At 45.8% G+C, this 72,089-nt stretch overlaps 2 protein-coding genes across 2 annotated transcripts; one reads left to right on the forward strand and one right to left on the reverse strand.

Moving 5' to 3' along the window:
- The first annotated feature begins 17,322 nt into the window (after positions 1-17,322).
- LOC127314249 (uncharacterized acetyltransferase At3g50280-like) lies at positions 17,323-18,970 on the forward strand. The gene has a single exon (XM_051344704.2). The coding sequence runs from the start codon at positions 17,391-17,393 to the stop codon at positions 18,774-18,776; it is 1,386 nt and encodes a 461-aa protein (XP_051200664.1). The 5' UTR covers positions 17,323-17,390; the 3' UTR covers positions 18,777-18,970.
- A 2,261-nt stretch (positions 18,971-21,231) lies between these two features.
- On the reverse strand, positions 21,232-23,589 carry LOC127315578 (protein ALP1-like). Its single transcript, XM_051346054.1, has 2 exons — positions 23,389-23,589; positions 21,232-21,813 (listed from the first exon to the last, which is right to left on the reverse strand). Exons 1-2 carry the CDS (start codon positions 23,587-23,589, stop codon positions 21,232-21,234), a joined length of 783 nt encoding a protein of 260 aa, XP_051202014.1.
- Between the last annotated feature and the right edge of the window lie 48,500 nt (positions 23,590-72,089).

Raw genomic sequence — 72,089 nt, forward strand, 5'->3', positions numbered from 1 at the left:
CCATTTTGTTGTGCGTCCTGTTGCGTCAGCACTGTTGAGAATTGTTGACAGCGGGGCCTTGCTCACGACTGTTACTGGATGCTCTTGGAAGTAGTGCCTCAGCTTCCTGCTACCTAGGAATACACCGTAGGCTAGCTTTTAAAAGTGAGGATATCTTTGTTTGGATTCCGTCAGTACCTCGCTAATGTAATAGACTGGCCTTTGGACTCCATACTCGTGACCATCTTCCTTTCGCTCCACCACAATGACGAGACTGATGACTCTGTTGGTAGCTGCCAGGTAGAGGAGCATAGGCTCTGACTCTTCTGGAGCTGCTAGGATAGGTGGGGAGGTGAGTATCTCCTTCAACCCTTGGAGTGCTGCATCTGCCGCGTCGTCCCAGACAAATTTTTCTGTTTTCTTCAGCAGCTTGTACAGAGGTAGCGCCTTCTCGCCAAGACGGCTAACAAACCTACTGATTGCTGTGACACAACCAGTTAGTCGTTGCACATCTTTGAGACAAGTTGGCCTTTTGATGCACATGATTGCCTTGATTTTCTCCGGGTTAACTTCAATGCCCCTGTTAGAGACGATGAAGCCAAGGAGTTTTCCGGCTGGAACGCTGATGGCGCGTGATGCACACGTCCGTTGGGAACCCCAAGAGGAAGGTGTGATGCGCACAACAACAAGTTTTTCCCTCAGTAAGAAACCAAGGTTATCGAACCAGTAGGAGACGAAGGCCACGTGAAGGTTGTTGATGAAGGGGTGTAGTGCGGCGCAACACCAGGGATTCCAGCGCCAACGTGAAACATGCACAACACAATCAAAATACTTTGCTCCAACTTAACAGTGAGGTTGTCAATCTCACCGGCTTGCTGTAAACAAATGATTAAACGTATGGTGTGGAGAATGATGTTTGCTTGCAAAGAACAACAGAGAAAAATGATTGCAGTAGGTTGTATTTCAGATGTAAAAGAATGGACCGGGGTCCATAGTTCACTAGTGGTGTCTCTCCAATAAGATAAACTAGCCGGATGGGCCGCGCAAATTGTGCGGCTAGTAATAAAATTGTTTGAATCTTCATGTCTAATATATTTATGTTCCTCTTTATACCAGTTTTACGTAACATTTGAAGTACCTAGGCCTTCCTGCAATTGTCGGAGTAGACATAAGTGATTGTTTCCTGCATTTTGTGGAGGGAATCATCCAGAGGATCAATGGATGGAAAGAGAAACAATTGTCTATAGGAGGAAAGGAGATTCTTCTTAAGGCTATGGCCCAGGCAATTCCGGTTTATGCAATGTTGGTTTTTCAAATTCCGCAGGGAGTCTGTAAGAAGATGATGGATGCTATATCACAATTTTGGTGGGGTGATGATGAAAACAGCAATAAAATGCATTGGTTTGCTTGGTGGAAGCTATGTTATCCAAACAATGAAGGAGGTATGGGCTTCAGTGATTTTCATTCATTCAATTTAGCTATGCTAGCCAAGCAAAGTTGGAGATTAATAACTGAACCAACATCTCTCTGTGCTCGAGTTATTCGAGCCAAATATTACCCGGATGGTGATCTTCTCAAAGCCGGGCCTAAACAAGGATGTTCTTTTACCTGGCAAAGTATTCTAGCGGGTATTCCTGTTCTGAAATGGGGTATCATATGGAGAGTTGGTAACGGCGACTCCATTAATATTTGGACTGATCAATGGATACGTTCTAGCCGTAATAGAATGGTAATCACTCCACGCCAGAATTCTTTGCTTACACGGGTTAGTCAACTCATCAGCCCTATTACTGGAAGTTGGGACGAGGATTTACTGGCTGATATGTTTAATCCTGTGGATGTGACACGAATCCTTCAAATTCCTATAAATTCTCAGGGTTTTGATGATTTTATTGCGTGGAGTTACACTAAGCATGGGAGATATACAGTACGGTCTGGGTACCACATCCAGTGGCGACATCAATTCGGTCCTAGGTCTAACCAGTTAACACTGCCAGGGAGCTCGGCTACTAATCCAGTTTGGAAAATTGTTTGGAAACTGAAGATACCAAGCAAAGTAAAAAAAATTTGTTTGGCGGTCGGTGCATGGTATACTCCCCCTTAAATGTATTTTGGCAAATAGACATATTGGACATGAGGCGGGTTGTCCGATCTGCAACTTAGAAGCTGAAGACATTCTCCACCTGTCTTTTCGCTGTCCAGTAGCTGTTGATATGTGGACAAAAATTGGAATTCTTAACATCATACAAGACTCCATACAAGAAGATAGATCTGGTTCGGTTGTGCTTGAAAATTTGTTACGCAAAGAGGAGACTATGGTCCCAGGATATACTAATATCAATCTCCAGGAACTTATAACTGTTACATGTTGGTATTTGTGGTGGATCCGAAGGCGACGAACTCATGGGGAAGAAGTACCACACCACCGCCTGATAAGTGTATGTTGTCTATTTTATCTATTACAACAAATTCGGATGCAGCCTATAGGAAGAAGAGACAAAGCCAGGAGGTCAAGTGGAGCAAACCAAACCGCGCCAAGTCAAGCTCAGCGTCGATGCATCTTTCCATGGCAGTGTTAGCTTAGCAGAAGCAACGGCAATTATACGAGACTTCCAGGGAGGTCTTTTGGGGGCTAGATATGCCTTTGTACGGCATGTGGCTTTAGCTAGCTTAGCAGAAGCAACGGCAATGAGAGAGGGACTATCTCTTGCTAATCATATGGGTTGCAATGATCTTATAGCTGAATCTGACTCAGCGGAAACGATTGAAGCATGCACAGGAGAGCAAAACTGGTGGAGTGACTCTTCTGCAATTTTTGCGGATATTGTCGACCTTTCAAGTACAATTGATAAAGTTAGTTTCATCTTCTGTCCGAGGGAAGCAAATAAGGTGGCTCATGAGTTAGCGAAGTTTATTTATATGAATAATCAATCCTGTAATCGGGTCGATGAACCCCCTAGCTTCCTTTTAGATTTTCTCATCAATGATGTAAGAGCATCCCCACTCGTTTGACCTCCCCACGCCGAAATCTGGGGTTAATTTCGTCCGGATTGGACGAAAAAATAGCGTGGGGAGGGCCAGCTTCCCAGCCGCGATCTCAGCATGATAAGGCGAATTTAGACAAAATTAGCGAGTTCGTTAAAACATAAGCGAAATTTAATGATATTTAACATATAGAGGCGAGTTCGTACATAATTAGGCCGAATTCATACATATATTTGAATTCGGCGATTGACAAACTAAAATTTAAACTAAGCGTCCTCCTACATGCCGAAATGGCGGTAGAAGGACGTGTAGTCGCCGCCGTCATCATCGTCGCTCGAGCCGGCGTCGTCCTGGGGCGGCGGCGCCTCGTACAAGCGACTCGTACCCTGGCTAGCGTCGCCGGCGCGTGGCGGCGACGGCCGGTAGATGTCGTCGTCACTGCTCTCCTCGAGCTTGATCACATCCCTGGGCGCGGCGTTCCGCGCGGAGGACGGTGCGGCGGCGCGGGCAGCGAGTTGACGCGCGGCGGCAAGATGAAAGTATAGAGATGGTAAACCTAGAGGGGGGGTGAATAGGTTTCTACAAATTTTAATTCTTTCTTTGCAATATTAGGCTTTGCGGAATATAAAGATGAGCCTAATGCAAACTAGGTGAAGCAACCTATATGAGGATACAACTAACTCGAGCACGAAGGCTCTCACGGACGATTAAATCACAAGTAAGGAGTTCGGTTAGAGATAACCGATAGCACGCGGAGACGAGGATGTATTCCCGTGTTCCCTTGCTTTGCAACAAGGTACGTCACGTTTGGAGGAGTGGAGGTCCCACGAAGGATTCCCCGCGCCACGAAGGCTCACCCTATTCTCCGGAGCCTATCCCACGAAGGAATAGCTCACTCACTTGTGGTAGACTTTGAGGTAGCCTCCAAACCTTCACAATCTTGCCCGGAGCAAATCCACAGCCCGGATGCTTCCGGACTCCTCTTGCCTACCTAGGGTTTCCAAGGAACCCTAGGAAGCAAGCTTCTCAATGAATACAAGGGGGAATGAGATTTGGCTTGGTAGAACGGTAGATCGGGTCCTCCTCTAATGATTCCCCGGAGGGATTTGAGTTTGGGTGGAGGAGGAGGGAGATCTGAGGCTTTTGGTGTTTCTAGCAATGGAGTATGAGAGAGAGAGCTCAAGAACAGCTTGTAGTGTAGTGCCTAACTGTTCAGAGGTAGGAGAAGACCTATTTATAGTGTTCTTCGAAATACGGCCATTGGTCACTTGCCACATCAGCAGATTCTTCGAGAAACCCGGTCAACCGGATTTGGCGCCGGACAGGCCGGTCCACAGCCCGGTCAGACCGGGCCACAGACCGGGCCGGCCGGTTTCCAACCGGAGCTGGGACCGGGTCTTGACCGGGCAGGCTTCTGAGCTTACTGGATGGCGCCCGGATGTCACAGGCGCAGAGTCCGGTTGCTGACCGGGCCGCTCGATGCAGTGCCCGGTCAGACCGGGCCATGGACCGGAGCAGCCGGTCTGAAACCGGGCTGGTGACCGGACGCAGACTGGAGGGCTCGCCTTCTTTACTGGAACTTGCCCGGATGGCACCGGTTCTGGGTCCGGTTGGTGACCGGGCTGTCCGGTGCCAGGGCCGGTCCGACCGGATCTGTGACCGGCCAGGCTCTGAAAAACTAGCTGATTTTTCGTCGAATTGGGGGGGGTCTCCCGTTGCCTTTTGTTCCATTGCTACACCATCATACCTCTTTGGCTAATACCTGAAAGTCATCTTGTAGGCATGTATTAGTCCAAATACTCTAGCACGGTGTCATAGATACCAAAATAATGGATAAGGGTAAAATACCCTTACAATCTCCCCCTTTTTGGTATACGATGACAAACCGAGCTAGAGTAACACATAGATATTATGATAAGCTCTAAACCTTGATTCCATATAAGATATTACGACAGCTCCCCCATAATGTGTGCACTTGGAGAATTTGCGTTTGAATGCAAAGTGCACCATTTGTGGAATATGAGAAGCTCCCCCAATATCTTTAGGAAACAAGCATGGTATGGACAAGTATATCAACATATATAAGCATAAAGCATGATTATCCATAAAGCATGATTATCCTAACATAGAGTAGCACACATAATAGTCGTCCATACATATCCATACATGAATTATTCAAAGTAGCAAATGGTTCTTGAGAAATCAAAGCAAATACGCACAAGCCATATAAAATCCAAATAAAGCAACTCCCATGGCTTGTGACAACGAAAGAACCCCGTAATTCTAGACTCTACTCTCTTCTCCCCCTTTGGCATCGGAACACCAAAAAGGCGAAGAAAAGAGGAGAGATGCTAGCGTCCCATCAATAGAAATGGGGCCCCGCGGATGGAGAGTTGCCATCACCATCCCCATCGTCATCCTCTTCATCGTCATCCTCTTCATCATCATCCTCATTACCTTCATCCTCTTCATCATCATCATCAGCAGGAGGTGCACGAGCAAATCTAGGAGTAGGACCACCAAAGTACAGAGAAGGATCAAAGTTCTGGAACATCTCATCAGAAAGAAGAGGCATCTCCCAGTTTGGTGCGTGGACAGGCTCCAACTCAGGGCCAGGAGGAGGGATAGGCACATTCCTAGCAGCCATGAACTCATTTTGGCGCCTCCTTGTCTCTTGGTTCAAAGAGAGACTTTGATGTGCAACATCATTTGTATTTTTGCACATCTGCCATAAGCAAGAGAAGAACCGTGCGACACCATGCTGTGGGCGACGAGAGGAGCTGGAGCTAGCATGGTCATGGCGTGCCTTGGACCGGCGCTCAGAAGGCATCATTTCAGGAACATCCGGGCTATCACCTTGGGCAGGTACTTTGAAAGCTTCCATCCTGACCCGCTCACCTTGAGTATTGAAAGGTGCGGGCACAACCTTGTTGATGAGCAGCTGAACGTACTGGGCAAGATTAGGAGTCAACCTCTCGCGAACACAGCGCCGTAACTCACAGTAGATGAGATCACAGCCATCAATAAGTTGCCGGTGCTCAGGGTGACAGTAGTACATCAAGTTCAGATGATATGCACGGCATTCACTTGTATCGCCGGACTTGCTGATGAGAGTCTCACGGAATAGCTTGGCAAGTAAGAGGTAGGAGTAGTACATCCCAGAGATGGTGGGAGGTCCAGGTGTGGGTTCCGGCGGATAGCAAACGGCAATGTCCCCACGGTTGAACTTCTGCTGAGAATATATCTTGAAACCAGAAGCACGCCCTCCACCAAACCCCAAAGCTTCACAGAAATCAAGATAGTTGCAAGTGTATTTCTGTTTGCCAGTCATCCAAGTCATAGTCCGAGCTGCATCATCATGGAAAAAGACTGTGCAGTGAAACTGTCTCACCAAGGTTGGACAATAGCACCCATCAGTAGGTGTCAAGCACATAAGATCATACAACCCCATCCGCCTCAAGGTCGCAACCACAAAGCGAAACTTGGTGGCTTCATACATTCCAATGACATCCTTGATGGCCTTGGGCATAACAATGGTGCCTTTCTTCATGTGCTCGCGGGAGTTATAGAAGTCATCCCACATGACTTGCTGTGTGTTGGTCCAGAAAAATTGATCTCCCCCTGTGTAAGTGGGTTCCTCAAAGCGATAGGGGTTGGACTCTCTGAGTCTTCTCCATGCCCCAATATGTACATCACCAACATGGAAATCTGGCAGTACCTCATCACCATCCTGTGCTGCATGTTTATCTTTCCTCTTATTGGCAGATGTCTTGGTTCGGCCTCCAGTTGAGCTGCCACCCGTAGTCTGAGGAGCACGACCAGTAGAGCGCCGTGGTGGAACCCCGGAGCGCCTCCCTCGCTTGGCAACAGGGCCATGGTCCGCATCAGTCCATTCATCACCTGTGAATCAGCAAAATAGGGCGAGGATAGCAAAGAGGTAAGTGTACATGTCATCAGCATATGTGAGGAAGCCAAAAGCATAGCCTATATTCAAGTGTTTCGACGAGATCATGCGAAAAAGCTGGGCGAGCCGGCGCAGGGGCCGGTCCGACCGGACGACAGACCGGACGAGCCGGTTGGCCATCCGGTTGACCGGGCGGTGCGCCGGACCAGCCGGTCGAGAGGCCGGTCGACCGGGCTGTAGACCGGGTCATGCTGAGTTGTGATGTTTGCCCAGAAATTCGACACAAAATCATGCAAAAACTCACAAACTTGAACATAGATTATACCAGGAGAGTGAACAATGTGCATAGGAGGGGTGTGACACTCTAGGTGGCATGAGGACTTACTAACCCTAACCCTAACCCTAACTTTTCTCAACTTTCCTCAAAAATGGGCAATGTGAGAGGGAAAGCAAGAGGGAGAGGGATAGGGAGAAAGATTTACCCGAAGACATCGTCCTCTTTGCCCAAGTGAGCAAGAAGAACTCGTGAAGAAGGCTTGAGGACCAAATCCCCACGATCTCCCAAACTAGCCTGAGAGGGACCAAATCCTTTGGTAAAGGTGCTTGAGAGATCCCGATCTATGGTTGTGTGAAGTTTGGGGAGAATCTAGTGGTGGGAAGTGCCTAGGGCGTGGTGGAGATGGTGGAGGCGGCGGCCATGGAGGTTTGAGAGGTGAGGGATAATGAGGAAGAAGATCCCCAAGGGGTATCCTCTCCAAAACATAACAGCCCGCACGGCCGGTCGGGCGCCCGGTCGACCGGGCCAGTGACCGGACGATCCGGCGCACAGGCCGGTCCGACCGGGCCAGTGACCGGCCAGAGTCAATTTTCCCAAAAATGTGTCATTTTGCCTCGTTTTGCCCCTATTCTTTGTGTAAATGTGTGTGAGTGCTCATATGATGACATGTACATATAGATAGATAGATGATGATGAGATGAGCATAGACATGGGGTTGGAAAACACAAAGTTCTCTAGGCATACCCATTGGAGTGAAAATGCAAACAAGATACAAATAGCTACAATGGGCATGATTCGAAGTATATCAAGAATCATAAGAGCATTTTGAAATAGTTTTTGCAATAAGATCATTTGGCCTTATATAGTCAAATCAAGTTGTAATGAAGGCTCAATGAGGGGCGGGGGATTACTCCCCCTATGTGAAAGCGCAAATGTCATGAGACCTCGAAGAGACATGCTTGGATCCATATAATGACATTGGGTCTATTTATGTTGCACACATAGGTATGCATCATACCAAGATATGGTAGAATGACTATCCCCATATGTGCTATGCCTCTAAGCTAGATAGCAAGATAAATGCAAGAATATAGTGCAAGAAGTTAATCAATCCAAGTTTTTAGGATCAAGAATACCAAGTTCTCCTCTCAAGTTAACAAAGCGGGCTTCATCCAAAGGCTTAGTGAAAATATCCACCAATTGGTAGGTTGTTCCCACATGAGTGAGATCAATATCCTTATTGGCAACATGATCACGTAGGAAGTGATGGCGAATGTCAATATGTTTGGTGCGACAATGTTGAACCGGGTTGTTGGCGATCTTTATTGCACTTTCATTGTCACAAAGAAGAGGCACCGTACCAAGAGACACACCATAGTCTTTCAAGGTTTGCTTCATCCATAACAATTGAGTGCAACAAGATGCCGCGGATATGTATTCGGCTTCGGCGGTGGATAGGGCGGTGGAGTTTTGTTTCTTGGATGACCAACTCACCAATGACCGGCCAATAAATTGGCAAGCACCGGAGGTAGACTTCCGATCAACCTTATCACCGGCCCAATCGGAATCCGAATAGCCAATGAGTTCAAAGGTTGACCCCTTTGGATACCATAGCCCGAGAGTAGGAGTGAGAACAAGGTATCTTAGTATCCGTTTGACCGCCACTAAATGGCTCTCCTTGGGAGCGGATTGAAAACGAGCACACATCCCTACACTTAGCATGATATCCGGCCTAGAGGCACAAAGGTAGAGCAAGGATCCTATCATGGAGCGGTATACCTTTATGTCCACATCCTTCTCACCGTCACATGAACCAAGTTGCCCCTTTACGGGCATGGGTGTCTTCATTGGACTTGCATTGGTCATGTTGAATTTCTTGAGCATGTCCTTCACATACTTTTCTTGAGAGATGAAGGTGCCTTTTGCAAGTTGCCTCACTTGGAAGCCTAGAAAGAACTTCAACTCTCCCATCATGGACATCTCAAATTTCCTAGTCATCAATAGCTCAAAAGCTTTGTTATGATTGGGGTTAGTTCCACCAAAAATAATATCATCAACATATATTTGACATATAAAGAGGCCACCCCCTTTAACCCGCTTGGTGAAAAGGGTGGAATCGACCGTACCCATGCAAAACCCATCATGTAGTAAGAAATCCCTAAGGAACTCATACCAAGCACGTGGAGCTTGCTTGAGACCGTAGAGTGCCTTATGGAGTAAATACACGTGGTTGGGTCGGCATGGGTCTTCGAAACCCGGGGTTGAGCCACATATGCGGTTTCTTTTAGGGGACCATTCAAAAATGCACTTTTCACATCCATTTGATATAATTTGAAATTGTGGAAAGATGCAAATGCAAGCAAAAGACGAATAGCTTCAAGACGGGCTACCGGCGCAAAGGTATCCTCAAAATCCATACCTTCTATTTGGGCAAACCCTTGCGCCACTAACCTTGCTTTGTTTCGTATAACAATGCCATTCTCATCTTGCTTGTTCTTGAATACCCATTTGGTCCCAATGACATTGATGCGATGATCCTTGGGTCTCTCAACTAGAGACCATACTTCATTACGAGTGAAACACTCCAATTCTTCTTGCATGGCAATTACCCAATCCGGATCGACCAAGGCTTCATGTACCTTAAGTGGTTCAAAACTAGACACAAAAGCATGATGTTGACAATAAGTGATAAGTAATGCATGGTGTCTACGAGTTACCACTCCTCTTGAGATGCTACCAAGGACTTGATCCACTTTCATGTCACTTGCCCTTGTAGCGGCCTTGATCTTCCGAACGGTTCCTTCATGATCAATGAATTCATCTCTTGCTAGTACTTGATCATGAGGGACCACTTGAGCTTGATCATGGGTTGAGGATGTTTCTTGATCGTCATCATGATCTTGCTCCATGGAATGAGGATCTTCTTCTTGTTCTTCGGATTGAGACTCATCTTGAGTAGAGGATGGTTCTTGAGTTGCACTTGATGGTTCGGCTTGAGTTGAGCTAGGCTCCACTTGTGGCGTGCTTGAGACATCTACTCCATCATCTTGATCATCATTATGAACTTCCATGGGCCGGATGTGTCCAATGCCCATATGCTTGATGGCACTAGATGGATCATCATCATTACCTGCAACACATGGAACAACTTGCTCCACTTGGGAGCCATTATCCTCCAAGAACACCACGTCACAAGATACTTCAATAGTCCCGGAGGACCGGTTGTAGTATCTATAGGCGTGAGAGTTCTCCGCATATCCAACAAATATACCCTCTATGGTTCTAGTTTCAAATTTACCGAGCTTTCCTTTGTTGTTCTTAACAAGGCATTTGCATCCAAAGACACGAATATACATGACATTAGGCTTGTTACCGGTAAGGAGCTCGTATGGGGTTTTGTTGTGGAGGGGACGGAGGAAGAGCCGGTTGGAGTAGTGGACGGCCGTAGAGATGGCTTCTCCCCAAAAGTTGTGGGGTGAGTTGAATTCACTCAACATGGTTCTTGCCATCTCAATGATAGTCCGGTTCTTCCTTTCAACAACACCGTTTTGTTGAGGGGTGTATGGTGCCGAAAACTCATGCTTGATGCCCTCATCATCCACAAACTCTTGCATAGTGTAGTTCTTGAACTCGGTGCCATTGTCGGTCCTAATTGCCTTGATCTCGGATTCATACATACGTTGAGCTTTCTTGGCCAAGGTGATGAACTCTCTATGGGTCTCGTCCTTAGACTTAAGGAGAAAGACCCAAGAGTATCTTGAGTAATCATCAACAATGACAAGTCCATACTTGCTTCCACCAAGAGTATCATAGTGTGATGGCCCAAAGAGGTCCAAATGAAGGAGCTCCAAAGGCCTAGATGTGGTAACAATACTCTTGATGGGATGCTTCTTCTTGAGTTGCTTTCCGGCTACACATGCACTACAAACACGATCTTTCTCAAAAGAAACACCGGTTAGTCCCACAATATGCTCACCCTTTAGGAGTTGTTTAAGATTCCTCATGTTAACATGACCAAGGCGGCAATGCCACAACCATCCTTCGTCATGCTTGGCCGCCATTAGACATGTGGAGAAGGAGGGGCTCTCTTTCGAGAGGTCAACCACATAAAGGTTGTTCTCCACATATCCAACAAGGACCAATTTGAGATTGTCACTCCTAAAGACTTGCACATAATATTTAGTGAAATATGAATTGTACCCGGCATCGGCAAGATGATATATAGAAAGTAAGTTATAGCCAAGGTGTTCAACAAGCATAACCGTCTCAAGGCACAAGTCCTTAGAGATTGCTACCTTGCCATACCCAAGTACCTTTCCCTTTGAGTTGTCACCAAAGGTAATGCTTGACTTCTTGTTGATATCTTCAATGAATTGATCAAGCACACCTTTTCCTCCGGTCATATGATTGGTGCATCCACTATCAAACACCCATTTTGGACCACCGGAGGAATACCCCAACAAAATCAAGTAGAGGATTTAGGAACCCATCGATTAATGGGTTCCTTTGCAATGGCAACAATATCTTTTGGTACCCAAATTGAGTACTCTCTATAAGCATAGCCATTAGGAGGGCCAACATAGTTAGCATAGACATCACCATAATAATCAACAAATAATGCATAGTGATCGTTTGGCCCCGTGCGGTCACCACTAGTGGCTTTGCCCTTTGAGGTTTTGCCATTGTTAGTGACCTTCTTGTTCTTATCTTGAGCGGGTTTCTCCTTCTTGTAGTTGTTCTTCTTGTGGGACTTGGGGACATATCCAAGTCCATACTTTTGATTGTTTGACCTTTGCTTACTCAAGAGGTCATCCAATCCCATCTTGTTCTTGGCGGTGGTGAACTTTGCAAGTTCCTTTGTTAGCCTAACATTTTCCTCAAGAATAGATGCTTGCTCACAAGAAGATTCATTAGGATGATAGTCAAGACCATATTTGGTCACCAAGGACTCAAGATATGCATTGGTCTCAACATGTAAAGAAAGTTCCTCTTGTAAACGAATATGTTCCTCAACAAGTTTAGCATGCTCACTAGTAAAGGAAATGGAGGAACAAGCAAGGTTTTCATCATCAATGGGATCCTTCATTGATCCAAGAGCCCTTTTGTAGGATTCTTGAAGTAGATCATGGTTCTCTCCAAGTTTCTTGAGCTCATCCTTGACAAGCTTGTTAGCTCTTTCAAGGTGGTCAAGATCCCTAGTGAGAGAAGCATGAGCAACTTCAAGTTCCTCCTTTGAGACATTGAGCTCTTGGGTCAATAATTGAGCCCTATCAATAGTTTCTAGGTCCTTAACTTTATCAAGTTCATAAGTTTCAATTTGTTGCTTAAGACCTTGAGATATGCACCTTTCGTTTTTTAGCTCTTGTCTTAGGAGATTGAATCTCCGTTCCTTCTCATTCAATTGATATTCTAATTCCTCAATGGACTCATCCTTTTCTTTGAGTGAGTCCATCAAGAAATCAAACTTGACAAGAGCTTCACCACGAAGGGTGCATCTAACATCATAGAGTTCCTTAAGCACAATTAATTCTTCTTGATCTTCGTTCTCATCATCAAGAACACTAGATAGGGAAGGTGCAGATTCCATTACCTTGGTTTCCCTTGCCATAAGACAAGAGCCAATGATTGGAGAGGAGGGAGAGTCATCGGAGTCATCATCTTGAGTTGTTCTTGCCATGAAGGAAAAACCAACATCATTCTCCGTGGAGTAATCTTTGGAGTAGTCATATGTGAAGAGTGACCCGGGCTTAGAGAAAGCTAAACCGGCCACTCCGGCCTCCTTCTCCTCATCTTCCTCTTCTTCATCGGACAAGTACTCGGCCCCAACAAAAGCTCTTCCCTTGTTCTTCTTGTACCGATCGTTGATTGGGTTCAGCTTCAATCTTGGCTTGACCCCTTTGATGAACTTTGGCTTGTCTACCCTTTTCTCATAAGGGCACTCATTTGCAAAGTGGTTATCTTCATCACAATTGTAGCAAGTTCTCTTCTTCTTCTTGTCATTGAGGAGCATTGGAAACTTTGCCTTGTACTTCTTGGCAAAGAAAGCAAAGTCGGTAGCAATGTCACTAGTTGAAGTCATCTCTTCATCTTCTTCAATTTCATAGTCTTCTTTGCTTTCATGGTCGGCTCTAGCTTTGAGAGCAAGGTTGTGTGACGCTTCATGGTTGTGTGAGGCTTCATCAACACGGTTCATTGCCTTGAGCCTCTTTCCGGCTTTGGCCATGCTTTCATTGGCGGCCACATAGGAGACTAGATCATCGGAGTTGAGATCGGCACTCTTGGTCATGATTTGCAAGTTGAGTCCAAGGTTGGTGTCTTCTTGTTTGACGGCAATCATAGCAATGACCTTGGATTTTATGAAGGCTTCGTTCATCTCGAATCCGTCATTGTACTTCTCAGCACCAAGTCCCTTGACCCTTACTTTCAGAGCACCAAGCCTAGCATAGGCATCGAATACGGATTCTCCATCTCGAATCATGAACTGGTAGGCCTCTTGCTTTGCGGTCTCATAGAGAGCTGATTGGATCAAATCGGTTCCCTCTTGGAGTACTACGATCCGATCCCACAACTCTTTAGCGGAGACAATGTCATCGACTTGATCAAGAAGCTTGCGGTTGATGCCACTTCTAATCTTGTCACGTGCGGATGCATTGAGTTGACGGTTGTAGAACTCGGTGGAGGTCAACCGAGTAGGATCTTGTGGCTCCCGATGTCCATGAACAATGAGCTCCCATAGCTCCACACTGCAGCTGCGAATATGAGATTCCATAGCAGATTTCCAATGTGGAAAGTGAGTTCCATCGTAATGGGGAACGGTCCCACTATGGTTTATATGAGGCATGGGTGAAGTGTTTCTGGGATAGTCATGGTTAACATCATGGTAGGATTCCTTAGAGGCCGAAGCCCCACTAGGAGTTCCACCCGCAGTTAGGTTCTTAAGCATGGCAGTCATTTCTGTCATTTGGTTTTGTAGCTCATCCTCCTTTTTCTTCTTCTCGGCATCATATGCCAAGAATCTAGATTTCATCTCTTTAACCGAAAGGTTAGAGTCGTCATCTAGACCCTCGAAGAGTTTATCCATCTCACTCTTAAGGCGGTGAAGCCCTTAATAAGAGTCCAGGCTCTGATACCAATTGAAAGTATAGAGATGGTAAACCTAGAGGGGGGGTGAATAGGTTTCTACAAATTTTAATTCTTTCTTTGCAATATTAGGCTTTGCGGAATATAAAGATGAGCCTAATGCAAACTAGGTGAAGCAACCTATATGAGGATACAACTAACTCGAGCACGAAGGCTCTCACAGGCAGTTAAATCACAAGTAAGGAGTTCGGTTAGAGATAACCGATAGCACGCGGAGACGAGGATGTATTCCCGTGTTCCCTTGCTTTGCAACAAGGTACGTCACGTTTGGAGGAGTGGAGGTCCCACGAAGGATTCCCCGCGCCACGAAGGCTCACCCTATTCTCCGGAGCCTATCCCACGAAGGAATAGCTCACTCACTTGTGGTAGACTTTGAGGTAGCCTCCAAACCTTCACAATCTTGCCCGGAGCAAATCCACAGCCCGGATGCTTCCGGACTCCTCTTGCCTACCTAGGGTTTCCAAGGAACCCTAGGAAGCAAGCTTCTCAATGAATACAAGGGGGAATGAGATTTGGCTTGGTAGAACGGTAGATCGGGTCCTCCTCTAATGATTCCCCGGAGGGATTTGAGTTTGGGTGGAGGAGGAGGGAGATCTGAGGCTTTTGGTGTTTCTAGCAATGGAGTATGAGAGAGAGAGCTCAAGAACAGCTTGTAGTGTAGTGCCTAACTGTTCAGAGGTAGGAGAAGACCTATTTATAGTGTTCTTCGAAATACGGCCGTTGGTCACTTGCCACATCAGCAGATTCTTCGAGAAACCCGGTCAACCGGATTTGGCGCCGGACAGGCGGTCCACAGCCAGTCGGACCGGGCCACGCATCGGGCCGGCCGGTTTCCAACCGGAGCTGGGACCGGGTCTTGACCGGGCAGGCTTCGAGCTTCTTGGATGGCGCCCGGATGTCACAGCGCAGAGTCCGGTTCTTGACCGAGCCGCTCGGTGCAGTGCCCGGTCAGACCGGGCCATGGACCGGAGCAGCCGGTCCGAAACCGGGCTGGTGACCGGACGCAGACTGGAGGGCTCGCCTTCTTTACTGGAACTTGCCCGGATGGCACCGGTTCTGGGTCCGGTTGGTGACCGGGCTGTCCGGTGCCAGGGCCGGTCCGACCGGATCTGTGACCGGCCAGGCTCAGAAAAACTAGCTGATTTTTCGTCGAATTGGGGGGGGGGTCTCCCGTTGCCTTTTGTTCCATTGCTACACCATCATACCTCTTTGGCTAATACCTGAAAGTCATCTTGTAGGCATGTATTAGTCCAAATACTCTAGCACGGTGTCATAGATACCAAAATAATGGATAAGGGTAAAATACCCTTACACAAGATCCAGCATCCGCCGCTGCTGCTCCGCCTCCTCGCGCTCCCAGTCGCGCCTGGACCACTCCAGTGCGGCATCGATGGGGAGGCTGTTGTCGGCGGGCACCAGGTCCTTCAGCGACCTGGCGATCGCCTCCGCTACCGCGGCGTCCTCCGCGCGCTTCGCCTCCTCCTCGGCGAGCTGGTTGGCGGCGGCCTCGGCGGCCTCCTTCTTCGCCGACTTCCTCTTCCTCCCGCGCTTCGGCGAGGAGGGTTGTTCGCGGATGACGAGGGCGCCGTTGCTGCGCCCTCTGGTCGGTGGTGGAGATGCCGGCTCCTTCTTGACGCGCGCCGGTGTCGACGGAGACGCCGACTCCTTTTTAACGAAGACCGACGTCGACCCGCCGGACCTGGACGCCGACCCAGACGAGGAGGAGGACGGCGCCATCCTCCTCGGCAGCCAGGAGGTACCGCGCCGGCACGACAGAGTCGCCGCCTCCGGTGGCGGCATTTGCAGGACGGGGAAATTCCCGCCCTCGATGTGCGCGAGCACATTCGAGAGGGTGCGGTCAGGCGCGCTCCACCACCGGCGGCGGCCGGCGGCGTTGTTCCTTGCCGGAGGAGGAGGAGGAGGGCCGTCATACGCGGCGAGTTCGCGCTCGTACCTGCGCCGGAAGAACTCGGTCGCCCACATTCGAGAGGGTGCGGTCAGGCGCGCTCCACCACCGGCGGCGGCCGGCGGCGTTGTTCCTTGCCGGAGGAGGAGGAGGGCCGTCATACGCGGCGAGTTCGCGCTCGTACCTGCGCCGGAAGAACTCGGTCCACGCTTCGTAGTTGTCGGGGTAGAAGCGTGGATCCGCGCGCTGCTCGTCACTGAGAGTGATGGGCACCGCGTCGATCTCCCCCTCGAGCGCGGCCCGACCCATCGGTGGCGGCGGGATCGGCACGCCGCCCACGCTAAGCCTCCATCCTCCCGGCGCGCGGAAGTCCGGCGGCGCCGGGTAGCCCGCCGCGTGGAGGAGCCGTCCCTCCCATTGGTGCAGAGAGCGGTGGCCGAAGCCGTTGTTGGCCGCACCGTCTTTCGCCATTGCTGGTTCGTTCGAGTTCGGGGAAGATTTGGGGGTAGGCGAATGAGGTGAATGCGGGGCAGACGCGGTAGTTTGGCGATAAATAGTGGTAGGCGCGTGTGAAACCGAGGCGACGATATTAACTCGCCGCGCGGAAGCTACACGGCCGGCGAATGCTGACCGGCGGCAGGCTTTTACAGCGCGCGGAAGACGATGCGATGAGGACGACGATCGGTGTCTCTCGCCGACAAGTTGGGGCCACCAGACGCGCGGGAAGTTTCCTCGGCGTTTCCCGCGCTTTCATTTCGTCCGGACTCCCCGAGCGCTCCCCGGGGGGCCGGGGATGGCGTGGGATCGCCGGATGAATTTATGTCCAAATCCGGACGAAATCGAGGAACCGGGGGCGCGACTGGGCCGAATTTCGCCGTCCGGATGACAAAACACGGTCCTGGGGGCCTCGTCGGGGAGACGAGTGGAGATGCTCTAACTATACTTTGATTTTGGGGGCAGCAAGTTTCAGACGCACTCTTTTTCTTACCAGGTATCGAAGGAGACTGGAAGGTTTTTAATGAGACGGCTTGCTAGCTTAATATATTATGGTTTAAAAAAACTTTTTAGTAAAAAAAAAAAAGGTTAACCGGTCAAAACGAGTACTCCACTTGAGGTCATTTCACTTGAGGTGATCCACTCAGGAACCTAGATAGTACCTCTACTAGTCTACTACTATCTCGGTATCTCCCGAATAATCCATGGCGCTGGAAGATTCTACCAATACTACTTCTGCTGGCGTCTGCGTCGTCTCCCGCCGCACGGTCCAGCCGTTGCGGAGCGGCGAAGCCACGAGCGCGGTGGAGCTCAAGGGCGAGACGGTGCACCTGACGCCGTGGGACCTCCAGATGCTCACCGTGGACTACATCCAGAAGGGCGTCCTCCTGCCCAATCCCCCCACCGGAGACCGCGGCGAGCTTCTCGTTGGGCGCCTCGCGTCGTCCTTCGCGCGCGCGCTGGGACGCTTCTACCCTTTCGCCGGCCGCCTCGCCGTCGAGAAGCGGCAGGGCACCGTGGCCGTCTCCCTGCGCTGCAGCAGCGAGGGCGCCGAGTTCGTCCACGCGGTGGCGCCCGGCATCACCGTGGCCGACGTCGCCGCGTCGACGTACGTCCCTCGCGTGGTCTGGTCCTTCTTCCCGCTCGACGGGCTCGTCGGCGCGGACGCCGCTGCGGGATCTCGCCCCGTCCTCGCCGCGCAGGTCACCGAGCTCGCCGACGGCGTCTTCGTCGCCATGTCGCTCAGCCACGGCGTCGCCGACGGGACCGCGTTCTGGCACCTATTCAACACCTGGTCCGAGATGAGTCGTCTAAGCGGCGCCGACGCAGAGATCTCCGCGCCGCCGCCGGTGCTCGAGCGGTGGTTCCCGGACGCCTGCCCTGTTCCGATCCCTCTGCCCTTCGCCAAGCTGGACGACATCGTCCGGCGGTTCGAGTGCCCGCCGGTTCAGGAGTGCTTCTTCCACTTCTCCGCGGAGCGCGTACAGAGCCTGAAGGCAAGAGCGAACGCCGAGGCTACCGGCGCCGGCTCCGCCACCATCTCCTCGCTCCAGTCCCTGCTCGCGCACGCCTGGCGCGCGGTGTCCCGCGCCCGGCGCCTCTCGCCGGCGGAGGAGACGACGTACACCGTGCTCGTAGGGTGCCGCGGCCGCGTCAAGCGCGTGCCACAGGGGTACGCGGGCAACGCCGTGGTGCGCGCCACGGCGAGGGCCACGGCCGGCGAGATCACGGACAACGGGCTGGGCTGGACGTCGCGGCTGCTGAACCGCGCCGTCGCGTCGCTGGACGAGGCGGCGATGGTGGGGTCGCTGTCGTCGTGGCACCTGGACCCGCGGTTCGCGTACCTGGCGGGGTTCTGGAACCCGGCGATGTTGGTGACCGGGAACTCGCCGCGGTTCGACGCGTACGGCAACGACTTCGGGTGGGGCACGCCGGTGGCCGTGCGGAGCGGCGGCGCGAACAAGGTCGACGGGAGGGTGACCGTGTACCAGGGACGCGATGGCCGCGGGAGCATGGGGCTGGAGGTGTGCCTCGCGCCGGAGGCGCTCGCGCGGCTTGTTGCTGACGATGAGTTCGTCTGTCAAGATTGACTTGATCCTAGTTCGTCTACCTACATCCATGTTCCAATCGATTTCTTTGGTGAATAATCAATTTTAAAAGGAGATTTGAGACGAACCACTGCAATCCCGACACTGTCAGTGAGAATGCCTTAAACTTGTCTCGCCCTCCGTCTCGTTAAATTTATCTAAGATTTATTAAAATTTAAATATAAATTAATAGAGTATTTAAATACATCTAGATAAATCTCAACCAACTTTCATAAAACGAAGGAAGTACGTTCTTTTTGAAAAAATTCATCCATTGCAAGCGGCAATATAGACCAGTCAAAAAAAGAGTGAAGTTAAAAGAGTGAAGTTAGGGCATCTCGTCCGTCGGGCCGAAAATGCGTCTGACACCATCTCCAGCGGGGCAATGCATAGTGACCGGACCGTCCACGGAGACGTAAACGTGGCCCAATTATGCGCCAGGTTTGCGTCTCTGCGGATGCTGCACGGACGCAGCGGTTGTCCGCTCGGTCCTCGCACGGGCCCACCTGGCAGGGGCACAACTGTTTCGTCTTCCACGGCATTACTTATGGGCGGTGCGCTGTAGCCTTTCCAGGGCCGCGTTAATGGCGCGCCTCGGCTTCCGCGAGCATGCGCAGCTGGGCGGCGTCGTAGTGGCAGGACATTGAAGGTGAGATGTCGTCCGAGTCTCTTAAAGGGACGCTGCCGGCACCCATTTCCCCGACCACACCATTGCCAGAGCCCACACTATCCACCCAACCGACGCCATGGAGAAGAAATGCTGGCCGTTCCGCAAGACCAAGAACGACCACGAGGCTAGCGGCTCGCGGTCCGGCAAGAGCCACGGGTCGGCCGGTACGTCCGCATTGAGCTCGCTTTCGGAGGAAAACCGGCTGGTACCATGGCCGGACGCGAACTTGCCTGGAGGGGGCTGGTACCTCAACTCGAGGCGCGTGCCGGTCCCCCCGTGTCGCGCGAGGGCCGAGAGCGGCGGGACGTGGTGCGCCGCCGCAGAGCGATCTTGCCGCCGGATCTCCGGGAAGATCAGGCGTACGTGCTCAACTCCTACAGCTGGATCTCTTTCGGGACGTGGAAGTTTGACGCGCGCCGCCCCACTGGCTACCTAGGCGACGTTGACTACTTCGACCGCGAGATCGCCGCGGAAGAAGAAGAGAACGACCAGGAGGACGCGGACGAGGACGTGGACATGGCAGAGTACGACCACGACGACGGCGGGCCGGCATGGGATCCGGAGATCCAGCCGCCGGACATTACCGAGGAGGAGGCCATTGCCATGGCATTGGCCAACATCGAGCTAGACGAGCTTTGTGGGACGGGCTCGCAATCAAGCTCCGCGAGTCCGCGCTCGCGCAGGGGAGGCCCGCGACTCCTTCGGCCATGCCGACGCATTCCAACGACCGCGTTCCGGCTGCTGCTCCGGCCTGGGATCCCTGGACACACCCTCCTACGCAGGCGACAACCCTACCTCCTCCACCGCCGGCGTACCAGCTTCCATGGCCGACGCCGGAGTTCATCGACCTCGTCAGCGACGACGAGCAGTAGGCAGCACCTACTTTTACCATGCCTTTATGGCCTTTTTATGTTTTTTATAATGTAAATTATGTAAATTATGACTTTATGAATGGACAAAAAATTATGCATCCTGCCGCTGGAGCCACCCCCAACACAAACGGACGCGCGAACCATTTCGACCATTTCAGCCGACGTAAACGGACACGCGTCCGTTTGGGTGTCCGAAATGCGTCACCCCGTTGGAGATGCCCTTACAGATGAGAGATGACTGAAGGTTTCGAAACAAGAGGGGGCGCTTTTGCCGACAACACTTTTGTCCAAGCCAGACTGGATACAAGGCAGTTGTTGCGATGAAAGATTTTTTCTCTTTCCAGATTATAGGGCGCGTTTGGTTGCCTGGGCCTGATTCATGGCTCACTGGCGCAGCCATGCAAGCACACTTGCATGTCTAGAACGAGCAACAGGCCGAAATTGGCATGTTGTTTGGTAGGTCGGGCTGCATCGGCTAGGCCAAAAAGTACTTTCTGTTTGTTTGCTTGCAACCAAGCCCAAATCTCGATGGAGATGATATTAGGCCTGTTTGGTACCATCCAGGCATGTCTACCGTTACCTCTTCTCTATGACGGGTAGCCTAACCATGCTCTCACCTCCTATCACACTAAAATCACAGTTCATGATAGTTGCAATCAGTTCACGAAATCATCCCTAGCTACTACGAATGGTAGTTCATAACACGATGCTCCCTAGCTACTACGAATTGCAGTTTATCATAACGGGATCGTTGAACATACGGGGATCGAAAAGTGTTGGAGAAACAGGGGATCATAGGGGTTCTTCTTCTCCTTCTTCACTTCTTCTTCACTTCTTCACTTCTTCTCAGATGGTGGTGTTGCCTCTGGCTTCCTACATTGCGTCTGCCCACTCTTGCCTCTTCACCTTCCAGGCATCATTGTCGCCTGAGGCCGGTCTCTACTTCATCAAAAGTGACACCCTCTTTGAAGAAATCATCCTCGCCCCAACCTAGGATCCAGTTATGAAGAATGCAGCAAGCAAGGACCAGGTTTACCTGAGTGTCAAACGTGTGGAACGGTTTCTGGTCAAGGACCTTGACCATGTTCTTCAATACAGCAAAGGCCCTCTCAATGGTGACTCTATGGCTTGAGTGTCTGAGATTGAACAACTCTCTCGCATTCAGAGGTCGGTGCTTCGCAGAGAACTCGTTGAGGTGGTACCTTATTTTCCTGAAGGGAGGTAAAATTTCAGGTCGGCATGCATATCCAGCATCTCCAAGGTAGAACTTACCCTCAGGGATTCGCAACCCATCAGGCCTTGACAAGCTGTCGGCCAGGATGCTGGCATCATAAGCTGAACCCTCCCACCCAGCAAGCACGTAGATGAACCTCATATCGAAATCCACAGCTGCTAGCACGTTCTGGCTGGTGTAGTGCTTCCTCCCGCGGAATGCTGCAGAAATTGATCTCGGTACCATTGCAGTGACATCAGTACCATCAATAGCCCCAATGCAATCCTGTAAAAAAGATTAGCACATGATACGTCTCCAACGTATCTATAATTTCTTATGTTCCATGCTAGTTTTATGACAATACCTACATGTTTTATTCATACTTTATATCATTTTGATGCATTTTCCGGTACTAACCTATTGACAAGATGCCGAAGCACCAGTTCCTGTTTTCTGCTGTTTTTTGTTTCATAAATCCTACAAAGGAAATATTCTCGGAATTGGACGAAACAAAAGCCCACGGCCCTATTTTCCACGGAGGATTCCAGAACGTCGAAGAAGAGTCGGAGGCGGCCAGCAGGGGCCCACCCCATAGGGCGGCGTGGCCTGGCCCCCTGTCGTGCCCAGATGTGGGGAGGGAGCCTCCTGGCTCCCCCGACGCTGCCTCTTCGCCTATATATTCTTCCAGTCGCGAAAACCCTAAAATATACAGTCATATTCCACGAAAAGTTACGTAGCCGCCGCCATCGCGAAGCCAAGTTCGGGGGACAGAAGTCTCTGTTCCGGCACGCCGCCGAGACGGGAAAGTGCCCCCGGAATCCAACTCCATCGACTCCATCGCCATCTTCATCGTCGTTGCTGTCTCCCATGATGAGGAGAGAGTAGTTCTCCCCCGAGGCTGAGGGCTCTACCGGTAGCTATGTGGTTCATCTCTCTCTCCCATGGTGTGATCTTTATGTGATCATGAGCTTTTTATCACTATTAATCTATGTGCTACTCTAGTGATGTTATTAAACTAGTCTATTCCTCCTCCATGATGTAAAGTGGACAGCGTGTGCATCATGTAGTACTTGGCATAGGCTATGATTGTAATCTCTTGTGGATTATGAAGTTAACTATTACTATGATAGTATTGATGTGATCTATTCCCCCTTTCATAGCTATTGTTGACAGTGTGTATGCTATCTTAGTACTCTGTCTAAATTGCAATGGTATTATCTTGGATTATGATTTGATGAGGATATCCCTATGAGTGGCGTTTGTCAAGTACTTGATGAACTTTGAGTGGAGCTTTTGTAGCCACTACGTGATGATTAGTGATTCCAATAGGAGAGTAATTCAGAGTAGCACAAGTGAAGAGAAGTTATTTATTTATTCATTTATGTGATCATTGTTGAGAGTGTCCACTAGTGAAAGTATGATCCCTAGGCCTTGTTTCTAAGCATTGAAACACCGTTTCCAACAAGTTCTGCTACATGTTCGTTTGCTGCCATTTTTATTTCAGATTGCAATTACTACTTATAATCATCCATACTACTTGTATTTCACTATCTCTTCGCCGAACTAGTGCACCTATACATCTGACAAGTGTATTAGGTGTGTTGGGGACACAAGAGACTTCTTGTATCTTAATTAATTGCAGGGTTGCTTGAGAGGGATATCTCTGACCTCTACCTCCCTGAGTTCGATAAACCTTGGGTGATTCACTTAAGGGAAACTTGCTGCTGTTCTACAAACCTCTGCTCTTGGAGGCCCAACATTGTCTACAAGAATAGAAGCACACGTAGACATCAGCACACAATCATGTTTCTGACAGTAGCACAGGTCTGATAGGTAGAAGGAACATGCTTTTGTACTCACCCTGAAATAGGGGAACCACCTGTAGTTGTACTTGATCTTGGTTGGTGTGTTTATTGATGCTGGCTTGATCATTTCACTTATGAGCTCCCCAATTGCGTACAACACCTGCTGGAAGTACCGAAAGATAGTCTCCGTGGATCGCCTGAATGTGTTATGGATGACTCTGAACCTCTGGTTATGACCGACGACATGAAGAAACATTGCGACTTGTTCTTCGAGAGAGGTGAGGATGCTATCAGTCAGTAGTCATCTTTCCCTGAACGTTTTCGCAAGTGCATAGAAAGGGGCTCTTCTCATCCGTAGCACATGGATGGCCTCTACGTCGTTGCAGTTGTAGATGTTATTTAGGTTGGCAATCCTCTCCTGATCTCATTGTAACATAGGTCCGTAAGTCACACGAGGAAAAGCAGCATGCCTAACCGGGACCATCAGGATCCAGGCTTGTACGCAAATGATGAGTGTTGCGGCGTGATGCACAACTTGGAGCTGGTCGGTCTACTCAAACAAGATCTATGCATTTCGAACGGTCTTATCGAACCCAACCAATTCTATGAACATGAATCAAACACTACAGTAGAGCAGAGGAGTTTCCCCTTACCACCGTCATGGCAGACGATGGACACGGCCGAAAGCCGCCGCAGGTGTGCGCAGGTGATGTCTACGGGTGCTTCTATTCTTGTAGACAGTGTTGGGCCTCCAAGAGCAGAGGTTTGTAGAACAGCAGCAAGTTTCCCTTAAGTGGATCACCCAAGGTTTATCGAACTCAGGGAGGAAGAGGTCAAAGATATCCCTCTCAAGCAACCCTGCAACCACAAAGCAAGAAGTCTCTTGTGTCCCCAACACACCTAATAGGTGCACTAGTTCGGCGAAGAGATAGTGAAATACAGGTGGTATGAATAAATATGAGCAGTAGTAACGACGCCAGAAAAGTGCTTTGCTGTCCAGGACTGGCGTGTGGTTGATGGTGGTAATATTGCGGACAGTACAGATGCAGTAGAACAGTAAACAAGCAGCGATAACAGTATTGGAAACAAGGCCTAGGGATCATACTTTCACTAGTGGACACTCTCAACATTGATCACATAACAGAATAAATAGATAGATGCTAGACTCTACACTCTCTTGTTGGATGATGAACACCACTAACTGTGTAGGATTACACGAACCCTCAATGCCGGAGTTAACAAGCTCCACAATATTCGATATTCATGTTTAAATAACCTTAGAGTGCACGACAGATCAACACAACTAAACCAAGTACTAACATAGCATGCACACTGTCACCTTCACGCTACGAAAGGAGGCATAGATCACATCAATACTATCATAGCAATAGTTAACTTCATAATCTACAAGAGATCACAATCATAGCCTACACCAAGTACTACACGATGCACACACTGTCACCATTACACCGTGCAGGAGGAATAAACTACTTTAATAACATCACTAGAGTAGCACACAGATAAATTGTGATACAAAACACATTGCAATCATAAAGGGATATAAATAAGCACTTCACTATGCTATCCATAACAGTGAATAAGTATTCTGTGAAATATAGCCTAAGAGACCCACACGGTGCACACACTGTCACCTTTACACACGTGGGACAAGGAGTCTCCGGAGATCACATAAGTAAAATCCACTTGACTAGCATAATGACATCTAGATTACAAGCATCATCATATGAATCTCAATCATGTAAGGCAGCTCATTAGATTATTGTATTGAAGTACATAGGAGAGAGATTAACCACATAGCTACCGGTACAGCCCCTTAGCCTCGATGGAGAACTACTCCCTCCTCATGGGAGACAGCAGCGGTGATGAAGATGGCGGTGGTGTCGATGGAGGAGCCTTCCGGGGGCACTTCCCCGTCCCGGCGGCGTGCCGGAACAGAGACTCCTGTCCCCCAGATCTTGGCTTCGCGATGGCGGCGGCTCTGGAAGGTTTCTCGTACCGTGGTTTTTCTGTATCGAAGATTTAGGTCAAGGGGCTTCTTATAGGCGAAGAGGCGGCGTCAGAAGGGGTCTGGGGCCACCAGACACTAGGGCGGCGCGCCCCCCTGGGCCGCGCCGCCACCATGTGTGGGCCCCCTGTGGCCCCTCTCTGGCGGCTCTCGGGTGTTCTGGAAGCTTCATGCAATCCTAAGATGCTGGGCGTTGATTTCGTCCGATTCCGAGAATATTTCCTTACTAGGATTTCTGAAACCAAAAACAGCAGAAAACAAAGAATCGGCCCTTCGGCATCTCGTCAATAGGTTAGTTCCGGAAAACGCATAAATATGACATAAAGTATGCATAAAACATGTAGATATCATCAATAATGTGGCATGGAACATAAGAAATTATCGATACGTCGGAGACGTATCAGCATCCCCAAGCTTAGTTTCCGCTTGTCCCGAGCAAGTAAACGATAACAAAGATAATTTCTGGAGTGACATGCCATCATAATCTTGATCATACTATTGTAAGCACATGTAATGAATGCATCGATCAATAAGTCTTGCATAAGAGTTAATTCATAAAGCAATAATTCAAAGTAAAGGCATTGTAAAGCAATGGTAAATGACATGAGTAAACAAATGAATCATAAAGCAAAAACTTTTCATGAATAGTACTTTCAAGACAAGCATCAATAAGTCTTGCATAAGAGTTAATTCATAAAGCAATAATTCAAAGTAAAGGCATTGAAGCAACACAATGGAAGATTAAGTTTCAGCGGTTGCTTTCAACTGGTAACATATATATCTCATAAATAGTTGTCAATGCAAAGTAATATAACAAGTGCAATATACAAGTATGTATGAATCAATGCACAGTTCACTCAAGTGTTTGCTTCTTGAGGTGGAGAGAAATAGGTGAACTGACTCAACATAAAAGTAAAAGAAAGGCCCTTCGCAGAGGGAAGCATTGATTGCTATATTTGTGCTAGAGCTTTGGTTTTGAAAACAAGAAACAATTTTGTCAATGGTAGTAATAAAGCATATGTATCATGTAAATTATATCTTACAAGTTGCAAGCCTCATGCATAGTATACTAATAGTGCCCGCACCTTGTCCTAATTAGCTCGGATTACCTGGATTATCACCGCAATGCATATGATTTTGATTATTCTCAACTTAGACATCCATACCGGGACAACATAGACAACAGATAATGGACTCCTCTTTAATGCATAAGCATTTAGCAACAATTAATTTTCTCATATGAGATTGAGGATATTTGTCCAAAACTGAAACCTCCACCATGGATCATGGCTTTAGTTAGCGGCCCAATGTTCTTCTCTAACAGTATGCATGCTCAAACCATTCAACTCATGGTAAATCGCCCTTACTTCAGACAAGACGAACATGCATAGCAACTCACATGATATTCAACAAAGGTAGTTGATGGCGTCCCCAGGAACATGGTTATCGCTCAACAAGCAACTTATAAGAGATAAGATGCATAAGTACATATTCAATACCACAATAGTTTTTAGGCTATTTGTCCCATGAGCTATATATTGCAAAGATGAAGAATGGAAATTTTAAAGGTAGCACTCAAGCAATTTACTTTGGAATGGCGGAGAAATACCATGTAGTAGGTAGGTATGGTGGACACAAATGGCATAGTGGTTGGCTCAAAGATTTTGGATGCATGAGAAGTATTCCCTCTCGATACAAGGCTTAGGCTAGCAAGGTTGTTTGAAGCAAACACAAGTATGAACTAGTACAGCAAAACTCACATAAAAGACATATTGCAAGCATTATAAGACTCTACATTGTCTTCCTTGTTGTTCAAACACCTTACTAGAAAATATCTAGACTCTAGAGAGACCACTCATGCAAACCAAATTTTAACAAGCTCTATGTATTTCTTCACTAATAGGTGCAAAGTATATGATGCAAGAGCTTAATCATGAGCACAACAATTGCCAAGTATCATATTATTCAAGACATCATACCAATTACTACATGTAGCATTTCCCGTTTCCAACCATATAACAATTAACGAAGCAGTTTCAACCTTCGCCATCAACATTAAAAGCTAAGAACACATGTGTTCATATGAACCAGCGGAGCGTGTCTCTCTCCCACACAAGCATTTATTCAAATAAAAACAAAAACAAAAGCACACAGACGCTCCAAGTAAAGCACATAAGATGTGACCGAATAAAAATATAGTTTCAAGAGAAGGAACCTGATAATTTGTTGATGGAGAAGGGGATGCCTTGGGCATCCCCAAGCTTAGATGCTTGAGTCTTCTTGAAATATTCAGGGATGAACCACCGGGGCATCCCCAAGCTTAGACTTTTCACTCTTCTTGATCGTAGTATATCATCCTCCTCTCTTAGACCCTTGAAAACTTCCTTCACACCAAACTCGAAACAAACTCATTAGAGGGTTAGTGCATAATCAAAAACTCACATGTTCAGAGGTGACACAATCATTCTTAACACTTCTGGACATTGCTCAAAGCTACTGGAAGTCAATGGAACAAAGAAATCCATCCCACATAGAAAAAGAGGCAATGCGAAATAAAAGGCAGAATCTGTCAAAACAGAACAGTCCGTAAAGATGAATTTTATTGAGGCACCAGACTTGCTCAAATGAAAATGCTCAAATTGAATGAAAGTTGCGTACATATCTGAGGATCACTCACGTAAATTGGCATAATTTTCTGAGTTACCTACAGAGAATTAGGCCCAAATTCGTGATAGCAAGAAATCTGTTTCTGCGCAGTAATCCAAATCTAGTATGAACCTTACTATCATAGACTTTACTTGGCACAACAATGCAACAAAACTAAGATAAGGAGAGGTTGCTACAGTAGTAACAACTTCCAAGACTCAAATATAAAACAAAGGTACTGTAGCAAAATAAACACATGGGTTATCTCCCAAGAAGTTCTTTCTTTTTAGCCATTAAGATGGGCTCAGCAGTTTTAATGATGCACTCGCAAAAAATAGTATTTGAAGCAAAAGAGAGCATCAAGAGGCAAATTCAAAACACATTTAAGTCTAACATGCTTCCTATGAAAAGGAATCTTGTAAATAAACAAGTTCATGAAGAGCAAAGTAACAAGCATAGGAAGATAGAACAAGTGTAGCTTCAAAAAATTCAGCACATAGAGAGGTGTTTTAGTAACATGAAAATTTTTACAACCATATTTTCCTCTCTCATAATAACTTTCAGTAGCATCATGAGCAAACTCAACAATATAACTATCACATAAAGCATTCTTATCATGAGTCTCATGCATAAAATTATTACTACTCCCAACATAAGCATAATCAATTTTATTAGTTTTAGTGGGAGCAAATTCAACAAAGTAGCTATCATTATTATTCTCATCATCAAATATAGGAGGCATATTGTAATCAAAATCAAATTTACTCTCCATAGTAGGTGGCACCAAAAGGCTACTATCATTATAATCATCATATATGGGAGGCATATCATAATCAACATAAACTTTCTCCTCAATACCCGGAGGGCTAAAGAGATCATTTTCATCAAAACCAGCTTCCCCAAGCTTAGAATTTTCCATAGCATTAGCAACAATAGTGTTCAAAGCATTCATATTAATAACATTCCCATTAGCATGCATATAAAGTTCCATGGGTTTTTTAATTCTCTCTTCAAACACATCATGTCCTAATTCAAGATAAAGTTCATAAAGATCTCTCATATTTTTGTTGTTTTCCATTATGCCTAACTAGTGTAAAACAAGAAACAAAAAGATGCAATTGCAGGATCTAAAGGAAATAGCTTCGAGTACTTACAACGGCGGAAAATAGCTTAGTAGCCGAGATCCGGAGTGTGAGTACCTTTTACCTTTCCTCCCCGGCAACAGCGCCAGAAAAGTGCTTGATGTCTACGGGTGCTTCTATTCTTGTAGACAGTGTTGGGCCTCCAAGAGCAGATGTTTGTAGAACAGCAGCAAGTTTCCCTTAAGTGGATCACCCAAGGTTTATCGAACTCAGGGAGGAAGAGGTCAAAGATATCCCTCTCAAGCAAACCTGCAACCACAAAGCAAGAAGTCTCTTGTGTTCCCAACACACCTAATAGGTGCAATAGTTCGGCGAAGAGATAGTGAAATACAGGTGGTATGAATAAATATGAGCAGTAGTAACGACGCCAGAAAAGTGCTTTGCTGTCCAGGACTGGCGTGTGGTTGATGGTGGTAATATTGCGGACAGTACAGATGCAGTAGAACAGTAAACAAGCAGCTGACGTGGGCATTACCCTTCGGGTAACCAGTATTGCCCTATCCGGTATTGACAAATTGGAGGCCCATGAAGATACCTGAAGGCGAGATGGGCCACTAGGTCGGCGCACCAGAAGATTCCTTGACGGGCAAGACAAGGAAGCGAACAAACAAGGAAAGATTGGATCTAAACTACTGTAAACTTAGTCGTACTCGGTTAGGACCCTTGAGACCTGGCCTCCTATATAAAGGCCAGGAGAGGGGCTGCCGAAGACCACGAACAATCTTAGCAATCTTAGCCCGGAAAAGCTTAGAGCTAGGTAACCCTAGCAATAGCAATCTCGACTAGATCTCAGCCGAAGTATTCGGCACCCCATTGTAACCCATTATCATCATAATCAAAGAACAGACAGGCAGGACGTAAGGGTTTTACCTCATCGAGGGCCCCGAACCTGGGTAAATCGCTCTCCCCGCTTGTCTGTGAACCGATGTCTCGTGTCAGCCTACAGGATTCCATCAACCCTAAGCCCCTATCGGAGGGCATTGGCGAGGAGTACCCTCGACAATTGGCGCCGTCTGTGGGAACCCTGTCGGCACAAGATCGGATATCGGCTGAACCCGTCATGTCATCAGCAGCTTCATCAGCACCATCATCGCCTCATCTGGGAAGCCCGGTCCGTTTTGGCTCCTACGAATTCACCCCGCACAGCGAATCATCTCGCTCCACCTTCTCTGGTCTGCAAGGCAACATGGAGATGGCGTTCGGGAGCGTCCACTACAACGTCAACTCAGAAGGAATCCTCCGGCTGCTGGAATCTCCTATCTCCAGATCGACAAGCCCAAGCGCGTCATCGACACCCGACCTTTCGGCTGGCCTGACAAACCCGTCGAGTCCGTCCGCGCCATCGACTCCTCGTTCGGCATCCTCCATGTCGGTTGGATCTGATGACCACGTGCCCTCGGAGATGACCTCGTACTACTGCATGAACTGCGACACCAGGCATGGACTAGGGTCAAGCGACACGCCATTCATCTGCAACGCTTACTATTCGTCGGGAGAGGACATCATCGATAGCGTCGCCCGAGGAGACACCCGAAGAGTGGCGCCCCTCCAAGTCTACGTCGCTAATAGGGGAGATGGAGAACGCACCCCCCGTTCCAGCAGGCGGGCTAGTTTTGGGGATAGCGCCAGCAATGACAATAGTGACCACACCATTACAGAAGAAGAGTGGGCAGCAGCCAAGGCAGCCGTGCTCAACAACACACCGCTTTCAGCGGGAACCACGGTTGGCACACTCAACGCTTACCGCTCCATATTGGACAAAAATCGGGAGCGCCTGTCTAAGGAGCAAGCCACCCTCGAGAAATGCCTATCTGCGGCAGACCGGTCCAGCGAGCGACGAAGGGCCTCGCAGGGGAGTGCCTCCCGAAGTACCCACGGAGGAGGCAAACATCGATCGAGGATGTCCAGGCTTTCGGAAGATGACGCAAGGGAGATAACATCAAACCTGACCAAGTCTTTTATGACCACGGACACCGCGGGCATGCCACGGCCAAAAACCGTCGCAGGAGCAACAGCCAATCTTGCAGCATACCTCATTAACCAGCGTCCCGAAGGATCCATGGCTCAGGCCCACCGTGGCGCTTTGGAGAGTCTTGCGATACTAGGACATAATCTAGTTCCACCGAAAGAGAAGACCCTGCAGGCCAACGGGTCAAAACATCGCGCAAAAGACGCTCGGGACGAAATCACACAGAGCAGGATCGAAAAAGCAAGGCGACGACGCACCATCAGAGAAGAACTTGACAGTGATTCTTTGGACGAGACCTAGGAGAACGACGGCGAGCTTAGAGGAGCCGATTGTTTGAGCTACAAAATTCGGGAGGCGATGCCACCCAAGAAGTTCAAACCGACACCTACCGACGCTGCCAAATATGATGGGCAACAGGAACCGAGGTCCTGGATAGAGGACTATCTGCAGACAGTAATTCTGCAAAAAGGGAATCAGATAGCAGCAATGCAATGCCTGCAGCTTTACCTAAAGGACTCAGCACGAGCCTGACTCAGAGGGCTGCCGAAGGGTTCCATCAAGTCATGGGATGACCTAGTAGAAGCCTTTGTCGCTAACTTTCAAGCAACCTACAAAAGGCCCGTCGGGATCGAGGAGTTACGGCACTGTCAGCAAAAGCAGAAAGAATCGATGCGCGCATATATCGGGAGGTTCACCAAACTCCTGAATGCTGCGGAAGACGTATCCGTCGACAGAGCAATCGACGCTTTCAGTGATGGCATCCGACGTGAAAGCTATATAGAAGAACTCGGGCGCAAGAAGCCGAAAACCATAACCAAGTTAATGGAAATCGCCAACAGCTGGGCCGATGGTGAAGACAACGTCCGAAAGCCACGACAGCGCAGTGACGATGAAGAGGATGACCAGCCGAAAAATGATCCGGGTGGCCGAAGGAATCGGAACAAGAGAAGGAAGAACCGCAGTTACGATGACAATAACTTGGTGGCCGCAGGTTACTCTGATCGGCAGGATGATCGGTACGACAACAGGCGAGACGATCGGCAGGACGGTAATCGGAACGACTCTGGGAACCGTGGCAACTATAAACCACGACCTCAGAGAACCCCCAAATTGCCTTACGCTGAACAGATCAACGCCCCTTGCTACCTACATTCTTATACCGATTCTAAGGATGGAAAAGTAAAGTCTAGCCACCTGCTCAGGGATTGTCGGCAGTTCCTCGATATGCATGAACTCATCCAGCAGGCAGGACAGAAACAGCTACCACCACCACCACCGCCACCCCCGTCACAGCATCAAGTACAGCAAGCTCAACCTCATCAACCCAACGAGGCGTTTCCACCGCCACATGGGCAAATGAATATGATCCACAGGACAGGTGTTTCAAGGAGAGAGATGAAGAAGCTCACCCAAGAAATCAACCTGGCAGAAGCGTCATGGCGAACATTCCTGAATATGTCGAATGGTCGTCTCAGGAAATCACGTTCAGTCGAATGGACCACCCGATGACTATACCAAAGCCAGGGCACGCTGCCCTAGTGGTCGAAGCACAGATAGGAGGGTTTAAGATGAGCAAAGTCTTCATGGATGGAGGAAGTGGACTCAACTTGATATTCCTTGACACAATTCAAAGTATGGGGATCACCATGAGAATGTTGGAAGACTCAGATACTCGCTTCCATGGGATACTCCCTACTTCACCAGCGTACTCTCTTGGCAAAGCATACCTGAACGTCGTTTTCGGCAAACCCGACAACTTCAGGAAGGAGAAGATCGAGTTTGAAGTCGTGAATTGGGAATCGCAGTATCACGCCATACTCGGGAGACCAGCTTATGCCAAGTTCATGGCTGTACCGCACTATGCATACCTCAAGCTGAAGATGCCAGGAAACAACGGGACAAACATCACAGTCTACGGGAGCTTCTCGCGCTTGGACAATTGTGATCGTGACTTCCAAAGGATTGCTGCAAAGTTCGGGCCATGACAAGGGACTGTCGACCCCCCGCCAAAATTGACGATACAAGAAATCAAGGAGGAAAAACTCGACAGGGAGATCAAGAAGAAGCCAACTCCTGAAGCACCAGCAGCAAAAGCATCGGCGGAAAAAGTTTTGGCAGTGGCCAAAGCAGAAGAGATAGGAGGCGGCAAGATGCTAACAATCACTGCCCAGGCACCTGACGAAATCAATAGCGCTGCAGCAACCACCAGCATGGCAAAGAAATCGGAAGATGCCTCTAAAGAAGAGAAGAACCCCTTCCTTGATAAAACACTTCCTTAGTTTTTAAATTTTTCCTTTACTTTACACAGGGCCTCTTGTTTTTCGCCATCTAGTTTCGTATCTACCTTCTCAATAAACACTTAAGTTTCGATTCTTGTTAAAGTATTGCAGTCATCTAAAGCATCTATGACCGTGCTGCCGCCAAGTAACGGCATAACTTAACGCGCGGCAGAAGATAGCGCCCAGGGCAAAAGCCTCTACGAGCACTGCAAAGAAGAATAAGGACATTACTCCTCCCCTCTGCTTCAGATGCCTCTACGAGTGCCGTACAAAGCAAGAGTTTGGAAAACTTACACACAACCCACGCTCGATATTTCACTTATGGAAATATCAGAGAGCAACGGGCTCATCGGCAGAATCATTACACCCGAAAAATTCGGGAATGTCTGTCGAAATTTACAAACGGTTGAAAGCAAAGTTGCGCATACAACAGGTTTAGGAAAACCTGCAACACGAGCTGATCACTCATAATGATTTGCTAACCAACTAGTACACATGCATCCAACGGGCAATTAAGCTTCGCTCCTTTGAATATTTGCCAACGACATGGTAAAAGTACATATTCATGTATCAACCAGATAAGAAGTTTCGGCTCAAAAATCCAAACACTCGGATGGACTAGCCAATACAATTTACAAAAGTAATTTTACACCTTTATATCACCCTTGCGGAGTTTCCTTTTCCTCAGGTACCTTTGACATCTCCTCAAGCCTGTCGACAATTATATGGGCAGGTGCTAAAACCTTCGGGTACAGCTCCTCGAAATCACCAGTTGCATTGGCGATAGACAGCAAGCAAGCTGAAGGATAACAAGCAAGCACAAGGGCAAGCGTGCACTTGGCCCCTGCAAAGACTTGAGATCTTACTAGCTCCCGAACCTTCTTGGCGCTTCCAAATTCAGACATCAAAGTCAAAAGGGTAGGGGGAACTGCATTCAGAGGAAACATTGTTTTCCAAACCACCCTCATAGCCTTGTAGCACTTGTCGAAGAACTGGTGGACCTGTTGCACTCGATCCTGAAATTTGACGACAGCCGAGGCCTTCGAGTGTTCCCGCCAGAAAATCTCTTCGGATGAGGAAAGCTGAGTCAAAGCATGCACTCGCTCGTGTATCCGCTTGTTCTCCTCCGCATGGTTCAACGCTATGACTGCCAAAATAATTAGTAAAGATTCAGACAAGAAGTTGCTAGCAAACAAGCAAAGGGATCAGGAAACTTACAGTTTAAACTTTCGGTAGCCTTATGCAGCTCGCCAAGAATGTACCGCTCCACGTCGGCTGCAATCTCGCTCTTTTTATTGATGATGGTAGCTAAGGCATAAGTGCTGCGTAAGTTCTTTTCCATCTGCGTGATCCGGTCTTTCATGCGCTGGATCCGATCGCTTTCAGGAAGAGCACCCGACGAGTCGTCTGCAAACGAGGGTACTGGGAAGACCTGCAGAAAATACTGATTATAAAGAGGTGATGGATATGGTACAACCGAACATCCAAAATAACTCCCATCGGGAGAAGTGCAAGAAAGTGATATCATAACAAAAGTGTGCTAACAACACTGCTATCACGGAGTTTATTACAAGCATGAGTTTTGCGGCAGAGCAATGTTTCGCATCAGCTCAAGGCACAAGTTTGTTACAAGAATCAAGGGAGCTGGGTTTGAGTCGATAAACTGGGGCCAGCCGACGACTTCCTTGATGAAACTAGTTCAAGGAGCTGACGGGCACAAGTAAGAGCAGACGCCTTTAAGGTGCTCAAATCAACAGGTTGCCCGTCTTGCTCTTTTGGACGACCCTTAGTCATTTCCTCGATGTCACCCTTAAAGCCGTAACCCATCATAAGCTGGAAGGCAAGGACAGCACCAAAAGTGCGCGATGTACGCTTGAATACCTCGATGACCTCCTTGGTGTCAACCGCGAATGTATCGATCAGCTGTCCCAGGGTCTTCTCTTGCTTAATCTTGGGGAAGATCATCGAGTGCATCCGTGCCAGGGCACCCTTCCCCTTCACAAGAAGCTCTTGAGTAAGCTGGTGAGAAGCAAGAATCGTTGATACATCATTCGCTGGGTAGTTATTTGGAACTTTTTCTAGGGCATCGGCAGGGATGTTTGCTGCCTCTGCAGTGAAAAGGAAGGAAAAAATTCAGTCATTAACGAAAAGTTTGAATCCATAAGTACGTCGTTTGACAGAAGTATGTTAGAAATTACCAAGCAAGGCCAAAGAAGATTGACGAAGGACTTCATCCTTTTCGGCTGCTCGAGCCTCAGCCACCAGCCTGGATGCTTCCTCCTCCTTCAGCTTCTCTCTCAGTCTGGCCAGTTCCTCCTTCAGAGAATCAATCTCTTGGCGAGCCGCGGCAGCTATCTTGACTGCGTCGTCCAGTTTCGAGGAAGAAGATTCGACTTCCTCTTGCAGTTGAACTTTGTCAGCCTCTAGGGAAGTGAATCGGGAGGCGAAAACCTCCAGAGAAGAAATAACGCCTCGCAGGTCCTTAAGAAAGAAAGAAAAACAATTAAACAAGGCACGCTCCAAGAAATCTGTATTGCGATCAGAAGAGGACTTACAGAAAAAGGAACCGCGGTAGCAGTAGTTGGAGAAATATCCTTCCCTTTGGAAAGGGAAGAAGCAGTCGATGCTTGAGCCATGGGGGCAGCCTTGGGAGCCGAAGCTTCGGAAGCCACCACGACCGGCGAGACAGCATCAGATTTGGCCTTTTTAGGCGGAGGCTCGATAAAGCCCTCATCACTGCAAAGGAGAATGGTCGACTATGATTATAAAAAGGGTGTGAAAAATAAAGAAGGCAAAGCATAACTTTCAGAAAAGAACTACTTACATGTCGAAGAGATCATTGATACATCCCCGACGTATCCATAATTTCTGTCGTTCCATGCTTGTTTTATGACAATACTTACATGTTTTGCTTGCACTTTATGATGATTTCATGCGTTTTCCGGAACTAACCTATTAACAAGATGCCACAGTGCCAGTTCCTGTTTTCTGCTGTTTTTGGTTCCAGAAAGGCTGTTCGGGCAATATTCTCGGAATTGGACGAAATCAACGCCAAACCTCCTATTTTTCCCGGAAGGCTCCAGAACACCGAAGAAGAGTCGGAGAGGGGCCAGAGGGCCACCAGACCATAGGGCAGCGCGGCCTGGCCTGGGCCCGCGCCACCCTATGGTGTGGAGCCCCCAGGTGCCCCCCTGCGCCGCCTCTTCGCCTATAAAACCCCTTTCGACCTAAAAACGCAGTACCAATTGACGAAACTCCAGAAAGACTCCAGGGGCGCCGCCGCCATCGCGAAACTCCAATTCGGGGGACAGAACTCTGTTCCGGCACCCTGCCGGAACGGGGAAGTGCCCCCGGAAGCCATCTCCATCAACGCCACCGCCTCCATCATGCTCCGTGAGTAGTTCCCCCATGGACTACGGGTTCTAGCAGTAGCTATGTCGGTATACTCTCCCCCATGTACTTCAATACAATGGTCTCATGAGCTGCCTTACATGATTGAGATTCATCTGATGTAATCGGTGTTGTGTTTGTTGGGATCCGATGGATGATACATTATGATTAGTCTATCTATAAAGTTTGTGAAGTTATTGTTGCTGCAATCTTGTTATGCTTAATGCTTGTCACTAGGGCCCGAGTGGCATGATCTTAGATTTGAGCTCTATACTTATTGCTTAGATTGTATCTACAAGTTGTATGCACATGTCACTGTCCGGAACCAATGGCCCCGAAGTGACAGAAATCGGGACAACCGGAGGGGATGGTAGTGATGTGAGGATCACATGTTTTCATGGAGTGTTAATGCTTTGCTCCGGTACTCTATTAAAAGGAGTACCTTAATATCCAGTAGTTTCCCTTGAGGCCCGGCTGCCACCGGCTGGTAGGACAAAAGATGTTGTGCAAGTTTCTCATTGCGAGCACGTACGACTATATACGGAAAACATGCCTACATAATTAATAAGCCTGATGTTCTATCTTAATGCTTTGATTCCTATCAATTGCCCAACTGTAATTTGTTCACCCAACACTTGTTATTGGAGAGTTACCACTAGTGTAGATCGCTGGGAACCCCGGTCCATCTCTCATCATCATATACTTGTTCTACATGTCATTGGAAGTAGTATCAACTATCTTCTCGTGCCATTGCTCTCATATTGCTATTACTGCTGCTGTGTTACTGTTACTACTGCTCTCATATTACTGCTACTTTCACATCACCCCTGTTGCTAGTGCTTTTCCAGGTGCAGCTGAATTGACAACTCAGTTGTTAAGGCTTATAAGTATTCTTTACCTCCCCTTGTGTCGAATCAATAAATTTGGGTTTTACTTCCCTCGAAGACTGTTGCGATCCCCTATACTTGTGGGTCATCAAGACTGTTTTCTGGCGCCGTTGCCGGGGAGGCATAGCTCTACTCATAAGTTCACCTGGGGAGTACACTCTACCTCTCTCTCTGTTTTATTTTATTTTGTTTTGCTTAGTTTACTTTTTCCTAGTTTACTTGTGCTTAGTTTATTTCTGTCTAGTATTAGTTTGCGTAGTTTACTTTTGCTTAGTTTATTTTTGTCTTGTTTTACTTTTCCTATATACCCAAAAAAATCCATAAAAATTTGAAAAACTGAAAAATTAAAAACTGCTGTTATGGGAGAACCAACAACCTACTTGGAACTCATAGAATGTTATAATAATTATAGGAAATCAAGAGCTGGTGAAATAATGAGTGCTATGATAGAAAAAGTGGATACAATTGCTAAAATCTTGCTTAAACGCCATGATATAAACTGTTGCTCTCAACAGGATACTAAACATCTTAAATTTCAATGTGGCTTTAGTGAGGAATTTTTAATTAAAAACTATAATCGGAATTGCTATATTCATTATGGGTTCGAAGAGGTAGAACAATTTGTCGTGTTTATGGGAGCCTCTGAGATCGAATCCTTCATGGTTGAGAATTATGAAACTTGTGTTGTTTGTAAGGACCTTAAAGATTATGTCTCTTCTATCCTTAATTGTTGCATAGAATGCTTCGGTAATAATCCTTATATCATTGATTATAAAGAGAGACACATTAATGCACAAGAATGCACTCACAATTTGCAGGAACCGGTGGAAGAAGAAACTGATGAACCTGAAAGCGCATTGGATGAAAAAGAGGAGGAAATTGATGAACCAGAAAGCTCATTGGATGAAAAAGAAGAGGAGAGCGACGAACAAAAGGAGGAAGAATGGATTAGCTACCCATGCCAACCTCCTAATGAGAGTAACTCTTTATCTCTTACACTATTTGATTGTCCTCCATGCTTATCGAAAAAGGTTGAATGTTATGTTCCTGTGGATTCTCTTGAAATATTCCCTATGAGTAAAACTTGTGAGAATAATTATGCTACTGTTATATATGATAATCCATGCTACTTTGATAAATCTTATGATAATGCTTTGTTTGTGCCTGATGTCAAAATGCATGGTACTAAAGAATTTTGCTTGGCAAATGTTTATGATAAAGCTCTAGATGATGGTCCTATGTTACTTGATAATATTAATTGTGCTACTAATGAAAATGGGATTGGAGAGTTATTGACTTTATCTATGTGTCCCATATCTCTTGAGATTGATCATTTACCTCGTTATATTATTGATAAAAGTGTGTTTGAAAGTTTTAATTCCACTATTCTTGAACTTGATAAAAATTATGTGTTTGGAAATCATGGAAAGTATGCTGCATGTGATAGTTATATTGTTGAGTTTGTTCATGAAGCTACTGAAAATTATTATGAGAGAGGAAAATATGGTTGTAGAAATTTTTATGGTACTAAAACACCTTTCTATGTGCTGAAATTTTTGAAGTTATACTTGTTCTATCTTCCTATGCTTGTTACCTTGCTTTTCATGAACTTGTTTATTTACAAGATTCCTTTGCATAGGAAGCATGTTAGACTTAAATTTGTTTTGGATTTGCTTTTTGATGCTCTCTTTTGCTTCAAATACTATTTCTTGCGAGTGCATCATTAAAACTGCTGAGCCCATCTTAATGGCTATAAAGAAAGCAACTTCTTGGGAGATAACCCATGTGTTATTTTGCTACAGTACTTTGTTTTATATTTGTGTTTTGGAAGTTGTTTACTACTGTAGCAACCTCTCCTTATCTTAGCTTTGTGTTTTGTTGTGCCAAGTGAAGCCTCTAATCGAAGGTTGATACTAGATTTGGATTTCTGCGCAGAAACAGATTTCTATCTGTCACGAATCTTGGTCCAATTCTCTGTAGGAAACTCAGAAAATTATGCCAATTTACGTGCGTGTTCCTCAGATATGTACGCAACTTTCATTAGTTTTGAGTTTTCTGATTTGAGCAACGGAAGTATTTTATTAAAATTCGTCTTTACTGGCTGTTCTGTTTTGGCAGATTCTGTCTCTGTTTTTTGCATTGTCTCTTGTGGACTTTAAGCAAGGCTTTCTAGACGTAGAGGGCTGTAGCTAATGTTTTATTGAGTTCTTGCAATGTGCCACTACAGGACCAAGGTGGATTCAAATTTTTTGAGTACTAACCCCTCTAATGAAGTTTATGAGAAGTTTGTTGTGAAGGAAGTTTTCAAGGGTCAAGAGAGGAGGATGATATATGATCAAGAAGAGTGAAAAGTCTAAGCTTGGGGATGCCCCGGTGGTTCATCCCTGCATATTTCAAGAAGACTCAAGCGTCTAAGCTTGGGGATGCCCAAGGCATCCCCTTCTTCATCAACTTATCAGGTCCCTCCCCTGAAACTATATTTTTATTCAGTCACATCATATGTGCTTTACTTGGAGCGTCTGTGTGTTTATTTTCGTTTTGTTTTGTTTTGAATAAGATCGGATCCTAGCTATCCTTGTTTGGGAGAGAGACACGCTCCACTTTTTCATATGAACACTTGTTCTTCGTTTTACTTTTAATGTTCAATGATAAAAGTTGGAAGCTACAATACTTATCTTTATTTGGTTGGAAGAAGAAAATGCCTCATATGTATTGGATAATTTGACACTTGGCAATTGTTTTGAGCTCTCAAGTAGATCATTGCATAATTGATCTCTCTTAAGGTCTAGATATTTTCTGGTAAAAGTGTTTGAGCAACAAGGAAGACAGTGTAGAGTATTATAATGCTTGCAATATGTTCTTATGTAAGTTTTGCTGTACCGGTTCATACTTGTGTTTGCTTCAAACAACCTTGCTAGCCTAAGCCTTGTATCGAGAGGGAATACTTCTCATGCATCCAAAATCCTTGAGCCAACCACTATGCCAATTGTGTCCACCATACCTACCTACTATGTGGTATTTCCTGCCATTCCAAAGTAAATTGCTTGAGTGCTACCTTTAAACAATTCAAAATTTATCACCTCTGATTTGTGTCAATGTTTTATAGCTCATGAGGAAGTATGTGGTGTTTAGCTTTCAACCTTGTCATTTACTTTTGACGGACTCTCATATGGACTAGTGGCACATCCGCTTATCCAATAATTTTGCAAAAAGAGCTGGCAATGGGATTCCCAGTCCCAAATTAATTAAACTAATTAGACGCTCCTCCATGGTATGTGATTGTTGGAAGGCACCCGAAGGATTCGGTTAGCCATGGCTTGTGTAAGCAAAGGTTGGGGGGAGTGTCATCATCATAATAAAACTAAAATAAAAAGGCACTCCTTCATGGTATGAGATTGTTGGCAGGCACCCGAGGATTCGGTTAGCCATGGTTTGAGAAAGAAAGGTTGGAAGGAGTGCCACCCAAAAAATAAAATAAAATGGGAGCCACTCTTAAAAGTCCGGTTGGCGAGGTAGTTAGTGTACCCATTACCATTCGTTGACAACAACAAACACCTCTCAAAATTTTACTTTTTATGCTCTCTATATGTTTTCAAAACCAAAGCTCTAGCACAAATATAGCAATCGATGCTTTCCTCTTTGAAGGACCATTCTTTTACTTTATGTTGAGTCAGTATACCTACTTCCTTCCATCTTAGAAGCAAACACTTGTGTCAACTGTGCATTGATTCTTACATACTTGCATATTTGCATTCATCATATTACTTTGTGTTGACAATTATCCATGAGATATGCATGTTGAAAGTTGAAAGCAACCGCTGAAACTTATATCTTCCTTTGTGTTGCTTCGATGCCTTTACTTTGAATCTATTGCTTTATGAGTTAACTCTTGTGCAAGACTTTTGATGCTTGTCTTCAAAGTACTATTCATGAAAAGTTTTGCTATATGTTATCTACTTGTTAGCAACTATAGATCATTGCCTTGAGTCACTTCATTCATTTCATATGCTTTGTAATAGTATGATCAAGGTTATGTAAGTAGCATGTCACTACAGAAATTATTATTTTTATCGTTTACCTGCTCGGGACGAGCAGGAACTAAGCTTGGGGATGCTGATACGTCCCCGATGTATCCATAATTTCTGTCGTTCCATGCTTGTTTTATGACAATACTTACATGTTTTGCTTGCACTTTATGATGATTTCATGCGTTTTCCGAAACTAACCTATTAACAAGATGCCACAGTGCCAGTTCCTGTTTTCTGCTGTTTTTGGTTCCAGAAAGGCTGTTCGGGCAATATTCTCGGAATTGGACGAAATCAACGCCAAACCTCCTATTTTTCCCGGAAGGCTCCAGAACACCGAAGAAGAGTCGGAGAGGGGCCAGAGGGCCACCAGACCATAGGGCGGCGCGGCCTGGCCTGGGCCCGCGCCACCCTATGGTGTGGAGCCCCCAGGTGCCCCCCTGCGCCGCCTCTTCGCCTATAAAACCCCTTTCGACCTAAAAACGCAGTACCAATTGACGAAACTCCAGAAAGACTCCAGGGGCGCCGCCGCCATCGCGAAACTCCAATTCGGGGGACAGAACTCTGTTCCGGCACCCTGCCGGAACGGGGAAGTGCCCCCGGAAGCCATCTCCATCAACGCCACCGCCTCCATCATGCTCCGTGAGTAGTTCCCCCATGGACTACGGGTTCTAGCAGTAGCTATGTCGGTATACTCTCCCCCATGTACTTCAATACAATGGTCTCATGAGCTGCCTTACATGATTGAGATTCATCTGATGTAATCGGTGTTGTGTTTGTTGGGATCCGATGGATGATACATTATGATTAGTCTATCTATAAAGTTTGTGAAGTTATTGTTGCTGCAATCTTGTTATGCTTAATGCTTGTCACTAGGGCCCGAGTGGCATGATCTTAGATTTGAGCTCTATACTTATTGCTTAGATTGTATCTACAAGTTGTATGCACATGTCACTGTCCGGAACCAATGGCCCCGAAGTGACAGAAATCGGGACAACCGGAGGGGATGGTAGTGATGTGAGGATCACATGTTTTCATGGAGTGTTAATGCTTTGCTCCGGTACTCTATTAAAAGGAGTACCTTAATATCCAGTAGTTTCCCTTGAGGCCCGGCTGCCACCGGCTGGTAGGACAAAAGATGTTGTGCAAGTTTCTCATTGCGAGCACGTACGACTATATACGGAAAACATGCCTACATAATTAATAAGCCTGATGTTCTATCTTAATGCTTTGATTCCTATCAATTGCCCAACTGTAATTTGTTCACCCAACACTTGTTATTGGAGAGTTACCACTAGTGTAGATCGCTGGGAACCCCGGTCCATCTCTCATCATCATATACTTGTTCTACATGTCATTGGAAGTAGTATCAACTATCTTCTCGTGCCATTGCTCTCATATTGCTATTACTGCTGCTGTGTTACTGTTACTACTGCTCTCATATTACTTCTACTTTCACATCACCCCTGTTGCTAGTGCTTTTCCAGGTGCAGCTGAATTGACAACTCAGTTGTTAAGGCTTATAAGTATTCTTTACCTCCCCTTGTGTCGAATCAATAAATTTGGGTTTTACTTCCCTCGAAGACTGTTGCGATCCCCTATACTTGTGGGTCATCAATCATCTTCATCGGCAAAGCCGCCGGTTGATCTCTTCGCAGGAGAAGCTCTGGCCCCTTCCGCAGCTGCATCAACAAAAGTATCACGATCAGTGTCGACGTTACGCACTGATCCATCTGCGATACAAGTGTTATCGGCTGAGGAGGGAAGATCAGCGTGGGCAACTTCAAGATTCATCGAACCATTATATTCATCCTCTAGACCTGTTTGCTCGGTGGTGTGAAAATCTACGGGGATTGAGGAGCCTCTCCCCTCAGAAGTATCATCCGGTTAATCACGTGTATTTTCAGAAGCCATAGGGATCTGGCAAAGAAAAATGACAAGTAAGAACAAAGGTAATTATGTCGGCTAAGCAAGAAGCTATAGTAGAGATGTGAAGAAAGGAAAATACCCCTGATGGTGGATGATCAACGTCAAGGGGAGCATAAGAAGAGATCAGCGGAATTGAATCTTCCTGGTTGAAGGAAGTAAGGCGACGGACTTCATCAAGCAACTCTTTCTCTGATAGATCGGCAGCATTAATCCTGGTCTCATCCTTTGGACCTGAGTACAACCACATCGGGTGAACTCTGGCCATGACTGGCTGGATTCGGCGCTTCAGGAATACTGCTGCCACCTCCGTACCAATCATAGTTTGGCCGTCAGCCTCTTTGATTCGAAGGAATTTGGCAAACAATTCTTCGGCTGAGGCCCTTTCGTCGGCTGAGAGAATGTTCTTCCAAGAGTCCTTGGGCTTGGCTTCAGAAACATCGGCATAGTGATGTCTACGTTCCCCCTCCTTTCCTGTAGACAGTGTTGGGCCTCCAAGAGCAGAGGTTTGTAGAACAGCAGCAAGTTTTCCCTTAAGTGGATCACCCAAGGTTTATCGAACTCAGGGAGGAAGAGGTCAAAGATATCCCTCTCATGCAACCCTGCAACCACAAAGCAAGAAGTCTCTTGTGTCCCCAACACACCTAATAGGTGCACTAGTTCGGCGAAGAGATAGTGAAATACAGGTGCTATGAATATATAGTAGCAGTAGCAACGGTGCCAGAAAATAGCTTGCTGGCGTGTAGTTGATGGTGGTAGTATTGCAGCAGTAGTAACGCAAAGAAACATAAAAACAAGCAGTAGTAACGCAGCAGTAGTAAACAAGTAGCGATAGCAGTATTTAAGAACAAGGCCTAGGGATTACACTTTCACTAGTGGACACTCTCAACATTGATCACATAACAGAATAGATAAATGCATACTCTACACTTTTGTTGGATGATGAACACATTGCGTAGGATTACACGAACCCTCAATGCCGGAGTTAACAAGCTCCACAATAATGCTCATGTTTAAGTAACCTTATAGTGTAAGATAGATCAAAGGACTAAACCAAGTACTAACATAGCATGCACACTGTCACCTTCATGCATATGTAGGAGGAATAGATCACATCAATATTATCATAGCAATAGTTAACTTCGCAATCTACAAGAGATCATGATCATAGCATAAACCAAGTACTAACACGGTGCACACACTGTCACCTTTACACACGTGCAGGAGGAATAGAACTACTTTAATAACTTTGCTAGAGTAGCACATAGATAAATTGTGATACAAACTCATATGAATCTCAATCATGTAAAGCAGCTCATGAGATTATTGTATTGAGGTACATGGGATAGAGATGAACCACATAGCTACAGCGGAGCCCTCAGCCTCGGGGGTGGATTACTCCCTCCTCATCATGGAGGCAGCGATGGCGGTGAAGATGGCAGTGAAGACGGCGGTGGAGATGGCTCCGGGGGCAATTCCCCGTCCGGCAGGGTGCCGGAACAGAGAGTTCTGTCCCCGAATTGGAGTTTCGCGATGGCGGCGGCGCCCGGAGTCTTTATGGTGTTTCTTCAATTGGTACTGCGTTTTTAGGTCGAAAGGGCTTTTATAGGCGAAGAGGCGGCGCAGGGGGGCACCTGGGGGCGCCACACCCTAGGCCGGCGCGGCCTAGGCCTGGCCCGCGCCGCCATGTGGTGTGGTGGCCCCCTGGCCCCTTTCCGACTCTTCTTCGGTGTTCTGGAGCCTTCCGGGAAAAATAGGAGGTTTGGCGTTGATTTCGTCCAATTCCGAGAATATTGCCCGAACAGCCTTTCTGGAACCAAAAACAGCAGACAAGAATCGGCCTTGTGGCATCTTGTTAATAGGTTAGTTCCGGAAAATGCATGAAAATGATATAAAGTGTGAACAAAACATGTTGGTATTGTCATAAAACAAGCATGGAACATCGGAAATTATAGATACGTTGGAGACGTATCAGCATCCCCAAGCTTAGTTCCTACTCGTCCTCGAGTAGGTAAACGATAAAAGATAATTTCTGAGGTGACATGCTACCAACATAATCTTAATCATACCATTGTAAAGCATATGAGATGAATGCAGCGATTCGAAACAATGTAAATGCAATGAGTAAACAAGTGAATCATATAGCAAAGACTTTTCATGAATAGTACTTTCGAGACAAGCATCAATAAGTCTTGCATAAGAGTTAATCATAAAGCAATAAATTCATAGTAGAGACATTGAAGCAACACAATGGAAGATTAAGTTTCAGCGGTTGCTTTCAACTTGTAACATGTATATCTCATGGATAGTTGTCAATGCAAAGCAATATAACAAATGCAATAAGCAAGTATATAAGAATCAATGCACAGTTCACACAAATGTTTGCTTCTTGAGGTGGAGAAAGATAGGTGAACTGACTCAACAATAAAAGTAAAAGAATGGTCCTTCAAAGAGGAAAGCATCGATTGCTATATTTGTGCTAGAGCTTTTATTTTGAAAACATGAAACAATTTTGTCAACGGTAGTAATAAAGCATATGTATCATGTAAATTATATCTTATAAGTTGCAAGCCTCATGCATAGTGTACTAATAGTGCCCGCACCTTGTCCTAATTAGCTTGGACTACCGGATCATCACAATGCATTGTTTTTACCAAGTGTCACAAAGGGGTACCTCTATGCACTTTGTACAAAGGTCTAAGGAGAAAGCTCGCATTGGATTTCTCGCTATTGATTATTCTTCAACTTAGACATCCATACCGGGACAACATAGACAACAGATAATGGACTCCTCTTTTATGCATAAGCATATAACAACAATTAATAATTTTCTCATTTGAGATTTGAGGATTGTTGTCCAAAACTGAAACTTCCACCATGGAGCATGGCTTTAGTTAGCGGCCCAATGTTCTTCTCTAACATATGCATGCTTAACCATATAGTGGTAGATCTCTCTTACTTCAGACAAGACGGACATGCATAGCAACTCACATGAAATTCAACAATGAATAGTTGATGGCGTCCCCAGTAAACACGGTTATCGCACAACAAGCAACTTAATAAGAGATAAAGTGCATAATTACATATTCAATACCACAATAGTTTTTAAGCTATTTGTCCCATGAGCTATGTATTGCAAAGGTGAATGATGGAATTTTAAAGGTAGCACTCAAGCAATTTACTTTGGAATGGCGGAAAATACCATGTAGTAGGTAGGTATGGTGGACACAAATGGCATAGTGTTGTTTGGCTCAAGGATTTGGATGCATGAGAAGTATTCCCTCTCGATACAAGGTTTAGGCTAGCAAGGTTGTTTGAAGCAAACACAAGCACGAACTAGTACAGCAAAACTCACATAAAAGACATATTACAAGCATTATAAAACTATACATCGTCTTCCTTGTTGTTCAAACATCTTACAAGAAAATATCTAGACTCTAGAGAAACCACTCATGCAAACCAAATTTTAACAAGCTCTATGTATTTCTTCACTAATAGGTGCAAAGTATATGATGCAAGAGCTTAAACATGAGCACAACAATTGCCAAGTATCACATTACCCAAGACATTTTAGCAATTTACTACATGTATCATTTTCCAATTCCAACCATATAACAATTTAACGAAGAAGAAACTTCACCATGAATTTTAAAAGCTAAGAACACATGTGTTCATACGAACCAGCGGAGCGTGTCTCTCTCCCACACAAACATTTATTCAAACAAAAACAAATATAGAAACAAACCGACGCTCCAAGCAAAGCGCATAAGATGTGATCGAATAAAAATATAGTTTCAAGAGAAGGAACCTGATAATTTGTCGATGAAGAAGGGGATGCCTTGGGCATCCCCAAGCTTAGACGCTTGAGTCTTCTTGAAATATGCAGGGATGAACCACCGGGGCATCCCCAAGCTTAGAGCTTTCACTCTTCTTGATCATAGTATATCATCCTCCTTTCTTGACCCTTGAAAACTTCCTCCACACCAAACTCGAAACAACTCATTAGAGGGTTAGTGCACAATAAAAATTAACATATTCAGAGGTGACACAATCATTCTTAACACTTCTGGACATTGCATAATGCTACTGGACATTAGTGGATCAAAGAAATTCATCCAACATAGCAAAAGAGGCAATGCGAAATAAAAGGCAGAATCTGTCAAAACAGAACAGTTCGTATTGACGAATTTTAAAATGGCACCAGACTTGCTCAAATGAAAATGCTCAAATTGAATGAAAGTTGCGTACATATCTGAGGATCATGCATGTAAATTGGCTTAATTTTCTGAGCTACGTACAGGGAGGTGGACCCAGATTCGTGACAGCAAAGAAATCTGGAACTGCGCAGTAATCCAAATCTAGTACTTACTTTTCTATCAACGGCTTTACTTGGCACAACAAAACACAAAACTAAGATAAGGAGAGGTTGCTACAGTAGTAAACAACTTCCAAGACACAAATATAAAACAAAGTACTGTAGCAAAATAACACATGGGTTATCTCCCAAGAAGTTCTTTCTTTATAGCCATTAAGATGGGCTCAGCAGTTTTAATAATCCATTCGCGGGAAATAGTATTTGAAGCAAAAGAGAGCTTCAAGAGGCAAATTCAAAACAAATTTAAGTCTAACATGCTTCCTATGAAGAGGAATCTTGTACACAAATGAATTCATGAAGAACAAAGTGACAAGCATAAGAGGATAAAACACGAGTAACTTCAAGATTCTCAACATAAAGAGGGGAAACTTAATATTATTAAGATGCATATAAACATATTTCCCTCTCTCATAATAACTTTCAGTAGCATCATTGATGAAATCCACAATATACCCATCACTTAAAACATGCTTATCATGGTTCATATGCATAGAAGTATCATTAAATTTGGTATAAGAAGAGTTATTCTCATTAATAGTAATTGGAGCAAGATTATTATCAAGAATTTGAACATGGTAAACAAGTTGCACATTAAAAGAATTGTTTTTGGTAACCCAATCATGACTATGACAAGTTTCATAAGGGTAGTTATAACCTATATCATAGCATTCTTTATAATAATCATCAAAGATCGGAGGCACAGTGTCATCATAAGAAATAGAATAGTTATCTTTCACAGTCGGTTTATTTATGACCATACCGTCGTTGTTATTAGAAGGAGATGTATCAAACACATAATGATCAGTAGCAAAAGGATTTTCAAACACCTCTTCCCCAAGCTTACAGCTTTCTATATTATTATGGGAGGAAGCATGGATAGCACTGACACTATGGCAATTATTATCATCATTTTCAGAATTAGTTTCCCAGAGATTTGCAATATCAAAAGTAGGGTGCTCATTCAAATCATGATCACTAATGTATATAAAGGGCATAGGAAGATCATCATATTCAGATTCATTATCACAATAATCATTAGGAGCAACATACTTACGGTTACCTAGCGTTATCTCATTCACGCGGGGATACGCCGTTACCTCTTTCTTTTTATTCTTCTTCTTCTTCTTCTTCTTCGTTCCCTTCTTTTCATTTCCTTCTTTAGGAGGAAGAGGCTTGAAGGGTAGCTTGTCCGCATAACCTGATTTACTTTCAGAAATAATAGAAGAAACTTGGAAGGATTCCTCCTTTTCATTAATTAGTTCAAAACACATGGCTGTCCTATCATATTTTGGCAAGGTGTCATCTTCTAAAATATTTTGTATGTAAGTATTTGTATGGCTATTATCAATGCAATAAGAAAAACACCCATGCAGGACATCATCAATATCAAGATCACTCATATGTAACAAAGAGATTTTTCTCGACAATTCTTCACACCCCAAAAATAAAGTAAGTTCATCATGCTGATTAGGAGTAATTTCATCATCACAATACAAATTTGCAGCACTCATTGGGTTCAAATTATCATTGGAGGAGCATTGAAAATTAAAATGACCCACTTCATGGCAAACTTCACAAATAAAAGGATAGAGGGCACAAACTTTTTTACCAAGATCATCTAGAGCCCTAAGCCACTTCCTAGTTTTTTCATTAATATGATGGATGCAATATTCATCTTTGACTTGATTAATTCCACAAGGTCTATGCATTCCACAAAAATTAACATGCTTATAAGAAATAGCATTTTTAGGAGTTTGAGCATGCTTATTGCAATAATTAACAACAATTTCATTCTTCATGCAAGCCTCTTTAAAAGGTTCATGATACTTATCAAAATTATTTTTAGGCAATTCAAAATGAGAAGCAAAGGCTTTATAAAGATTTGCAGCAACTTGAGAGTCAAGACCATAAGTAGCACTCATATTTCGAAATTTATCGGTATCCATAAAAGCTTCAATGCATTCATAATCATAATTTATACCTGACTCTTTACCTTCATTGTTCTCCCATCCTTCAGCGTTCTCCTTAATCCGATCAAGAAGATCCCACCTAGCTTCAACCTCCTTGCTTGTAAAAGATCCTTCCGAACACGCGTCCAGATAGTCCTTGTGTTGTCCTGAAAGCCTCGCATAAAAATTATTAACAATAACATTACGGGGGAGCTCATGAATGGGACATTTGAGCATTAGTGACTTTAGTCTCCCCCACGCTTGAGAAATACTCTCTCCATCACGAGGATAAAAGTTATAAATATAATTCCTATCAATATGCACTTCATGAGGAGGATAAAATTTAGAATAAAACCGGGGCACAATATCATTCCATTCAAGAGAATCCCCATTATCCAGTAATTTATACCAATGCGCCGCTTTACCAGACATCGATATAGAGAATAGTTTCTTCCTCACTTCATCCATAGCAATACCTGCACACTTGAATAAATCGCATAATTCATGCAAGAACAATAAATGATCTCCAGGGTGGACAGTTCCATCCCCTGTATAACGGTTATCCATAACGCGTTCAATAATTTGCATAGGTATTTTATACGGAATACTTTCGGCAGGTGGATTTAAAATATCAGAAGCATCATTAGAGTTATCGCATATGGGAGATAAAGCATTATCAGAGCAAAATATTTCTTCCAAAGCTGAGGAGCAAAAAAGATTATTCTTATATAAACTAGCTTCCCCAAGCTTAGACTTATCCATAGTATTAGCAGTAATTGCATTCATACTAATAACATCGCTACTAGCATGCAAATAAGGTTCCATAGGTTTTTTAATTTTTGCATCAAACAATTCTAAATCAGGAAAAAGACTAAAAAGCTCACCAATTTTTTTGTTGTTTTCCATTATGCCTAACTAGTGTAAACAAGAAACAAAAAGTTGCAATTGCAGGATCTAAAGGAAATAGCTTCGAGCACAAACACAATGGCGCCAGAAAAGTACTTTACCTGGAACCGAAGTATGAGTGCCTTTTACCTTTCCTCCCCGGCAACGGCGCCAGAAAAGTGCTTGATGTCTACGTCCCCCTCCTTTTCCTGTAGACAGTGTTGGGCCTCCAAGAGCAGAGGTTTGTAGAACAGCAGCAAGTTTTCCCTTAAGTGGATCACCCAAGGTTTATCGAACTCAGGGAGGAAGAGGTCAAAGATATCCCTCTCATGCAACCCTGCAACCACAAAGCAAGAAGTCTCTTGTGTCCCCAACACACCTAATAGGTGCACTAGTTCAGCGAAGAGATAGTGAAATACAGGTGCTATGAATATATAGTAGCAGTAGCAACGGTGCCAGAAAATAGCTTGCTGGCGTGTAGTTGATGGTGGTAGTATTGCAGCAGTAGTAACGCAGTAAAACAGTAAACAAGCAGTAGTAACGCAGCAGTAGTAAACAAGTAGCGATAGCAGTATTTAAGAACAAGGCCTAGGGATTACACTTTCACTAGTGGACACTCTCAACATTGATCACATAACAGAATAGATAAATGCATACTCTACACTTTTGTTGGATGATGAACACATTGCGTAGGATTACACGAACCCTCAATGCCGGAGTTAACAAGCTCCACAATAATGCTCATGTTTAAGTAACCTTATAGTGTAAGATAGATCAAAGGACTAAACCAAGTACTAACATAGCATGCACACTGTCACCTTCATGCATATGTAGGAGGAATAGATCACATCAATATTATCATAGCAATAGTTAACTTCGCAATCTACAAGAGATCATGATCATAGCATAAACCAAGTACTAACACGGTGCACACACTGTCACCTTTACACACGTGCAGGAGGAATAGAACTATTTTAATAACTTTGCTAGAGTAGCACATAGATAAATTGTGATACAAACTCATATGAATCTCAATCATGTAAAGCAGCTCATGAGATTATTGTATTGAGGTACATGGGAGAGAGATGAACCACATAGCTACAGCGGAGCCCTCAGCCTCGGGGGTGGATTACTCCCTCCTCATCATGGAGGCAGCGATGGCGGTGAAGATGGCGGTGAAGACGGCGGTGGAGATGGCTCCGGGGGCAATTCCCCGTCCGGCAGGGTGCCGGAACAGAGAGTTCTGTCCCCCGAATTGGAGTTTCGCGATGGCGGCGGCGCCCCTGGAGTCTTTCTGGAGTTTCGTCAATTGGTACTGCGTTTTTAGGTCGAAAGGGCTTTTATAGGCGAAGAGGCGGCGCAGGGGGGCACCTGGGGGCGCCACACCCTAGGCCGGCGCGGCCTAGGCCTGGCCCGCGCCGCCATGTGGTGTGGTGGCCCCCTGGCCCCTTTTCGACTCTTCTTCGGTGTTCTGGAGCCTTCCGGGAAAAATAGGAGGTTTGGCGTTGATTTCGTCCAATTCCGAGAATATTGCCCGAACAGCCTTTCTGGAACCAAAAACAGCAGAAAACAGCAACTGGCCTTGTGGCATCTTGTTAATAGGTTAGTTCCGGAAAATGCATGAAAATGATATAAAGTGTGAACAAAACATGTTGGTATTGTCATAAAACAAGCATGGAACATCGGAAATTATAGATACGTTGGAGACGTATCACATAGCAGGGGAGTCGACACTCGGGTGACGAGGAATCTTTGACGTAAAACCATTTCAGCCTCCATCCTTGCACGGACTCTCTCATTGGGAAATTAAAGTAATTGACTTCTGAGCGAGCAACAAAACCTACTCCTCCGGTGACAAAGTACCCATTACTACTGCTGTATCTCTTCACATAGAAGATCTTCTTCCACAGCCCGAAATGAGGTTCAATACCCAAAAACGCCTCGCAAAGGGTGATAAACACAGCAACATGGAGGATTGAGTTGGGGGTAAGTTGCCATAATTGGATTTCGTACGTCCGCAAGAGATGGAGGAGGAATCCATGAGTAGGGAGCGAAAGGCCTCGGTGAAGAAAAGATAAGAACATCACAGAAAATCCAGCAGGAGGATCAGGCCGAGAAATCGCACCTGGAAGGATCACATCTCCCGCGTCGGAGGATATCAATCCTAAGCTTCGGGACCTCTTCTCGTCACGCTTGGTGACGGTTGAAGCTACCCAGTCCCCAGGTTTGACCATTGAGCTCGACGGCGCTGGCGGCGCCGGAGCTGGGGGAGGGGCGTTCGGAGCGCTCCCCTTCGGAAGAGAAGAGGAGGACTTGGCGGCGGCACCTCCGCTGGTGGAGCTGGCGGCGGCGACAGTATTCTTCTTCTTCACCATCGCAAGATCTAAGGAAGATTGAAAAAGCTGTGGTGGCGGCGCGACAATGGCGAAAGAAGGAAGAAGGGGGATAATGAGGAAATGCTGCGGGAACCGTGGAGAAGATTGGGAATTTTTTGCCCTTTGGAGATTTTAAGGAGAAGTTAAGAGTTAAGTAAGCACGTGGCGCTTGAGGAAGGGGAGGAACTGACGGCCCACTACGCCCACGATTGCGCGAAAATCGAGGAGCCACCTCGATCGTTATGCGTATAGTGGTCAAGCCCTAAAACACTGATTGAACAGAGCTAGGGCTAGCCCGTCATGACAGGACCCGTCAAATCAGCCCGCAGCAGTTACACGTCAGCAATGACGTCATAAATTGGAAGCATTCGAAGGAAACATAAAAAGTCATCGGATGAAGGATTTGAGTCCACGCACGGATTGCGAGCATCCAAACCTGGACTCGGGGGCTACTCCAATCGGGAGCGCTGACGCGCACCCGATAAAAAGAAGATTCGACAGAATAAGCAGTCGAAGGAAAAAAGTTTGAGTCTGTACCCAGACTCGTTAATTACTCCCATCGGGAGGATGTGATGCACACCCGTTAAAAGTTTTTTGCACCCCAGGATCATGCCCGGGGACTTGATTCTGTGTAGAGTAACGTTGTTTTGCCATCGGCAGTTAACCAACAAAAGTTGGGCACGTTACTCATTATCCTTTGCGTAAAGAAAATGTATCGGATGACCTATGAAGACTTGCGAAAAACTCGGCAGAGGAAAGTATTCGAGTAGTACAACTTGAGTCTATGCACGGATTGCAAGCATCCGTACCTAGACTCGGGGGCTACTCCCATCGGGAGCGCTGACGCGCACCCGATAAAAAGAAGATGAAGCATAATCAAGATGAACAAAAACAATGAAGGAGAAGAATGTCAGGAGAAAACATGCATTAGTCTCTACCCGAATTATCTTCGGCTAGACACTCGGGGGCTACTGACGTGGGCATTACCCTTCGGGTAACCAGTATTGCCCTATCCGGTATTGACAAATTGGAGGCCCATGAAGATACATGAAGGCGAGATGGGCCACTAGGTCGGCGCACCAGAAGATTCCTTGACGGGCAAGACAAGGAAGCGAACAAACAAGGAAAGATTGGATCTAAACTACTGTAAACTTAGTCGTACTCGGTTAGGACCCTTGAGACCTGGCCTCCTATATAAAGGCCAGGAGAGGGGCTGCCGAAGACCACGAACAATCTTAGCAATCTTAGCCCGTAAAAGCTTAGAGCTAGGTAACCCTAGCAATAGCAATCTCGACTAGATCTCAGCCGAAGTATTCGGCACCCCATTGTAACCCATTATCATCATAATCAAAGAACAGACAGGCAGGACGTAAGGGTTTTACCTCATCGAGGGCCCCGAACCTGGGTAAATCGCTCTCCCCGCTTGTCTGTGAACCGATGTCTCGTGTCAGCCTACAGGATTCCATCAACCCTAAGCCCCTATCGGAGGGCAAGTTTCCCTTAAGTGGATCACCCAAGGTTTATCGAACTCAGGGAGGAAGAGGTCAAAGATATCCCTCTCAAGCAACCCTGCAACCACAAAGCAAGAAGTCTCTTGTATCCCCAACACACCTAATAGGTGCACTAGTTCGGCGAAGAGATAGTGAAATACAGGTGGTATGAATAAATATGAGCAGTAGTAACGACGCCAGAAAAGTGCTTTGCTGTCCAGGACTGGCGTGTGGTTGATGGTGGTAATATTGCGGACAGTACAGATGCAGTAGAACAGTAAACAAGCAGCAATAGCAGTATTGGAAACAAGGCCTAGGGATCATACTTTCACTAGTGGACACTCTCAACATTGATCACATAACAGAATAAATAGATAGATGCTAGACTCTACACTCTCTTGTTGGATGATGAACACCACTAACTGTGTAGGATTACACGAACCCTCAATGCCGGAGTTAACAAGCTCCACAATATTCGATATTCATGTTTAAATAACCTTAGAGTAAACGACAGATCAACACAACTAAAACAAGTACTATCATAGCATGCACACTGTCACCTTCACGCTACGAAAGGAGACATAGATCACATCAATACTATCATAGCAATAGTTAACTTCATAATCTACAAGAGATCACAATCATAGCCTACACCAAGTACTACACGATGCACACACTATCACCATTACACCGTGCAGGAGGAATAAACTACTTTAATAACATCACTAGAGTAGCACACAGATAAATTGTGATACAAAACACATTGCAATCATAAAGGGATATAAATAAGCACTTCACTATGCTATCCATAACAGTGAATAAGTATTCTGTGAAATATAGCCTAAGAGACCCACACGGTGCACACACTGTCACCTTTACACACGTGGGACAAGGAGTCTCCGGAGATCACATAAGTAAAATCCACTTGACTAGCATAATGACATCTAGATTACAAGCATCATCATATGAATCTCAATCATGTAAGGCAGCTCATGAGATTATTGTATTGAAGTACATAGGAGAGAGATTAACCACATAGCTACCGGTACAGCCCCTTAGCCTCGATGGAGAACTACTCCCTCCTCATGGGAGACAGCAGCGGTGATGAAGATGGCGGTGGTGTCGATGGAGGAGCCTTCCGGGGGCACTTCCCCGTCCCGGCGGCGTGCTGGAACAGAGACTCCTGTCCCCCAGATCTTGGCTTCGCGATGGCGGCGGCTCTGGAAGGTTTCTCGTACCGTGGTTTTTCCGTATCGAAGATTTAGGTCGAGGGGCTTCTTATAGGCGAAGAGGCGGCGTCAGAAGGGGTCTGGGGCCACCAGACACTAGGGCGGCGCGCCCCCCTGGGCCGCGCCGCCACCATGTGTGGGCCCCCTGTGGCCCCTCTCTGGTGGCTCTCGGGTGTTCTGGAAGCTTCATGCAATCCTAAGATGCTGGGCGTTGATTTCGCCCGATTCCGAGAATATTTCCTTACTAGGATTTCTGAAACCAAAAACAGCAGAAAACAGGTTAGTTCCGGAAAACGCATAAATATGACATAAAGTATGCATAAAACATGTAGATATCATCAATAATGTGGCATGGAACATAAGAAATTATAGATACGTCGGAGACGTATCAGCAGGCTCCGCCGCAGGTGTGCGCAGGCTCCGCCGCGGCTGGAGAAGAGGACCCTGGTCCGGCACCGGAGACCGAAGGGAGATGCGCGCTACCAGATCTGGGTCGCCGCCGCCGTCGGTGCGAAATTTGAGGGAAGTGAAAATTTGGGAGGGGGCTAATGGAGAGGGTAACCGAAGAGGGAGGTTACCCCTACCTTTGCTGCGCTACGCCGCTGTGATTTCGGCTTCTCCCGTCATGCCGAGGCGGAGCTCCCGCGCGAACGGCGTTGTCGATTTTCGTCTCGCCAGGGCCTGGCCCTGGAGAAACTGTCAAACCGGGCGTTCCTCCGGGACCTGTCCCAGGGGTGCTTTAAAACCCATGCTATGCAAGAACGCGAGTGCGTCCAGGGAACCAAACGGCCCGAAAAATGCTGGGCCAATGCAAGCCAAGGGACGCCCAGGCTACCAAACGCGCCCATACTTGCGCAGTGTGAAAGGTGTACTTTCTCTGTTTGAGATTGTTAGAGCATCTCTAGTCGCGTCCCCCAAAGCGTCCCCCAAAGCACGCCGGATTGAGCGTTTGGGGGACGTGTTTCGTTCGTGCCGCGTTTGGGGGACGTCACTCCCCAGTCGCGTCCCCCAAACGCCACCCCGAAACATTAAAAATACTTTTTTGGTATTTTTATTTCAATTTCCACAAAATAATACATAATTGGAAACGTGGTTTACACGAAGACATAGTTTGGAACATGGTTTTCCACAAACTAATACATAGTTTGAACCATGGTGGACAAATATAAAATACTGCAAAAAACTAAACCTAACTAGGCCGTGCATCGAAGGTTTCGTGTGTTCGCTGCCAAGAAAGAACACTCGAGGGCACCCAGTCACCCAAACTAGAAAATCCAGCGGGAGATGGTGCCTTTGTTGGTTCTACCGAGGAAGAAGAAAAGACAGAGACCTCTGTGCACGTATTCGCTGCAAAGAAACAACACTCTTCATCAGTCGTCCTCCTCGTCGGTGTTGTCGCCGTGGTAGTCCCGGCGGCAGCGCGTCTCATCGAAGACCTTGACGCTCATGTCCCTGGCGCCGAAGTAGGATAACAGGAGGATGAAGCCGGCTTCGAGGCTGTGGTGGCGCGCGAACTTCTTCCAGCCGATGTTGAGGTACATCTTGCCGCGCGCGTCGTAGATCACGTCGACGATCCACCGGCAGTAGCCGCACGAAGCCTCCCGCGGATGCATCGTGCGCGGTCGGCCGTCGCCGGCGACGTACTCGGCAAAGTAGTCCGGCAGCCTCTGGATGCCGCGTGGGTCGCCCTTGAGGACGAGGACGAACTCGAACAGCACGCCCGGCTCCACGTCCATCTCCGACGATGAAGACGATGGCGTGGCAGGCGACGACGAGCGTGCAGCTCTACCACGACCACGACCACGACCACGGCCGCGAGCTCGGCCTCCGCCTCTACCAGACATGGCGTCGACTCTTGTTGAGATGGTGACGGCTAGGGTTGGGGAGAGAGGCGCTAGAGTTTGTGTGTGAGAGGGACGATGAGAGGCGGCCCTTTTTATAGGCCGGATGGAGACGGGGGAGCGGTGGCGCTCATTAACGCCAGCACGCAGAGCTAGGCGCGACGAGACGCGTCGCTGCGCCTCTGCGGGAACTGCACCGTCGCTGCGCGCCAATAACTTCTGTCGCGAGGTAGGCGACGGTTAGGTTAAAATTTATTGTGCTGCTGACGGATCGGCCCCGCCACTTCCCGCCTCGCTTTTTGGTGTGTCCGGCGTCCCCGGAGCGTCCCCTGTGGGGCGGGGACGGGCTCGGGGCGCCGGACCCCGTATCGGGGCGCGGCGGACAAAAATCGGCTTTGAGGGACGCGGCTGGAACCGTTTTTTGGTCCGACGCGCCCCAAATTGCTTTGGAGGACGCTTTGGGGGACGCGACTGAAGATGCTCTTAAGCCAAAGAGTAAAATCAAATATTTCAAAAATATTAGTCGGAATATAAACTCCATGCAAATCATTCTATTCCCGAGCAACTTGCTGGAAGTTAATACGGGAGTAGTTTTCATATGAGCCAATGCACGCGGTGTCGTTACTATCATGGGCGTGCATTCTAATGGAAGTATGAGATATTTAATATCTTCTATTCGTCTTTTCTAATGTAATTGAGCGTGCAATTGAAGTTTTCAAGTAAAAGTGGCTTATACTGAAGGCCATGCCAAGTTTTTCATCTCGTACACAGAATCATATCATTCTTGTTTGCATAGCATTGCAAAGTTTTATTTGTGATAGCAAATTGTTTGATCAAGATTTTGATAAGTGTGATGATGAGGACGATTATATACCTGGAGCAGCATGTGTGGCACCACAAACACAAGGGGATGGCGAGCCGGAAATGGAGAATGAGGAATCCATGAAAGACATTTGGAGTAGGATCGTCCATGCTTTGGTTATGGTGAGAGAGGAATAGAAAATCTATGTTGATGGAGAACATTATTATGTGAACTGTGTCTTTTACGTCCGTTTATCTTCTGTAATTATTTGAAGACATCACTTTCTATTCATATTATCCTAAACTATCAATTTACTTATCAATTAGTGGACATATGGATGTCCATAGATAATTTCGCATATAAACAATCTCTCAGGTCTCAGGGGAATTACACAAATATTTCTAATCAAATCCAGAGTTCACAATTGCTACAATCAATAACTTTCGGAAACAAATTTTAGATAATGCACAGTTCACAGTTGACATCAGCTTTTCCACAGTTCACAGTTGGCAATAGCTTTTTCAGAATCCAGAGCTAAACCAAACACACACTGAATACCACGATATAATTGGCCCATTTTGAACTCAAACTTAATCAGCCTTCCTTGCGAGTGTTGCTTTTTGGTTGTGTCGAATTGGTCCTCAGACCTAACAATCCAAATAGAGAGTATCGATTATAAGAAAGGTTAAGACAGCAAGCACAAAGTTAAGAAGGCTACAACTTCAACATCACTCCACAATACAACGCCAAGCGGCAAACAACACACCCTTTATAAACCGGATGATAAACAACTTGCATTGCCAAACATTCTACCATGAATGGTGAGAAGAGGAGCACATGGATTCAGGACCGCGTTACAACCCAAGCAAGTCATATCATAGCATGACCTCGGCTGCAAGGCAAGCCGGACCAACGTACTTCCCCTCATGAGCCTAGAGGAATTGGCTAGGAGGAGGCAGGATCCGGGCAGACTCGGGGAATACGCCAATGAAGATGTGGCGTCATGCCATACATCACTACGGGAAAACTGTGCATTGCCGTGCGATAATTCGCACGGCAAAGAAGCCCATATGCCCAGCAAAGGCTTTGCTGTGCGTGGACGCACGGCAACGTTCGCCCGACAAAGGATCTGACGGCAACGACACCTTAGCCGTGCGCGTCGCAAATATTGCACGGTAAAGGCTTTGACATACGCCCAGAGCGCTGCCGTGCGCTAGCCCGCGTTGCAGTGCGAGCCAACGCTGCCGTGTGTCCAGTGGCATTGCCGTGCGACAGGGCACTGCCGTGCGTCGGCCCTTTGCCGTGCATGCGTCCTCTGTCGTGCGGCCAGTGATGCCGTGCGCTGGGGCTTTGCCGTGCGGCGAAGCCTCTGCCGTGCGCCTGCTCTGTGTTGCGCGGGTCACTTTGCCGTGCGCCTGCACCCCAGCCCGCACGGCAAATAAGCCTCCAGGAACACTCCCAGGTTCCCAGGAGCACAGGCTGCCGCCACGTGGCGCCTTTGTCGTGCGTGTGCACACATCAAAGTGACCAAAAGTCCTTTGCCGTGTGCATACACCCGGCAAAGGCCCCAGTTTTTTCATTTTTTATGTTGATTTTTATTAATCCCTGCATTTCAAAAATAGCATTTCACAATATAGAATATACAACATATATTTTCCTCAAACACATCAACAACACCACAAATACATCGAACGCACATAGTCCATGCTTACAATCCATTACATAGAGTCCATCCATACAAGATAAATAGCAATGTCCATTACAATCCATTACAAGTGCATACATCCATTACAACAACGACAAGTCCATATCGAACAACAACAAGAGCACTACGACGAGTTCATAGAATCCAAGCCATCAACCTTGTCCTCCTCCATTGCTTCACATGGCATCATCGTCATCGCCTTGTCGTTCTCCTACAAGGTGAAAAGGAAATCATGACATGAGAATTGAACATGGTGGCATTCTACAAGCATGGCTCCATGGCTCCTCTTCAACAAGTACTAGCATTTGCATATTGACATGGAATTGAACATGGTTTCATGGCATTCTACAACCTAGAAAGCGGTTTCGGCACAAGTGTAGGAGGACTCACCGGGGATCAGGTTTCGGATGATGTTTGTGTTGTTCACGGTGAAAGGTGTCGCACAAGTGTAGGAGGCTACCATGTGCCAAAGGGGCCCAATCTTGGTTTTCCATGTGTATATGTCCTAAACAAACCTAAAAAATGAAAAATTACATTGGTGCACCATCACACGGATAAATCTAGGGGGTAGACCCGCCGGGGCACTGATACGCGTACAGCACGCGTCCGTTGGGAACCCCAAGAGGAAGGTGTGATGCGTACAGCGGCAAGTTTTCCCTCAGTAAGAAACCAAGGTTTATCGAACCAGTAGGAGCCAAGAAGCACGTTGAAGGTTGATGGCGGCGAGATGTAGTGCGGCGCAACACCAGGGATTCCGGCGCCAACGTGGAACCTGCACAACACAACCAAAGTACTTTGCCCAACGAAACAGTGAGGTTGTCAATCTCACCGGCTTGCTATAACAAAGGATTAGATGTATAGTGTGGATGATGATTGTTTGCAGAAAACAGTAGAACAAGTATTGCAGTAGATTGTATTCGATGTAAAAGAATGGACCGGGGTCCACAGTTCACTAGAGGTGTCTCTCCCATAAGATAAATAGCATGTTGGGTGAACAAATTACAGTTGGGCAATTGACAAATAGAGAGGGCATGACCATGCACATACATGATATGATGAGTATTGTGAGATTTAATTGGGCATTACGACAAAGTACATAGACCGCTATCCAGCATGCATCTATGCCTAAAAAGTCCACCTTCAGGTTATCATCCGAACCCCTTCCAGTATTAAGTTGAAAACAACAGACAATTGCATTAAGTATGGTGCGTAATGTAATCAATAACTACATCCTCGGACATAGCATCAATGTTTTATCCCTAGTGGCAACAGCACATCCATAACCTTAGAGGTTTCTGTCACTCCCCCAGATTCACGGAGACATGAACCCACTATCGAGCATAAATACTCCCTCTTGGAGTTACAAGCATCAACTTGGCCAAAGCATCTACTAGTAACGGAGAGCATGCAAGATCATAAACAACACATAGATTGATAATCAACATAACATAGTATTCTCTATCCATCGGATCCCAACAAACACAACATATAGCATTACAGATAGATGATCTTGATCATGTTAGGCAGCTCACAAGATCCGACAATGAAGCACATCAGGAGAAGACAACCATCTAGCTACTGCTATGGACCCATAGTCCAGGGGTGAACTACTCACTCATCACTCCGGAGGTGACCATGGCGGTGTAGAGTCCTCTGGGAGATGAATCCCCTCTTCGGCAGGGTGCCGGAGGCGATCTCCTGAATCCCCCGAGATGGAATTGGCGGCGGCGGCGTCTCTGGAAGGTTTTCCGTATCGTGGCTCTCGGTACTGGAGGTTTCGCGACGAAGGCTATAAGTAGGCGGAAGGGCAGGTGATGTCTACGGGTGCTTCTATTCTTGTAGACAGTGTTGGGCCTCCAAGAGCAGAGGTTTGTAGAACAGCAGCAAGTTTCCCTTAAGTGGATCACCCAAGGTTTATCGAACTCAGGGAGGAAGAGGTCAAAGATATCCCTCTCATGCAACCCTGCAACCACAAAGCAAGAAGTCTCTTGTGTCCCCAACACACCTAATAGGTGCACTAGTTCGGCGAAGAGATAGTGAAATACAGGTGGTATGAATAAGTATGAGCAGTAGTAACGGCACCAGAAAAGTGCTTTGCTACCCAGGACTGGCGTGTGGATGATGGTGGTAATATTGCAGACAGTACAAATGCAGTAGAACAGTAAACAAGCAGGGATAGCAGTATTTAGGAACAAGGCCTAGGGATCATACTTTCACTAGTGGACACTCTCAACATTGATCACATAACAGAATAAATAGATAGATGCTAGACTCTACACCCTCTTGTTGGATGATGAACACCACTAACTGTGTAGGATTACACGAACCCTCAATGCCGGAGTTAACAAGCTCCACAATATTCAATGTTCATGTTTAAATAACCTTAGAGTGCATGACAGATCAACATAACCAAACCAAGTACTAACATAGCATGCACACTGTCACCTTCACACTACGAAAGGAGGAATAGATCACATCAATACTATCATAGCAATAGTTAACTTCATAATCTACAAGATATCACGATCATAGCCTACGCCAAGTACTACACGATGCACACACTATCACCATTACACCGTGCAGGAGGAATAAACTACTTTAATAACATCACTAGAGTAGCACACAGATAAATTGTGATACAAAACACATTGCAATCATAAAGAGATATAAATAAGCACTTCACTATGCCATTCATAACAGTGAATAAGTATTCTGTGAAATATAGCCTAAGAGACCCACACGGTGCACACACTGTCACCTTTACACACGTGGGACAAGGAGTCTCCGGAGATCACATAAGTAAAATCCAGTTGACTAGCATAATGACATTTAGATTACAAGCATCATCATATGAATCTCAATCATGTAAGGCAGCTCATGAGATTATTGTATTGAAGTACATAGAGAGAGATTAACCACATAGCTACCGGTACAGCCCCGAGCCTCGATGGAGAACTACTCCCTCCTCATGGGAGACAGCAGCGTTGATGGAGTTGGCGGTGGAGATGGCAGCGGTGTCGATGGAGAAGCCTTCCGGGGGCACTTCCCCGTCTCGGCGGCGTGCCGGAACAGAGACTCCTGTCCCGCAGATCTTGGCTTCGCGATGGCGGCGGCTCTGGAAGGTTTTCCGTATCGTGGCTCTCCCGTATCGAAGTTTTAGGTCGAGGACCCTTAAATAGGCGAAGAGGCGGCGTCGGAGGGTCAACGAGGCGGTGTCACCACAGGGGGGCGCGGGCCACCCCTGGGCCGCACCGGCCTATCATCTGGGGGGCGTGTGTCCCCTCTCTGGCGGCTCTCAGGTGTTCTGGATGCTTCCGGAGATTCTAAGATGCTGGGCGTTGATTTCGTCCAATTCCGAGAATATTTCCTTACTACGATTTCTGAAACCAAAAACAGCAGAAAACAAGAACTGGCGCTTCGGCATCTCGTCAATAGGTTAGTTCCGGAAAACGCATAAAATCATGCATAAAACATGTAGATATCATCAATAATGTGGCATGGAACATAAGAAATTATCGATACGTCGGAGACGTATCAGCATCCCCAAGCTTAGTTTCTGCTCGTCCCGAGCAGGTAAACGATAACAAAGATAATTTCTGGAGTGACATGCCATCATAATCTTGATCATACTATTGTAAGTACATGTAATGAATGCAGCGATCAAAGCAATGGTAAATGACATGAGTAAACAAATGAATCATATAGCAAAGACTTTTCATGAATAGTACTTTCAAGACAAGCATTAATAAGTCTTGCATAAGAGTTAACTCATAAAGCAATAATTCAAAGTAAAGGTATTGAAGCAACACAAAGGAAGATTAAGTTTCAGCGGTTGCTTTCAACTTGTAACATGTATATCTCATGGATAGTTGTCAATGTAAAGTAATATAACAAGTGCAATATGCAAGTATGTAGGAATCAATGCACAGTTCACACAAGTGTTTGCTTCTTGAGGTGGAGAGAAATAGGTGAACTGACTCAACATAAAAGTAAAAGAATGGCCCTTCGCAGAGGGAAGCATTGATTGCTATATTTGTGCTAGAGCTTTGGTTTTGAAAACATAAAGAGAGCATAAAAGTAAAATTTTGAGAGGTGTTTGTTGTTGTCAACGAATGGTAGTGGGCACTCTAACCCCCTTGCCAGACAAACCTTCAAAGAGCGGCTCCCATTTTATTTTTATTTTTGGGTGGCACTCCTTCCAACCTTTCTTTCACAAACCATGGCTAACCGAATCCTTCGGGTGCCTGCCAACAATCTCATACCATGAAGGAGTGCCTTTTTATTTTAGTTTTATTATGATGACACTCCTCCCCACCTTTGCATTCTCAAGCCATGGCTAACCGAATCCTTCGGGTGCCGTCCAACAATCACATACCATGGAGGAGTGTCTATTTTTGTTAATTAATTTGGGACTGGGAATCCCATTGCCAGCTCTTTTTGCAAAATTATTGGATAAGCGGATGAAGCCACTAGTCCATTGGTGAAAGTTGCCCAACAAGATTGAAAGATAAACACCACATACTTCCTCATGAGCTATAAAACATTAACACAAATCAGAGGTACTAAATTTTGAATTGTTTAAAGGTAGCACTCAAGCAATTTACTTTGGAATGGCGGAGAAATACCATGTAGTAGGTAGGTATGGTGGACACAAATGGCATAGTGGTTGGCTCAAGGATTTTGGATGCATGAGAAGTATTCCCTCTCGATACAAGGTTTAGGCTAGCAAGGTTATTTGAAACAAACACAAGGATGAAGCGGTGCAGCAAAACTCACATAAAAGACATATTGTAAACATTATAAGACTCTACACCGTCTTCCTTGTTGTTCAAACTCAATACTAGAAATTATCTAGACCTTAGAGAGACCAATTATGCAAACCAAATTTTAGCAAGCTCTATGTACTTCTTCATTAATAGGTGCAAAGTATATGATGCAAGAGCTTAATCATGAGCACAACAATTGCCAAGTATCACATTATCCAAGACATTATAGCAATTACTACATGTAGCATTTCCCAATTCCAACCATATAGCAATTAACGAAGCAGTTTCAACCTTCGCCATGAAAATTAAAAGCTAAGAACACATGTGTTCATATGAACCAGCGGAGCGTGTCTCTCTCCCACACAAGCATTTATTCAAACAAAAACAAAAATAGACGCTCCAAGTAAAATACATAAGATGTGACCGAATAAAAATATAGTTTCAAGAGAAGGAACCTGATAATTTGTCGATGCAGAAGGGGATGCCCAAGGCATCCCCAAGCTTAGACGCTTGAGTCTTCTTGAAATATGCAGGGGTGAACCACCGGGGCATCCCCAAGCTTAGAGCTTTCACTCTTCTTGATCATATTGTATCATCCTCCTCTCTAGATCCTTGAAAACTTCCTCCACACCAAACTCAAAACAACTCATTAGAAGGTTAGTGCACAATTAAAATTTACATGTTCAGAAGTGACACAATCATTCTTAACACTTCTGGACATTGCACAAAGCTACTGAAAGTTAATGGAATCGAAAAATCCATCAAGCATAGCAAAACAGGCAATGCGAAATAAAAGGCAGAATCTGTCAAAACAGAACAGTTCGTAAAGACGAATTTTATTGAGGCACCAGACTTGCTCAAATGAAAATGATCAAATTTAATGAAAGTTGCGTACATATCTGAGGATCACTCACGTAAATTGGCATAATTTTCTGAGTTACCTACAGAGAATTAGACCCAGATTCGTGACAGCAAAGAAATCTGTTTCTGCGCAGTAATCCAAATCTAGTATGAACCTTACTATCAAAGACTTTACTTGGCACAACAAATGCAATAAAATAAGATAAGGAGAGGTTGCTACAGTAGTAACAACTTCCAAGACACAAATATAAAACAAAATTACTGTAGCAAAATAAACACATGGGTTATCTCCCAAGAAGTGCTTTCTTTATAGCCATTAAGATGGGCTCAGCAGTTTTAATGATGCACTCGCAAGAAATAGTATTTGGAGCAAAAGAGAGCATCAAGAGGCAAATTCAAAACACATTTAAGTCTAACATGCTTCCTATGAAAAGGAATCTTGTAAATAAATAAATTTAAGAAGCATAATGCAGCAAGCATAGAAAGATAAAACAAGTGCAGCTTCAAGATTTCCAGCAAAAAGAGAGGTGTTTTAGTAACATGAAAATTTCTACAACCATATTTTCCTCTCTCATAATAACTTTCAGTAGCAACATGAGCAAACTCAAAAATATAACTATCACATAAAGCATTCTTTTCATGAGTCTCATGCATAAAATTATTACTACTCCCAACATAAGCATAATCAATTTTATTAGTAATAGTGGGAGCGAATTCAACAAAGTAGCTATCATTATTATTTTCATCATCAAATATAGGAGGCATATTGTAATCATAATCAAATTTACTCTCCATAGTAGGTGGCACCAAAAGGCTACTATTATTATAATCATCATAAATAGGAGGTAAAGTATCATCAAAGTAAATTTCCTCCTAAATGCTTGGGGGACTAAAAAGATCATGTTCATCAAAACCAGCTTCCCCAAGCTTAGAATTTTTCATATCATTAGCAACAATGGTGTTCAAAGTGTTCATACTAATATGTTCCATGGGTTTTTTAATTTTCGGATCAAACCATACATGTCTTAAATCAGGAAATAGAATAAGAAGCTCATTGTTGTCCATTATGCCTTACTAGTGTAAACAAGAAACAAAAAGATGCAATTGCAGGATCTAAAGGAAATAGCTTCGAGCACAAACACAATGGCGCCAGAAAAGTACTGTTACGTGGAACCGGAGTATGAGTGCCTTTTACCTTTCCTCCCCGGCAACGGCGCCAGAAAAGTGCTTGATGTCTACGGGTGCTTCTATTCTTGTAGACAGTGTTGGGCCTCTAAGAGCAGAGGTTTGTAGAACAGCAGCAAGTTTCCCTTAAGTGGATCACCCAAGGTTTATTGAACTCAGGGAGGAAGAGGTCAAAGATATCCCTCTCATGCAACCCTGCAACCACAAAGCAAGAAGTCTCTTGTGTCCCCAACACACCTAATAGGTGCACTAGTTCGGCGAAGAGATAGTGAAATACAGGTGGTATGAATAAGTATGAGCAGTAGTAACGGCACCAGAAAAGTGCTTTGCTACCCAGGACTGGCGTGTTGATGATGGTGGTAATATTGCAGACAGTACAAATGCAGTAGAACAGTAAACAAGCAGCGATAGCAGTATTTAGGAACAAGGCCTAGGGATCATACTTTCACTAGTGGACACTCTCAACATTGATCACATAACAGAATAAATAGATAGATGCTAGACTCTACACCCTCTTGTTGGATGATGAACACCACTAATCGTAGGATTACACGAACCCTCAATGCCGGAGTTAACAAGCTCCACAATATTCAATGTTCATGTTTAAATAACCTTAGAGTGCATGACAGATCAACATAACCAAACCAAGTACTAACATAGCATGCACACTGTCACCTTCACACTACGAAAGGAGGAATAGATCACATCAATACTATCATAGCAATAGTTAACTTCATAATCTACAAGATATCACGATCATAGCCTACGCCAAGTACTACACGATGCACACACTGTCACCATTACACCGTGCAGGAGGAATAAACTACTTTAATAACATCACTAGAGTAGCACACAGATAAATTGTGATACAAAACACATTGCAATCATAAAGAGATATAAATAAGCACTTCACTATGCCATTCATAACAGTGAATAAGTATTCTGTGAAATATAGCCTAAGAGACCCACACGGTGCACACACTGTCACCTTTACACACGTGGGACAAGGAGTCTCCGGAGATCACATAAGTAAAATCCACTTGACTAGCATAATGACATCTAGATTACAAGCATCATCATATGAATCTCAATCATGTAAGGCAGCTCATGAGATTATTGTATTGAAGTACATAGAGAGAGATTAACCACATAGCTACCGGTACAGCCCCGAGCCTCGATGGAGAACTACTCCCTCCTCATGGGAGACAGCAGCGTTGATGGAGTTGGCGGTGGATATGGCGGTGGTGTCGATGGAGGAGCCTTCCGGGGGCACTTCCCCGTCCCGGCGGCGTGCCGGAACAGAGACTCCTGTCCCCCAGATCTTGGCTTCGCGATGGCGGCGGCTCTGGAAGGTTTTCCGTATCGTGGCTCTCCCGTATCGAAGTTTTAGGTCGAGGACCCTTAAATAGGCGAAGAGGCGGCGTCGGAGGGTCAACGAGGCGGTGTCACCACAGGGGGGCGCGGGCCACCCCTGGGCCGCGCCGGCCTATCATCTGGGGGGCATGTGTCCCCTCTCTGGCGGCTCTCGGGTGTTCTGGATGCTTCCGGGGATTCTAAGATGCTGGGCGTTGATTTCGTCCAATTCCGAGAATATTTCCTTACTAGGATTTCTGAAACCAAAAACAGCAGAAAACAGGAACTGGCGCTTCGGCATCTCGTCAATAGGTTAGTTCCGGAAAACGCATAAAATCATCATAAAGTATGCATAAAACATGTAGATATCATCAATAATGTGGCATGGAACATAAGAAATTATCGATACGTCGGAGACGTATCAGCAGGTCAGGGGGCGTCACGAGGGGCCCAGACGACAGGCCGGCGCGGCCAGGGCTTGGGCCGCGCCGCCCTGGTGTCTGGCCACCTCGTGGCCCCACTTCGTCTCCTCTTCGGTCTTCTGGAAGCTTCGTGGTAAAATAGGACCCTGGGCGTTGATTTCGTCCAATTCCGAGAATATTTCCTTACTAGGATTTCTGAAACCAAAAACAGCAGAAAACAGCAACTGGCTCTTCGGCATCTCGTTAATAGGTTAGTGCTGGAAAATGCATAAATATGACATAAAGTATGCATAAAAGATGTAGATATCATCAATAATGTGGCATGGAACATAAGAAATTATCGATACGTCGGAGACGTATCAGCATCCCCAAGCTTAGTTTCTGCTCGTCCCGAGCAGGTAAACGATAACAAAGATAATTTCTCGAGTGACATGCCATCATAACCTTGATCATACTATTGTAAGCATATGTAATGAATGCAGCGATTGAAACAATGTAAATGACATGAGTAAACAAATGAATCATATAGCAAAGACTTTTCATGAATAGTACTTCAAGACAAGCATCAATAAGTCTTGCATAAGAGTTAACTCATAAAGCAATAATTCATAGTAGAGGTATTGAAGCAACACAAAGGAAGATTAAGTTTCAGCGGTTGCTTTCAACTTGTAACATGTATATCTCATGGATATTGTCAATGTAAAGTAATATAACAAGTGCAATATGTAAGTATGTAGGAATCAATGCACAGTTCACACAAGTGTTTGCTTCTTGAGGTGGAGAGAGATAGGTGAATGATACGTCTCCAACGTATCGATAATTTCTTATGTTCCATGCCACATTATTGATATTATCTACATGTTTTATGCACACTTTATGTCATATTCGTGCATTTTCTGGAACTAACCTATTAACAAGATGCCGAAGTGCCAGTTGCTGTTTTCTGCTGTTTTTGGTTTCAGAAATCCTAGTAACGAAATATTCTCGGAATTGGACGAAATCAACGCCCAGGGTCCTATTTTGCCACGAAGCTTCCAGAAGTCCGAAGAGGAGACGAAGTGGGGCCACGAGGTGGCCACACCCTAGGGCGGCGCGGCCCCCCCTTGGCCGCGCGGCCCTGTGGTGTGGGCCCCTTGTGCCGCCTCCTGACCTACCCTTCCGCCTACTTAAAGCCTCCGTCGCGAAACCCCCAGTACCGAGAGCCACAATACGGAAAACCTTCCAGAGACGCCGCCGCCGCCAATCCCATCTCGGGGGATTCAGGAGATCGCCTCCGGCACCCTGCCGGAGAGGGGAATCATCTCCTGGAGGACTCTACGCCGCCATGGTCGCCTCCGGAGTGATGTGTGAGTAGTCTACCCCTGGACTATGGGTCCATAGCAGTAGCTAGATGGTTGTCTTCTCCCCATTATGCTTCATTGTCGGATCTTGTGAGCTGCCTAACATGATCAAGATCGTCTATCTGTAATTCTATATGTTGCGTTTGTTGGGATCCGATGAATAGAGAATACTTGTTATGTTGATTATCAAAGTTATGTCTATGTGTTGTTTATGATCTTGCATGCTCTCCGTTATTAGTAGATGCTCTGGCCAAGTTGATGCTAGTAACTCCAAGAGGGAGTATTTATGCTCGATAGTGGGTTCATGTCTCCGTGAATCTGGAGGAGTGACAAGAACCACTAAGGTTACGGATGTGCTGTTGCCACTAGGGATAAAACATTGGTGCTATGTTCAAGGATGTAGTCACTAATTACATTACACGCAATACTTAATGCAATTGTCTGTTGTTAGCAACTTAATACTGGAGGGGGTTCGGATGATAACCTGAAGGTGGACTTTTTAGGCATAGATGCATGCTGGATAGCGGTCTATGTACTTTATCGTAATGCCCAATTAAATCTCACTATACTCATCATAATATGTATGTGCATGGTCATGCCCTCTTTATTTGTCAATTGCCCAACTGTAATTTGTTCACCCAACATGCTGTTTATCTTATGGGAGAGACACCTCTAGTGAACTGTGGACCCCGGTCCAATTCTCTATACTGAAATACAATCTACTGCAATATTGTTCTACTGTTTTATGCAAACAATCATCTTCCACACAATACGGTTAATCCTTTGTTACAGCAAGCCGGTGAGATTGACAACCTCACTATTTCGTTGGGGCAAAGTACTTTGGTTGTGTTGTGCAGGTTCCACGTTGGCGCCGGAATCCCTGGTGTTGCGCCGCACTACATCCCGCCGCCATCAACCTTCAACGTGCTTCTTGGCTCCTCCTGGTTCGATAAACCTTGGTTTCTTTCTGAGGGAAAACTTGCTGCTGTGCGCATCATACCTTCCTCTTGGGGTTCCCAACGAACGTGTGAGTTACACGCCATCAAGCTCTTTTTCTGGTGCCGTTGCCGGGGAGATCAAGACACGCTGCAAGGGGAGTCTCCACTTCCCAATCTCTTTACTTTGTTTTTGTCTTGCTTAGTTTTATTTACTACTTTGTTTGCTGCACTAAATCAAAATACAAAAAAAATTAGTTGCTAGTTTTACTTTATTTGCTATCTTGTTTGCTATATCAAAAACACAAAAAAATTAGTTACTTGCATTTACTTTATCTAGTTTGCTTTATTTACTACTACTAAAATGAGTAATCCTGAAGTTGAAGTTCGTACGTTTAAGCAACGAAGGGGAGAATGTTTAAGAGATGCTTGGTATAGAATTAGTGATGCCCATAATAGGTGCATTAAGAAACACTCCACCACTATCTTACTCAGGAATTTTTATGTTGGTATCTCAAGGTATGTTCTTGATAGTCTTGCAAAAGGTAATTTCCTAAGTACTCCTGCATTAGAAGCTAGCTGCATTATTGAGAGTCTATTTGGAATACCTCCTGTCGATGAAGTTAAAACTGAAACCTCTCTTGAAGATGTTATGAAAAAATTGGAAACCATAGAGAAAAATTTTCCAAGTATTGAAGCTAAATTGGAAATGTTACTTGATAAAACTGATGAACTTGATAAATCCTTAGGAGGAATTGATGAAAGAATTAGTGTCCTAGGAACTTGTGTTATCCATGATGATCAAATCAATAGGATTGATGAACTTGAAAAAGCTATGGGAACCTTGGGTTCAACATTTTCTTCTCTTAAATATAAGGAGAAAGCTTATGCGGGTAAGGAGCAAAAGTTTATGTATGTCTCTAAAGTGCCTAAACCAAAGAAGTATTATTATA

The sequence above is a fragment of the Lolium perenne genome, chromosome 7 (assembly GCF_019359855.2).
Source record: "Lolium perenne isolate Kyuss_39 chromosome 7, Kyuss_2.0, whole genome shotgun sequence".
Taxonomy (NCBI): Eukaryota; Viridiplantae; Streptophyta; class Magnoliopsida; order Poales; family Poaceae; genus Lolium; species Lolium perenne.

Bases quoted from the DNA above. Each gene is read 5' to 3' on its own strand.
- LOC127314249 (XM_051344704.2), top strand. From the start codon at position 17,391: ATGGCGCTGGAAGATTCTACCAATACTACTTCTGCTGGCGTCTGCGTC.
- LOC127315578 (XM_051346054.1), bottom strand. From the start codon at position 23,589: ATGTTTCTTCATGTCGTCGGTCATAACCAGAGGTTCAGAGTCATCCAT. The intron at 21,814-23,388 runs GTGAGTACAAAA...TCTTTTTTACAG, and splicing joins GGTGGTTCCCCTATTTCAGG to GATTGCATTGGGGCTATTGA.